Below are 72089 nucleotides of genomic sequence, written 5' to 3' on the forward strand. Positions count from 1 at the left end.
TCAACTAGCATCACTTTCTCTATGAAATCTCACCTGATATAAACCCTCCTGAACTCAGCAAAGTCGTCAAGCAAATAGGCTATACACACAGACTCTCTTTAAGATCTATGGTTTGGTACAATAATTGTAAAGTAATAGCATGTTTTCCAGAGGTTTATTCACTTAGCTAAATTGATTTGTTATCATTTTCACAGCTTGTCTCACAGCTCTATATGTTGATATGATAGGAAGAGCCGTTTCAGCTGATTCACACCACATCCATACGGTATGTCCTATTTTGCAGCCCCAGCAGCACAGCAGGCTCTATGGGAAGCACAGAGTTAACATCTGAGGTGTTTCTATCTGGCTGAATTTTTATCTCCTTCAGTGGTGTATGCTCAGAGAGTTCATTACACAGCCCTCTACAGCCCTCCCAATTCCAGAGACAGGCCCGTCACACAGAAACCAGGGACAAGCAAAGAGCTGACAGAAGAAAAAAAAAACATACAAATCCGACTCCAGGCAACAGATGGCCAATTAACATATTTGCATAATTCTAATGATGTGGTGATGAAGATGTAAGGGCCCAGCTGTTGTTGTCCATCTCAGGCAGAGCTGAGCAGCAGAGGCAGATGAATATTCATGTGACATTTTACGACTTTTCAATTGCTCCGTACTCATCACAATGTGCTTTACTAACTAATTAAATGATCTTGATGCTTATGTTCATTAACGATGGACGTGGAGATACGTATCCGTCAGGGCAAAAGTAAGGGAACCAGTGTTTCTGTAAGCAATTTAAAAGGCCAAAAGACAAATGTAAATTGACTGATTTGGTATTTTGGCCTATTATACAGTATATAGAACTACACTGGATTCACAAGAACATATAGGTCACAGTCCACCGGTATTCATGGGGCAATGCAGATGAATACGTGTGGGCTACATACAGTATGTACATCCTACCTACATCATGATCATTATGTGCATCATTGTCAAGAAAAATGTCACACTGCTTCAACTTCTTTCAGTATCAGAGAGAGAGAGAGAGAGAGAGAGAGAGAGAGAGAGAGAGAGAGAGAGAGAGAGAGAGAGAGAGAGAGAGAGAGAGAGAGAGAGAGAGAGAGAGAGAGAGAGCACACAAAAAGGCAGATACCGATTTGTCACTTGAATAGTCCAATTTAATAATAAATGCAATGTGAGCTTGGCTTGTTGATGCAGAATAAGTACGTGAGAGTCAACTCCATTGGCCTATGAGTAACAAAGGTCACCATAGCCCGGGAAATGTCCATCTGCCCTAATGGGGAAATACCTTTGCGTTTCTGACACTGACTGACTTGCATGTTTGAGTCTAACTCACAGTCTAAAACCCTGGTAACACTTGGATAGTCCATCTGTAAATGCTCTACAGACTATCTACAGACTATCAGTAACATTTAAACAAACTATCTACTAACCCTAACCCTAGCTCTAACCCTAACCTTAACCCTTATCCTAACCCTAAATGTAACCCTTACCCTAACACTAGCCCTAACCTTTACCCTAACCCTTATTCTAAACCTAACCCTAACTGTAACCTTAGCAAGCAGCTGCTTATCAACAGAAAGTTTGTTGATAGTATGAGCATCTACAGATGGAAAATCTGGACTATCCAAATAGTGTGATCAAAACCCTTAGTTTTCCTGAGACTTCCATGACTTCCACTTTCCAAATATGTAAATTGAAAGAAAACATAACACTGGACAAAACAGCCAAGTTAAAATGTATGTAAAAACGTTTTTGAGTGCAAATTTGTTCCAGCATGTTATGTTACCAATGTAATGGACGGTGAAGGATGTCAAACACAAGCTCCAAATAGCTCTTAACTTCTGAGTGAAGAGTGAAGAGCTCTGCACTGTGTTCCTCTTTGTCAAAAGCTTCTGCTCCAATAACTCCATCTATACAGTTATAAGGCCTTGTGCCTTTATGACGCAGGAACTGGGTACTTTAACTTTCAGATAAATTATTCAGATGGATCTCCTATAAATATCACTCTGTTAAAAGGAGTGAGGAGATACCCCACAATGTGACTGCAGTACATTGCATCGTCTATACTTAGCAGTAATGTTTGATTTATGTCTCACTAAGAATTTTGGTGAGTAAGACAAAGCTAACTTCAGAGCTTTGGGAGTTGACAGAGTCATTTATTAATTAAAATGAGAGAATGCCTAGAGAGAAACTACCTGTATATTGTGTTTGCAACGTGTGTATGTTCTATATAATATATACTTGTTTTATCTGTCTCAAAGTCTGAAAACAAAGTCCTACCTGAATTTCGAGGAAACAGATTAAAATTATATTTAAAAGAAAATGTGCCTATCATTCTAAAACCGACAGTCTCATGATACATCAAAGCATAAGTATAGTCCAGTAATTGGAAATTGTATTTATTGTATTTATGAGCTGAATGTGTCTCTAAAAATTTGCTGAATGAGTGAATGAGAAAGTGGAGGCAAAGTGAGGACTAGTTCCTCTGCTGGTAAAGCAGGAGAAAAACAGGATGGCAGGAGTCCAGCCTCCTACAGACATACACCAGGCATGCACTGCTGGTTGAAGCTTTATACCTGTATTCACATGTACAGTACACACTGACAGGAAAAAGGACATCCCCTAAGCACTGTAGACTCCAGGGTTCAATAACAGAAGGAACATGACATTTTTCATTTTATTAAATCACAAGCTGAAACTTTACAAGGTTTTTCTGAAGTTCAAGATTTTCTGAAGTTGCTCAAATTCAACAACTATGTCATGTTCCGTATGTGGTTATGTGCCACGGATCTATTATAATGTGATGGTTGATAAGTGATTTTGGGGAGTCCCTAAAATGAAGCAGAACAAATAAGTGCCATCTGACAGCAGTGCCAGTTTTCTGCCAGCTTAGTGCCAGCGTGCTGACTGACTCATAAGTGGTAAATAATAAGAATTAACATACCAATTAGACATCTGCTCTATCTCCAGCACTGTCGTGAGGATTAAGTGATTACAATTAAAGTCAAGTGCTTAAATGAGCAAAGAAACACACATAATCCCTTAATGGGCAGCGATCAACAGGCCGATGGGCTTCAAAGTGAAGGGCTGGGGAGTGGAGTTTGATTGTTTTGTGAAGAGGGGGCCCGCGGAGCTTGTCATATCTGATTAAGTGAAGGGAGATAAGGGGCCACATGTGACACAACCACTGGGTGTCAGCACCAATCACATCACAGCGTCCCTCACTCTGACAACTAAATCAATGGTCTAATTGACTGGGACCATAGCCACTGTCACAGCAGCATTAAACACTCAGGACTCAGGGACCATCCAGTTACGGCTTGTGATTTATGATAAACCAGTTATAGTTCAGGGATAACCAAGGGAGGGTAGTGAGCGAGCCAAGGACTCGGGTTTAACCACAAGATGGCACAGTTAGACCATAAAAAGTAAAGCCATATAATCTATCGTCCGTTGACAGGAGTTAATGTTTAAAACTGGGTTTTGTTTTATGATGTACAGATTCATTACTTGAATTCATTCAATATACTAACACAAACTGAGGAGGGAGAAATTAATTAACACTTCAATATCATCATAGATGGGCCATCTACACTGTACGCTTTGAGTGTAAGCGCTCATCAATATCGCCATCAGTGTGGGAGTTGTATTGTACTGTACTGTGCATTATACAAGTTTTGTCAGGCAGCACAGTCAGGAATGCAGCCTCAGTCCATATTTAGAAAGAGAGGAATCTATCACCTGGCCCTCTGACCTCCGCTTCCAGGTCCAGGTTCACAGGGGTCACATGACAGAGGAGCCCAGACAATAGCTGGGGAGGGAAACTAGCTCAAATTTTCTTAAACTCCAACCGGATTTCCAGCTATTTCCCCCTGGGCCAGGGAATTCAATGTGTCCAACATGTTTACATTCAGCGTACAGTGAGGGAAAAAAGTATTTGATCCCCTGCTGATTTTGTAAGTTTGCCCACTGACAAAGACATGATCAGTCTATAATTTTAATGGTAGGTTTATTTGAACAGTGAGAGACAGAATAACAACAAAAAAATCCAGAAAAACGCATGTCAAAAATGTTATAAATTGATTTGCATTTTAATGAGGGAAATAAGTATTTGACCCCTCTGCAAAACATGACTTAGTACTTGGTGGCAAAACCCTTGTTGGCAATCAAAGAGGTCAGATGTTTCTTGTAGTTGGCCGCCAGGTTTGCACACATCTCAGGAGGGATTTTGTTCCACTCCTCTTTGCAGATCTTCTCCAAGTCATTAAGGTTTTGAGGCTGACGTTTGGCAACTTGAACCTTCAGCCCCCTCCACAGATTTTCTATGGGATTAAGGTCTGGAGACTAGCTAGGCCACTCCAGTACCTTAATGTGCTTCTTCTTGAGCCACTCCTTTGTTGCCTTGGCCGTGTGTTTTGGGTCATTGTCATGCTGGGATACCCATCCAGGACCCATTTTCAATGCCCTGGCTGAGGGAAGGAGGTTCTCACCCAAGATTTGACGGTACATGGCCCCCCCGTCCATCGTCCCTTTGATGCGGTGAAGTTGTCCTGTCCCCTTAGCAGAAAAACACCCCCAAAGCATAATGTTTTCACCTCCATGTTTGACGGTGGGGATGGTGTTCTTGGGGTCATAGGCAGCATTCCTCCTCCTCCAAACACGGCGAGTTGAGTTGATGCCAAAGAGCTCGATTTTGGTCTCATCTGACCACAACACTTTCACCCAGTTCTCCTCTGAATCATTCAGATGTTCATTGGCAAACTTCAGACGGGCCTGTATATGTGCTTTCTTGAGCAGGGGGACCTTGCGGGCGCTGCAGGATTTCAGTCCTTCATGGCGTAGTGTGTTACCAATTGTTTTCTTGGTGACTATGGTCCCAGCTGCCTTGAGATCATTGACAAGATCCTCCCGTGTAGTTCTGGGCTGATTCCTCACCGTTCTCATGATCATTGCATTTCCACGAGGTGAGATCTTGCATGGAGCCCCAGGCCGAGGGAGATTGACAGTTCTTTTGTGTTTCTTCCATTTGCGAATAATCGCACCAACTGTTGTCACCTTCTCACCAAGCTGCTTGGCGATGGTCTTGTAGCCCATTCTAGCCTTGTGTAGGTCTACAATCTTGTCCCTGACATCCTTGGAGAGCTCTTTGGTCTTGGCCATGGTGGAGAGTTTGGAATCTGATTGATTGATTGCTTCTTTGGACTGGTGTCTTTTATACAGGTAACAAGCTGAGATTAGGAGCACTCCCTTTAAGAGTGAGCTTCTAATCTCAGCTCGTTACCTGTATAAAAGACACCTGGGAGCCAGAAATCTTTCTGATTGAGAGGGGGTCAAATACTTATTTCCCTCATTAAAATGCAAATCAATTAATAACATTTTTGACATGCGTTTTTCTGGATTTTTTTGTTGTTATTCTGTCTCTCACTGTTCAAATAAACCTACCATTAAAATTATAGACTGATCATGTCTTTGTCAGTGGGCAAATGTACAAAATAAGCAGGGGATCAAATACCTTTTTCCCTCACTGTATATCTGCCCTCTTCTTTGATACTTCTCTGAATGAAAATGTGTCAACTGTAAAAAAAATAGGTTTTGGATTCATATTTTATTGAGTCACATGCACATGGTGACAGATGTAGTTGCAGTGTACAGTGAAACTCTTAAGCTCCGAGCTCCAACAGTGCAGGTGTGAATGAAACAATAGTAAAAACAATAATAATAATAATAATAATATATACACTACCAGTCAAAGGTTTGGACACACCTACTCATTCAAGGGTTTTTCTTTATTTTTACATTGTAGAATAATAGTGAAGACATCAAAACTATGAAATAACATGGAATCATTTAGTAAACAAAAAATTGTTTAACAAATCAAAATATATTTTATATTTGAGATTCTTCAAATAGCCACCCTTTGCCTTGATGACAGCTTTGCACACTATTGGCATTCTCTCAACAAGCTTCACCTGGAATGCTTTTCCAACAGTCTTGAAGGAGTTCCCACATATGCTGAGCACTTGTTGGCTGCTTTTCCTTCACTCTGCGGTCTGACTCATCCCAAACCATCTCAATTGGGTTGAGGTCGGGGGATTGTGGAGGCCAGGTCATCTGATGCAGCACTCCATCACTCTCCTTCTTGGTAAAATAGCCCTTACACAGCCTGGAGGTGCACTGCGTCATTGTCCTGTTGAAAAACAAATGATAGTCCCACTAAGCCCAAACCAGATGGGATGGTGTATCGCTGCAGAATGCTGTGGTAGCCATGCTGGTTAAGTGTGCCTTGAATTCTAAATAAATCACAGACAGTGTCACCAGCAAAGCACCCCCACACCATAACACCTCCTCCTCCATGCTTTACGGTGGGAAATACAAATGCAGAGATCATCCGTTGACCCACACCGCATCTCACAAAGACACAGTGGATGGAACCAAAAAACTCCAATTTGGACACATTTGTCTAATGTCCATTGCTCATGTTTCTTGGCCCAAGCAGGTCTCTTCTTATTATCGGTGTCCTTTAGTAGTGGTTTCTTTGCAGCAGTTCCATGAAGGCCTGATTCACACAGTCCCCTCTGAACAGTTGATGTTGAGATGTGTCTGTTACTTGAACTCTGTGAAGCATTTATTTGGGCTGCAATTTCTGAGGCTGGCAACTCTTAATGGACTTGTCCTCTCCAGCAGAGGTAACTCTGGGTCTTCCATTCCTATGGCAGTCCTCATGAGAGCCAGTTTCATCATAGCGCTTGATGGTTTTTGCGACTGCACTTGAAGAAACTTTCAAAGTTCTTGAAATGTTCCGTATTGTCTGACCTTCATGTCTTAAAGTAAGTTTTACCAAATAGGGATATCTTCTGTATACTCCCCCTACCTTGTCACAACACAACTGATTGGCTCAAACGCATTAAGAAGGAAAGAAATTCCACAAATTAACTTTTAAGAAGGCACACCTGTTAATTGAAATGCATTCCAGGTGACTACCTCATGAAGCTGGTTGAGAGAATGCCAAGAGTGTGCAAAACTGTCATCAAGGCAAAGGGTGGCTATTTGAAGAATCTCAAACATAAAATATATTTTGATTTGTTTAACACTTGTTTTTGGTTACTACAAGATTCCATATGTGTTATTTCATAGTTTTGATGTCTTCACTATTATTCTACAATGTAGAAAATAGTAAAAATATAGAAAAACCCTGGAATGAGTAGGTGTGTCCAAACTTTTGACTGGTAATGTACATGTTTACAACTGTGTGATGTGACTATGGTCTTCATCAGAACCGTTGAAAACATTGCTTTGTCAAATATTGACTAAGTAGGCCTATATAATCACAGAGCATGTATGTACTTTTACAAACATCCTGATGGGAACAAGGAAACATTTTCAACATGTCTTACAACCCTCCAATGAGCAACAGTTCATGTCATCTATCTTAGTAGAGACAGAGACCGACGTCTTGCTTCCGGACAAGCTAAACACCTTCTTCGCCCACTTTGAGGATAACACAGTGCCACCGATGTGGCCCGCTACCAAGGACTGTGGGCTCTCCTTCTCCGTGGCCGACGTGAGTAAAATATTTAAACGTGTTAACCCTCGCAAGGCTGCCGGCCCAGACAGCATCCCTAGCCTCATCCTCAGAGCATGCGCAGACCAGCTTGCTGGTGTGTTTACGGGCATATTCAATCTCTCCCTATCCCAGTCTGCTGTCCCCATATGCTTCAAGATGGCCACCATTGTTCCTGTACCCAAGAAAGCAAAGGTAACTGAACTAAATGACTATCGCCCCATAGCACTCATCTCTGTCATCATGAATTGCTTTGAGAGACTAGTCAAGGATCATATCACCTCTACCTTACCTGCCACCCTAGACCCACTTCAATTTGCTTACCGCCCCAATAGATCCACAGACGATGCAATCACCATCACTCTGCACACTGTCTTATCCCATCTGGACAAGATGAATACCTATGTAAGAATACTGTTAATTGACTATAGGTCAGCATTCAACACCATAGTACCCTCCAAGCTCATCAATAAGCTCAAGGCCCTGGGTCTGAACCCCGCCCTGTGTAACTGGGTCCTGGACTTCCTGAGGGGCTGCCCCCAGGTGGTGTAGGTAGGAAACAACACCTCCACTTTGCTGATCCTCAACACTTGGGCCCCACAAGGGTGCGTGCTCAGCCCACTGCTGTAATCCCTGTTCACCCATGACTGCGTGGCCAAGCACGCCTCCAACTCAATCATCAAGTTTGCAGATGACACAACAGTAGTAGGCTTGATTACCAACAATGACGAGACAGCCTACAGGGAGGAGGTGAGGGCTCTGGGAGTGTGGTGCCAGGAAAATAACCTCTCACTCAACATCAACAAAACAAAGGAGATGATCGTGGACTTCAGGAAACAGCAGAGGATGCACCCACCTATCCACATCGACGGGACCGCAGTGGAGAAGGTGGAAAGCTTCAAGTTCCTTGGCGTACACATCACTGACAAACAGAAATGGACCACCCACACAGACAGTCTGGTGAAGAAGGCGCAACAGAGCCTCTTCAACCTCAGGAGGCTAAAGAAATTTGGCTTGGCACCTAAAACCCTCACAAACTTTTACAGATGCACAATTGAGAGCATCCTGTCGGGCTGTATCACCACCTGGTACGGCAACTGCACCGCCCGCAACTGCAAGGCACTCCAGAGGGTTGTGCGGTCTGCCCAACACATTACCGGGGTCAAACTACCCGCCCGCCAGGAGACATACAGCACCCGATGTCACAGGAAGGCCAAAAAGATCATGAAGGACATCAACTACCCGAGCCACTGCCTGTTCACCCCGCTATCATCCAGAAGGCAAGGTCAGTAAGAGGTGCATCAAAGCTGGGACCGAGAGACTGAAAAACAGCTTCTATCTCAAGGCCATCAGACTGTTAAACAGCCATCACTAGCACATTAGAGGCTGCTGCCTATAGACATAGACTAGAAATCACTGGCCACTTTAAGAAATGGAACACTAGCCAAGCGCGGTGGTGGTCGGGAGAGGTTGTGTTTTCTCTAGCAGGAGGTAAGCTTGGCTTCTTATATGATGTTGAGTAAAGCTTAAACCATGTATTTAGATTGTAGGTAGGTATTGTAGTCAGGTATTATAGGTAGTTTACTTAGGTAGTTATTGTAGGTTATTGTAGGTTATTGTAGGTAATTATTGTAGGTAAGTATTGTATTCGGCGGACCCCGGCGAAGCACGAGTGCTAGCTAACCCACTACTTGGACCAACAAAGCTAGCTAGCTAGCGGGTAGCTACTGGTAACTTTTAGCAACTGTGGTTAGTTGTTTCCAATGTTATTTCACGCTTAAGAGTACCTGTAATTGAGCCAGCTAGCTACCTACCATCAGCTGTTTTTCTAACCTCATTATCCGAGGCATTAACGTTAGGTGGTTGGTAGCTGCTGTACTTAATTACAGCTACTGATTGCAGTCTGCCACCCAGTTAGCTGGCGTTGGGTAAGTTTGGCTTTATACATAGCTTGGGCTTTGTCGAGTAAGGCTTAAACTATTATTTTAGATTGTAGTTAGGTATTATAGGTAGGCATCGTGGGCTGTATATTATTAGGTATTATAGGTAGGCATCGTGGGCTGTTGTGGGTAGTTGTTGTATGTAGTTATTGTAGGTTACTTTTGTATTCGGCGGTGCCGGGTGTAGCACGAAGCTAGCTAGCTAACTCACCTCCTGGACTAGCTGGCTAGTAGCTATTAGCAACGGTAGCAACTAAATACAATATCCTTTTAGCCAGCCACATTCGTTCGCAGCGACGCCGTTTTTCAAACAAAGTCAACACAGCAGCCATTGCTAGCTAGCCAACACTACCAGCTGGCTGTACTGTGGTAGCTAAATACAATATCTTTGTGCTAGCTAGCCAACGTTTAATCATTGCTGCGTTATGAAAGAAATAGACACGGACACGAATTATCTGTTTAGTGTGTTAACACACTATTGGTAGTTTGTTGTAACCAAGTATTGGTGCTAAACTGTGTGTTATTGGATGCTAGCATGCTAGTTAGCTATGGCGTCATAGTTAGCTAGCTGAATAAAGTAAGTTGAGTCTAGTCCTTGAAACATTGAACCGCTGTAGCTTACAACAATTCTAATTTCTAAAGTGGAAGTTGGGAGAGTTTTATTCGGGTGGTTCAGTGAAACAATTATAGTTTCTGAGGTGGAAGTTGGGAGAGTTATATTTTTTTGGTGAGGGAGGCCTTGCTCTCTTCTTTCCCAGATGTTTAGTTCATTTCATTCCGATCTCCTCTGCATTATTGTAGCCATCTGCTACAGCCTGTCAACTCTGCCTCTGCCTATCCCTGTTCTCTCCTCTCCGCACAGGCTACACAAACGCCTCACACCGCGTGCCTGCTGCCTCTCTAACCTGGTGGTCCCTGCACGCACCACACACCTGGAGTTCCAGGTCTCAGGCAGCCTCTGGAACTGCCGTTCTGCTGCCAACAAGGCTGACTTCATCCCAGCCTATGCTACCCTCCAGTCCCTCGACTTCCTGGCGCTGACGGAAACATGGATTACCACTGAAAACACTGCTACTCCTACTGCTCTCTCCTCGTCTGACCATGTGTTCTCGCATACCCCGAGAGCATCTGGTCAGAGGGGTGGTGGCACAGGAATCCTCATCTCTCCCAAGTGGTCATTCTCAATTTTTCCCCTAACCCATCTGTCTATCTCCTCATTTGAATTCCACGCTGTCACAGTCACTAGCCCATTTAAGCTTAATATCCTTGTCATCTATCGCCCTCCAGGTTCCCTTGGAGAGTTCATCAATGAGCTTGACGCCTTGATAAGTTCCTTTCCTGAGGATGGCTCACCCTTCACAGTTTTGGGGGATTTCAACCTCCCTACGTCTACATTTGACTCATTTCTCTCTGCCTCCTTCTTTCCACTCCTCTCCTCTTTTGACCTCACCCTCTCACCGTCCCCCCTACTCACAAGGCAGGCAATACGCTTGACTTCATCTTTACTAGATGTTGCTCTTCTACTAATCTCACTGCAACTCCCCTCCATGTCTCCGACCACTACTTTGTATCCTTTTCTCTCGCGCTCTCCTCCAACACTACTCACTCTGCCCCTACACAGATGGTAACGCGCCGCCGCAACCTTCGCTCTCTCTCTCCCACTACTCTCTCCTCTTCCATCCTATCATCTCTTCCCTCTGCTCAATCCTTCTCCCTCCAATCTCCTGATTCTGCCTCCTCAACCCTCCTCTCCTCCCTTTCTGCATCCTTTGACTCCCTGTGTCCCCTATCCTCCCGGCCGGCTCGGTCCTCCCCTCCAGCTCCGTGGCTTGACGACTCATTGCGAGCTCACAGAACAGAGCTCCGGGCAGCTGAGCGGAAATGGAAGAAAACTAAACTCCCTGCCGACCTGGCATCTTTTCAGTCCCTCCTCTCTACATTTTCTTCATCTGTTTCTGCTGCTAAGGCCACTTTCTACCACTCTAAATTCCAAGCATCTGCCTCTAACCCTAGGAAGCTCTTTGCCACATTCTCCTCACTGATGAATCCCCCCCTCCTCCCTCTCTGTGGATGACTTCGTCAACCACTTTGAAAAGAAGGTTGACGACATCCGATCCTCGTTTGTTAAGTCTAATGACACTGCTGGTCCTGCTCACACTGCCCTACCCTATGCTTTGACTTCTTTCTCCCCTCTCTCTCCAGATAAAATCTTGCGACTAGTGACTGCAGGCCGCCCAACAACCTGCCCGCTTGACCCCATCCCCTCCTCTCTTCTCCAGACCATCTCCGGTGACCTTCTCCCCTACCTCACCTCGCTGATCAACTCATCCTTGACCGCTGGCTATGTCCCTTCCGTCTTCAAGAGAGCGAGAGTTGCACCCCTTCTCAAAAAACCAACACTCGATCCCACTGATGTCAACAACTACAGACCAGTATCCCTTCTTTCTTTTCTTTCCAAAACTATTGAGTGTGCCGTCTTTAGCCAACTCTCTTGCTATCTCTCTCAGAATGACCTTCTTGATCCAAACCAGTCAGGTTTCAGGACTGGTCATTCAACTGAGACTGCTCTTCTCTGTGTCACGGAGGCTCTCCGCACTGCTAAAGATAACTCTCTCTCCTCTGCTCTTGTCCTTCTAGACCTGTCTGCTGCCTTTGATACTGTGAACCATCAGATCCTCCTCTCCACCCTCTCCGAGCTGGGCATCTCCGGCGCGGCTCACTCCTGGATTGCGTCCTACCTGACCGGTCGCTCCTACCAAGTGGCGTGGCGAGAAGCTGTCTCCGCACCACGTGCTCTCACCACTGGTGTCCCCCAGGGCTCAGTTCTAGGCCCTCTTCTTTTCTCCCTATACACCAAGTCACTTGGCTCTGTCATATCCTCACATGGCCTCTCCTATCATTGCTACGCTGACGATACACAACTAATCTTCTCCTTTCCCCCTTCTGATAACCAGGTGGCGAATCGCATCTCTGCATGTCTGGCAGACATATCAGTATGGATGACGGATCACCACCTCAAGCTGAACCCTGGCAAGACGGAGCTGCTCTTCCTCCCGGGGAAGGACTGCCCGTTCCATGATCTCGCCATCACGGTTGACAACTCCATTGTGTCCTCCTCCCAGAGTGCGAAGAGCCTTGGCGTGACCCCTGGACAACACCCTGTCGTTCTCCGCTAACATCAAGGCGGTGACCCGATCCTGCAGGTTCATGCTCTACAACATTCGGAGAGTACGACCCTGCCTTACACAGGAAGCGGCACAGGTCCTAATCCAGGCACTTGTCATCTCCCGTCTGGATTACTGCAATTCGCTGTTGGCTGGGCTCCCTGCCTGTGCCATTAAACCCCTACAACTCATCCAGAATGCCGCAGCCCATCTGGTGTTCAACCTTCCCAAGTTCTCTCACGTCACCCCCCTCCTCCGCACACTCCACTGGCTTCCAGTTGAAGCTCGCATCCGTTACAAGACCATGGTGCTTGCCTATGGAGCAGTGAGGGGAACGGCACCTCCGTACCTTCAGGCTCTGATCAGTCCCTACACCCAAACGAGGGCATTGCGTTCATCCACCTCTGGCCTGCTGGCTCCCTTCCTCTGCGGAAGCATAGTTCCCGCTCAGCCCAGTCAAAACTGTTCGCTGCTCTGGCACCCCAATGGTGGAACAAGCTCCCTCACGACGCCAGGACAGCGGAGTCACTCACCACCTTCCGGAGACATTTGAAACCCCACCTCTTTAAGGAATACCTGGGATAGGATAAAGTAATCATTTTACCCCCCCCAAAAAAAAAGAAAATAAAAATATTTTGGAAAGTGGTTATCCCACTGGCTATAGGGTGAATGCACCAATTTGTAAGTCGCTCTGGATAAGAGCGTCTGCTAAATGACGTAAATGTGCCCTTGAGCAAGGCACTTAACCCTAATTGCTCCTGTAAGTCGCTCTGGATAAGAGCGTCTGCTAAATGACTAAAATGTAAATGTAAATGTACATATCTTGCATTACTCATGTCATATGTATATACTGTATTCTATACTATTCTACGGTATCTTAGTCACTTTAATAATGTGTACATATCTTGCATTACTCATCTCATATGTATATACTGTATTCTATACTATTCTACTGTATCTTAGTTCATGCCGCTCTGACATCGCTCGTCCATATATGTATATATTCTTAATTAATTCCTTACTTAGATTTGTGTGTATTGGGTATATGTTGTGAAATTGTTAGATATTACTTGTTAGATATTACTGCACTGTCGGAGCTAGAAGCACAAGCCTTTCGCTACACCCACAATAACATCTACTAAACACGTGTATGTGACCAATAAAAATTTATTTGATTTGTATCTTTGTTATAATTCAACACTATTATTTCAATCTTGTTAGAACATTCCATAAGAAGATCACATGAGAGCACCTAGCCACTGCACTGAGTAAGAGCAACACCACTCATTTCAGAGGCTTCTGTCTATCTGCATATCGACAGACAGACAGAGCATGTTGATCTGTCTGCAGTCGCTGCGTCCATCCCTGTTTCCACGGCAGCACAGCAGCCTGCTTGTGCATTCATAGAAATCCTGCCCATTAATTTCCAAGAACCGAGGTTAGTTCTACGCTGATGAAATATGTGTGAGGAGGAGCAGAAGCAATTTCTATCTTTAAGCCAACAGACACCCCTTCAGTTTATTCTGTTTTGGTTGGCTGGGGTTGGTTGGGGGATGGGGAGGGTGGGTGATCATTTTTACCGCGGCTGTGGGTTCCTGCATCTCAATCAGACTGAGAAAACACAATCTGGCCGAAGTGGGAGGGGTGTTTACTCACAATCCGCCTCTGGTGTCCATTTGACATCTAGCCACAGGAACAGACCACCACATCATACAGCATAACAGTATGCACATACAGGCTGCCATCAAAGGAATCAATGACTTAATATCAAAGATCTACACTATATTGTATACAATACGAGAATGCTGATTTAGAGTTCTTTATGCTGTATTATGTCTATCCAAAAGTCCAAAGGTGTAAGCTCAGCCCAGTGTATTATTTTCAGTTCATTTGTTCTATCTTGTTTAACATCTCTTACATGTAGAGACTATATCACACAAGCCTTGCTAGGTTACTGTATGAACGATTCACCAGCACACTGACTGTGGGTGCCTGCACTGCTCTCCGGCTGCTCTCTGGTGGAGCGAATCAGTATGCAGGGACAGAGTCAGAGGCATGCCCGCTAGCAGAGTGGAGCTGCAGGTTGGCGCCCGTCACAACGCTTGTAGGTACTGACACATTAGACAGGATCATAACATCTCAAACTGTCCTTCCCTGGCTCCTGACTGACATCAAATCCATTCTATGGGAGTGTTGCCATCCTCAGCGGAGCCTGCAATAAGAGTGGAGATCATCCATACAGTACATAACATCTCTGCATCGAATTACGGTTCCCAGTTCCCACTGGAATTAAGCATGTGGGACTGACTGACGAGCTGACTGAGTCAGAATGGCCTTGGGAAATATAAGCATGCAGGAACTAAATCAATGCACTCCTCACAGTCATCCAATACTGACTTGGATGGATTGCATGTTAAAACATTCAGAAGGTCTAAAGCCCATCTACCTCATAGGTAACACTTAAGGTTCCATTTGTAAAGGGTTTATAAAGGGTTTGTAATTACGTTATTAACAGTTATTTCATGAGCCACTATTTACCTATTTTTGCAGCCTATTTGAATTTTTGCAACGCGATTTCCTGCATATTGCACCTTTAGAGGTATCTTTTCAGCAGTTATAAATGTTAGTAACTCATTTGTTAATGGTCAGTGGATTGCCACTTTAAAATAAGGTATCATTTTAGCAGTTATAAATGTTGATAACTCAGTTATAAATGTTTATAGGTCTGTCAGTTATAAATGTTTATAGGTCTGTCACTTTAAAAGCAGGTATACTTTTAGCAGTTATACATGTGGGTAAATCATTTATAGGTGATTTGAGAGTTCACTCAGATCTTAGACATACTTATAGGTAGTATTGGGTACTCATTTACATTTTAGTCATTTAGCAGACGCTCTTATCCAGAGCGACTTACAGTTAGTGAATACATATTTTTTTATACTGGCCCCCCGTGGGAATCGAACCCACAACCCTGGCGTTGCAAACGCCATGCTCTATCAACTGAGCTACATCCCTGCCGGCCATTCTCTCCCCTACCCTGGACGACGCTGGGCCAATTGTGCGCCGCCCATGAGTCTCCCTGTCGCGGCCGGCTGCGACAGAGCCTGGATTCGAACCAGGATCTCTAGTGGCACAGTTAGCACTGCGATGCAGTGCCTTAGACCACTGCGCCACTCAGGAGTCATCACTACTTACGTGAGAGAAGATTCAACACTTTGTTAATAAACATGTTCAGTCAATGAATGGTGGGTATGAAGACCAAAACATTCAATGTTGTGAGAGGATACCTCCTCCACCGTTTCACCAACCAAAGTTATTATGGTTACCATTTCACACCAGAGCGTTCACCATACTTAAACTATCACAGAGAAGTGGTAAGTGTGTGTTGATCTAATCTGGTAAGGGGTAATGATGATTGAATAATGTTCTGGATGTAAATTTGGCCAGGGCATCAGGGTTTCAAAGGCACATCATGAAAAACAACCTCTTCTGTTCCTGGGACAGAGCAACAATGCATCACACCCAAAAGTGAGAAAATAACTATTGTTCAACTGTACAACTATTGAAAACAAGGTTGATACATAAGGGTTCATCTTATAAGTATTTGTAAGTGCATTTATAAATGGTTAATAACTGGAGGTAAATATTGGCTCACTGACCAGTTATTGCACTCTTTTGACCAATGCGATATAACAGTTTATTAATGATATATAATGCATTTCTAAATGATTAAATAACCATTAATAATGTCATTATAACTCCTTTACAAACCCTTTACAAATGGAACCTTATTGTAAAGTGTTACACAAGCAAACACGTATGTACCAAATGGCAATCAGAGTGAAAAATAAAGGTAAAAGGAAGCTCATCCTTATTTGTACATTACTGAGCTTTTAACATCATCACCATCATCATTGTCAACAGCTGCAGCTGATGCAGCATTATCACTGTCATCATGATTATCATCATCCATCTTCATCTCTATAAAAATCAAACACGTTATAAAATGTCAAAAGTGGATACATAATCATACTACTCAGGGTGTCCCAGGCAGGAAGACAAAGAAACACTCATAAATCCCTATGGAAACAGAGGAGTCCATTATCAGTGAGTTGATAAAACAGCACTTCAGTAGCAGCATTGCCATACGGAGATGTGGAGTAGACGGCTCATCACCATCACAGAGCCCTCTCTCTGCCTCTCTCTCTCTCTCTCTCTCTCTCTCTCTCTCTCTCTGCCTCTCTCTCTCTCTGCCTCTCTCTCTCTCTCTCTCTCTCTCTCTCTCTCTCTCTCTCTGCCTCTCTCTCTCTCTCTGTCTCTCTCGCGCTCTCTCTCTCTCTCTCTCTCTCTCTCTCTCTCTCTGTCTCTCTCGCGCTCTCTCTCTCTCTCTCTCTCTCTCTGCCTCTCTCTGCCTCTCTCTCTCTCTCTCTCTCTCTCGCCTCTCTCTGCCTCTCTCTCTCTCTCTCTCTCTGTCTCTCTCGCGCTCTCTCTTTCTGCCTCGCGCTCTCCCCCATCTCTGCTCTCTCCTCCATCACTGCCTCTCTCTGTCTCCTCTCTCGCGTGTGCGAGCACTCTTTCTGCCTCACTCTCTCCTCCATCTCTGCTTCTCTCTCTGTCTCCGCTCTCTCTCTCTATCGCTCTCTCTCTCAATTCAATTCAATTTCAATTTAAGGGCTTTATTGGCATGGGAAACGTATGTTAACATTGCCAAAGCAAGTGAAGTAGAGTCTAAACAAAAGTGAAATAAACAATAAATATTAACAGTAAACATTACACTCAGAAGTTCCAAATGAATATATACAGTGTTGTAACACTGTGCAAACACTTAAAGTGCAAATGGGAAAATAAATAAACATAAATATGGGTTGTTCTTCACTGCTTGCCCTTTTCTTGTGGCAACAGGTCACAAATCTTGCTGCTGTGATGGTACACTGTGGTATTTCACCCAGTAGATAAGGGAGTTTATCAAAATTGGGTTTGTTTTCGAATTCTTTGTGGATCTCTGTAATCTGAGGGAAATATGTGTCTCTAATATGGTCATACATTTGGCAGGAGGTTAGAAAGTGCACCTCAGTTTCCACCTCATTTTGTGGGCAGTGTGCACATAGCCCGTCTTCTCTGGAGAGCCAGGTCTGCCTACGGCGACCTTTCTCAATAGCTAAGGCTATGCTCACTGAGTCTGTACATAGTCAAAGCTTTCCTTAAGTTTGGATCAGTCACAGTGGTCAGGTATTATTCCACTGTGTACTCTCTGTTTAGGGCCAAAGAGCATTCTAGTTTGCTCTGTTTAAAAAAAATGTATTTCCAATGTGTCAAGTAATTCTCTTTTTGTTTTCTCATGATTTGGTTGGGTCTAATTGTGTTGTTGTCCTGGGGCTCTGTGGGGTCTGTTTGTGTTTGTGAACAGAGCCCCAGGACCAGCTTGCTTAGGGGACTCTTCTCCAAGTTAATCTCTCCGTAGGTGATGGCTTTGTTATTGAAGGTTTGTGAATCGCTTCCTTTTAAGTGGTTATAGAATTTAACAGCTCTTTTCTGGATTTTGATAATTAGCAGGTATCGGCCTAATTATGCTCGTTTTCTCTCTCTCTCTCTTTCTCTCTGCCTCCTCATTGTGTCAGTTGGCATGCTGATGAAATAGAAACTCTCCTCTCTTGAGAGATAATGTGTACGGTCTCTTTCATAATTCAGTCTTGGTGAATGAATAAGGGGTCTACAGTAGAAATGAATCACATCAGTGACTCGTCATCAAACATTTGTCAACGTGCAGAGAATACAATTTAATCGGGGGAGGAAAACACTGAGGCTGCATTGTCGAGAGCTATTGAGAGGTGGAAAATAAATGTTTTCTAGTCCTCAGAGGGGATGAGAGGATCATTTCACAACCAAATAGAACATCAATACTAGCCATGCAACCTCCTGTGTAACTAAATATGGGCAAAATATAATTGATTCGAAAACCTAATTGATTAATTTGAATACTTTTAAAACCTGCCTTCAAAGTCTTCTACATTCTTGTAGATCTGAAGAATGTGTAAATAACACTAAAAAAAAGTACCCTCGCTAAGGAAAAGCCTTTTGCCTTTCCTCTGCTGTGATGTGTTGATTCCAGAGGAAATTCTCTTAAGCCTTTGGTCGATTGAGTGAATGAGTTCACGTCTGCCCCCCTCCCCTTTTCCTCCTCCTCCTCCTCCTCCTCCTCCTCCTCCTCCTCCTCCCCCTCCCATTTTCCTCCTCCTCCTCCCCCTCCTCCGCCTCCCCCTCCTCCTTCTCCCGCTCTCATTTTCCTCCTCACCCTCCTCCTCCTCCCCCCTTTCCTCCCCCTCCTCCCTCTCCTCTCCTCCCCTTCCTCCACCTCCACCTCCCCTCCCCCCTCCTCCCTCCCCTCCTCCTCCTCCTCCTCCCCTCTCCTTTTCCTCCTCCTCCTCCTCCCCCCCCTCTCCTTTTCCTCCTCCCTCTCCTCCCCCCATACTCCCTCTCCTCCCCCCTACTCCCTCTCCTCCCCCTCCTCCCCCTCCCCTCCTCCTCCCCCTCCTCCCCCTCCCCCTCCTCCTCCCCCTCCTCCCCCTCCTCCTCCACCCCCTCCTCATTCTCCCCCCACCTCCTCCTCCCCCCTCCTCCCCTCCCTAGATCTCTCATTAGGATTGCTTGGCCGAGCACTCAGGGTTTTGTTTGGATGGCTCCCAAATGGAAACACACATTTGGAGTGGTGCCATGCTGTCAGCTTCTTACATGATTTGCAGTGTGAATAATGGCTGCTCGTTGGCGAGAGAGGCCCGACATACAATACAGGGCCGTCACTGGAACCCATCAAAATCCTCCATCAAAATCCTCCAACAGTGTAACAGAGAAAGTTCTGAGTCAACTCAGGCAGAGTTTAAACATTATCCTGGTGATGAGTATTATGAAGAAGAATTCCTGATTCTAAGACAAAGCAAAACTTCAGAGCACAAGGCTTTAAAACAGACATGAGCAATTCATTGCCACCTCCCTAAATCTACACAATCATACATCCAGTAAATGCGCATTAGCAGTAATATTGAAAACCACCCTGATCACACATGAAAGCATGACCTAGTCCATCCAGCAATAAGGCAGGTTGGAGAACACAACACAAACCCAAAGCCTGCACAGACGCTTTCTCTCCAGAATGACCCAAGCTCTGTGTGACTACAGTGATTAAGGCCTAAGACTAAATGGATGGTGCATCCACTGCAATTAAGTCCTATTAATGATTAAGTCGGCGATGTTGAGTATTATGCAGGTCACATATAAGTGGAGTTCATTGAGTAGGTCAACAATGATTATACACTGCATCAAACAGGCGGTGAGCAGCCATTTGTTCAGTAGTAATTAGCCCCAATGATAGAGCATTGCACTGCATTAAGCGAGAGAGGATAGGACATGTTCAACCACTTTAACACTGGGAAATTAAGATAATAATAGACAATAATGGTCAGACAATTTGTATGAAGACAACACAATCTCTTTCACCCTCTGATCACGGTAAGACATAAGCAGTTGTAAGAGAATTGCACTGGGTAATCATTAGTCCAGATTTGTGTTCGTAACTAATTCATTTCAGCATGACATCAATCAAAAAAGGATTCTGTAAAAAGAGACAGCGGTATAGTAAAGCCTTTAGGTGTAAGACTGCTTAGACAGAGACAGAGCCAGGTATCAGGTTGTCAGGCCGTGTAAACGCTCCCAGAGAGCAGGTTAGGCTGAAGCCATGATAGATGGAGACGTGACAACTATCAGAGGCTGGGTTTCTGACCTCCAGGTACGTCTGCTTTACAAGCCTCTCAAGGCGCCAGAGTTCATCAATAATTTACCGCACGGCCGCTCGTGTTAACACTATCCTTAAGCGCAGTCATTATGTATAAGAAACACACACAGACGCACACACGAGCATGGACGGACACGCGCGCACACACACACACAGAGATAATGTGAATGTTATGAAACGATCCTCATTATCTCATGTCATCATGAGAAGTCCAGGTTCCTAGAAAGTATGGATTGTCTGAAATAAACTATGTACTCCATTTCAGTTCAGTTCCTGGCACAAATATGAAGAAAACTTGTGGCAGCTGTAAAAACAAATGTGTCCTCTCATAGACATGGTGGAAAAAATAAGTCATAAGTCATGTTCTTGAACAGAGATTTACAGTCCCAGTTTTGCTCAATACATTCTTTATCATTGGACTTTTAATGGATGATTTGATCTCAGCAGACAGATGGGAGACAGCGTTAAAATCGTTCTGACTTAACCAATCCATGTAGACGGGCACTATAAGACAATAGCAATAACTGCAATATAGTTAGTAGTTACGCATCTATCACAAATCATATCCGCTCTTAACGTGCTATTTGTGTTTTTGTCAACTCATGAGGAACGGGTTTCAATCCGTTTTTCTCACCAGTTCAGCTGTTGCTGCTGGCAAAATAAGGGAAAACTGTTGAAAAGATAATTGGCAACAGTTATTAGCATCGTTCATCATCATCAACATTCATAAGCCTAATATAAGCTGCAGAGATTTTCTGGCTGGAAATAAAGAGCACAGAAACAAACCACCATCTCTGCCAGTCATGATTAGGCTTAGTCATGAGAGGGGATTCCTGTCCTCAGACTGGAGATCAATGTCATATTGACTCTAACCCATCAAACTAAATGTCTATCCCCACTGATTGCGGTAGATGAGCGAGATGTGTGTGTGGTGTGTGTGACTTGTATTCATAATAAGAAATGCAAAGATTTTCAGCTGAATATCTCAGCAACTACATCAGGGCCAGCAGAATGTATCATGTTTGCTGGAGTTTCTTGTTGGAGTGAGAAAACCTAATAATGTTCAAGGAAGCAGTGGATCAAAATGTACTTTCTAAGCATGCGCTCAGTTCAATTGTCTTAAGTGAATTGTCTGTGCACCAAACAACAGCAGGTATCCAATGGACCATGTAATCTCTTCTGTCAGCTGTTATTGTTAGAGTTCGAAGGGCATGTCCCACTGGTTGAATCAACATTGTTTCCATGTCATTTCAACCAAAACATTCAATGTGACAACGTTGAATCAATGTGGAAAACTGATTGGATTAGAAAAAAAGTAATCAACGTCAGGGAATGTTGTCTTTTTTTCACCCAACTTTTAACCTAAATCCAATGACATGGTGACATGTTTTGTTGATTTCACATTGAATTCACGTTAGTTGATAACCCAACCAAATGTAAATCCAAACTAGACGTTGAACTGACGTCTGTGCCCAGTGGGGTGGGGCTTGTAGAGCTTGGCAGAGTCCAGCAACAACCTCTAATGTACTCCAAGCCACTGCAGTTATGAAGGTGTTAACACTCAGCAGTAATGATTCTCCACCAGGAACTGAAAGAAATGCAGTAGAGATTGCACTCAAGAGATTCCAAGGCATGAAGAAACTGTTTATCTCAGTGGTGGCGCTTAGCAAGAAGAGTGCTTTGGTTTCAGCTCCTGGCTGGTATATGGAGAGGCTCTAAGAGGGGTCTGACTTGTGAGGAGGGAGGGAGTGTGTTGAGTGGGTTGAGAGCTGCAGCTCAATACAGGGCCTGGCTGTCTGAGGAGATGCAGGTGGCTGTCAGCCATACCCCCAGTCCCCCAGGTGGCCCCCTCTCCTGCTACATTACCTGCTTAATACACACTGGTAACCATACTTCCAACCTGCCATACATATAAATAGATAACACATGCATTCTGCTAAATGGTAACATCTAGTGGATGAGAATGCTAGAATCATGGGGCAATCTGGGAAACAAACATGAAGAAAAAAAAGAAGAAAAAAAAGTATGCACTCACTAACTGTAAGTCGCTCTGGATAAGAGCGTCTGCTAAATGACTAAAATGTAAATGTAAAATTGCTTCACATTTTCGCTGAACTAATTGCTAGGAGACAAATGCAAACTTGAAGTAAGGTCTGCATAGAGAGTGACAAAGAGGATGGCCATGCTCAGGGGCAGACTGGGACAAAAATTCAGCCCTGGCATTTCAGCCGCACCAGCCCACATCACCGCGACTTACACACACACAGGCAGTAATGCTACTGACAATGCCTTATAAATGGTTTATTATGGATCTTTAAAATAAAGTGTTACCCTGTTTTCTTCTATTGAATGATATGTAGCCTAATATTTAAACACGTATTTAAAGTGGGCAGGGGGGAACACTTGAATGCATTATTTGAAATATGTAGTTAGGCTGTTATAAGGTATTATATACAGTAAGCCAATGGTAATCTATAAGGCATTTATTCAGTGATTTTCTTCTTTGTCTAATATATGTTTATTCATTCAACACAGCTACATTAAGGAACTGGCAGTCTCTCTCTCTCTCTCTCTCTCTCTGTTTTCTTCTATTGAATTCAATATACAACATTCTATGTTGGTAAAAAAAAACTGCGTTGTGCTTCATTTGACAGTGCCGCGCACATATGCGTATCTTTCTGCCAAGAAGTGACAGGCTTTCAGTGAATGAAATAAGCGGGAGATAGGCGGGACTTTCCAGCCTTCAGTGTAACACCAGAGTCACTTGTTACTACAGCTCATAAGCTCACTTTTTGGGCTGAAGAGACTGAGATTCAGAAGCGAATAAACATTGATAAAACAATGAAAATACACTGTCCCCGAATTGACCTTTATTGTAATCAGTGGTGAGACAAGTACCCAATTGTCATACTTGAGCAAAAGTAAAGATACCTTAATAGAAAATGACTCAAGTAAAAATGAAAGTCACCCAGTAAAATACTACTTGAGTAAAAGTCTAAAAGTATTTGGTTTTAAATATACTTAAGTATCAAAAGTAAATGTAATTGCTCAAATATACTTAAGTATCAAAGGTTAAAGTATAAATCATTTCACATTCCTTATATTATTGAATTATTTTCTTGTCCTACTAAGCATTTGAAATGTAACAAGTATTTTTGGGTGTCAGGGAAAATGTATGGAGTAAAAAGTACATTATTTTCTTTAGGAATGTAGTGGAGTAAAAGTAAAAGTAGTCAAAAATTGTAATAGTAAAGTAAAGTACAGATACTTAAGTAGTTCTTTAAAGTATTTGTACTTAAGTACTTTACATCACTGATTGTAATACATGATGACTTGAGTTTAGTAAAAAGCACTGTATAAATGTCTAGTAGATGGCTGTTGCCTTTCCTATGTGTTAGAAAAGCCAATCTAAGGACGTGTTAGACTATATTGCAATGTTCCCCCGAATGCCACTTCCCTAATTAGCATATACAGCCAAAATATTAGGACTAACTGGCAGTAGTACGCTACATGATCTGGGTCAGTGTGCGTGAGTGTGTCTTTCTCTGTTTTCTTCCTACCTTGACTGCACCCCAGTAGATTATCTATCATTTCTCACAGACAAAGCACCGGACCAGCAAAACCAGAATTTCTAGCAAATAAGTTGGTTAACTTCACACATTTAGCAGCTTCGGCCTCAAGAGCCCATTTTTTTGGTCACTCTAAAACAGTCAATTTTTCTGTTTTGACTGACTGCCTGACAGTCATAGCAATTTGAAGATATTCATGCAGACTACAATTTTCGTCTTGAGAATCATTAGCCAATATATTTTCTGCCTAATTTCTACATGATCAATTAGCCACTACTGTACCATCAAAACATTTGGGATTGGAGAAATATCAGCCACATTTTCCTTCTGTTAAACAAATTGTTCAGCATTAGGTCTCTTGATTTCGTCTGCACATAAAAGCTGCCCTCTTATCTGCAGATGTTCTCCCCTTCCTCACCATATGGATTAATTCACAGTGCAGTGTAGGCCGGTGAAGTCATGGCTGGAGGAGAGGAGGGGGTCTCCAGAGGAAGAGAGCCATCTGTTGGGACCTGAGTGTAGCAGAAGCTATTCTGAAGAGTATCTCTCTCTAGGGGAGAGTCTGGAAGACAGGCAGAGTGGAGAAAGCAGCAGGGAAGGCCAAACCCTGTCACTGGAAAGCTCAAAGACATTGCAAGGACTGTACTGAACCCCAATAACTACTGTACAATCTGAGACTAGAGCCACAACAACAGGTGGAATAGGAGAAAGGGTAGCAAGGTTTTATGATTTATGTGTAAAATTCTACTTAGTTGGTCTTTACACTTATTTGAGAAGCCTGGTCTCATAGAGTAGACATAACATAGTAAACGTAAATCCGGGACACTCAAATTAGTATGATATGTTATGTTTGGTTAAATAAGACAGATGGTTACTAAAGGCAAAAATGAAAGTCGCGTGGAGGGTTGGGTGTTTACCAAGAATGTCTAGCAACCCAAAAGGTTGTGAGTTCGAATCTCATCATTAGCAACTTTCAACTACTTACTACTTTTGAGCTACTTTGCAACTACTTAGCATGTAAGCTAAACCTAATCCTTCCCCTAACCCTTTAACCTAACTCCAAAACATAACCCTAACCACTAGCCTAGCTAACGTTAGCCAGCTAGCTAACTTTAGCCATCCAGCTAGAATTCGTAACACATCATATGTTTTGCAAATTCGTAACATATTGTCATCCAGGTTGTGACAGACAGCAGAGGGCTGCTGCTTCTGCTCTGAGCTCAACCTCATCCCAGTGTCTGAAAGAGCTCTACTGGCCTTCAAAACATCCTCTAGGGAGAAAGGATCTCCCCAGCAGAGATGACTGGGGGGCGTCTAAGTGTAAGGATCCCCCGTCTCGTCTCGTGTCACTGCACTGTCCCCCTCAAACACCCCCACTCTCACCTCCCTCCCTCCCTCCTCATACACTTAGACATCTCAATCAGTGACAGCGCAGGACATGGTCAAGCCGGCTGATCTGTGAATGCAGCCAGAGATGACTGATAAGACATGGAAGCCACAGCTCCGGTCACATTGCTCAATCTGAGGAAACATTTTATAAAAACACCCAAGGAATAGATAACTTTAATAATTTTATTTGTGAAAAACTACACTTAAAATGCATAAATAGACATTTCTATTTGAAGCAGAGGAAATTATAAGGTAGCCTATAAGCGTAAAGTCGTGCACATGCCAGGAAACATGTATTATTCAACATTTTATAAGCTAGTAGACAAGAAGCGGTGATCCTTTGAAATACGCTCCATACATTTCCACACTAGGGAAGTAATGGCACCATCTCACAGGGTGACCAATGACACATCAGCTAGTAGTAAGAAAGGAAACAAAGGAAATAAATGGATTAATATACTGACCCTACATACCTTTACTGAGCATTAACTTCAAAATCATTGTACATACATTGTAATAGAGGGAAATTAAAAGAGCTTGTATAATACATTTAAATTGGAAAATCACAAGATTTGTGTTATATGGTCAGTAAACAAGCATTCTATATTTGGGTCTCTGACAAACAAAGCTAAAAAATGTAACCATCTTTACACAGTAAATTAAGGTTACTGGTCGCACACAAGAACATAACTGCTTGCGCGTAAAGAAACAAAGAAGAAAGAAAAACTGTTCAGCTCCAAGGACATTATTCTCATAATGTTGGCTCTTGCACAATTTTAAATTATACATACAAGCAAAGTTTGCAAATGCCAATTTTTCAATAATTTAACATACAATTAATCAATTATATAATGTCATAGAAGTCAGTCAAGTGAATATGGTTGCGGGTAAAGCATGTGAAAAGATAGCTTTTTAGGCCAATTTCTTCTAGATTGCATTACAAAGCAAAGAGTTAATATTCTCAGTAAAAATGATTGATAACATACTTTTCTTTATATCTCAGCAACTCATCATTAATTCTGTTCACATTGCATTTTGCATATCCCTCATTCAATGTACTCCTCTAGAGACTCCATATCGTTGCACAAAATGTAGTTTAAATATTATTACATATCATAATCATATGGCTGAACAGCAAAACGAAACTCATGGAGGAGTCAGCAGAAGTTACAACATATGCTTATTGGACAACAAACATTGCTTATTCACACCACACACATATGATTATAGTCTCTACAACTGAAAATAGACAGTAAAGCCTTCACTACAACACCTGCCCTGTAGATTCATGGTCATAGTAAATTAGAAGGGCATGCCCAACCTGCTTTAGAGGTCTGTAGGGAGAGATTAAACTGGCCTGCTGAGGCCAACTGGTTCTCTGCAGGGGCAGATACTATACTGAGGACAGTGGAGCGGAGCAGAGGCTCAGATCACAGAGCTTCTGGAAAGACTGCAGAGTTCAATACAGCTCACTGCTTATTGACTGGTTCTCATTGCCTCTAGTCTAGTGTTCACTGAGCGGAGAGACTGGCTTGTGTTCTCCAAGTAGACACTTCTGATTGAAAATGTTTACGTGTCCAATATAGCTCAGAAAATGTTTGTTCTGCTGATTTATGTAAAAAGGCGAGTTATTAATAAAGTGAAAAAGAACTACACCATTAAAATTGATTATATTAGTCTTTATTTAAAATGTATTTCATTTCACACATTTTATAATTGCATCTCAAATTGTTATTCATTTGTCTATGTATCATGTCATTATGAAATTCCTTTGGTCCTTCAATAAATAAAACTAAGATATCATATACACATTTATTCTTTATACAATTTAATACAGTTAAGAGGAAATTATGTTTGTCTATATTTGTCTAAGGAGAATTAGAACCATTTAATTGGTTATTTAGGTAAGCTTTAACTGGTTTGAAAATGCAAAACAAAATGCAATAATATTCTATTATATCATCTACTTGCAATGTTTCTGCCTTCAATTAGCCTACATATTGGAGTCTTAAATATATCTTATTCTGATAAGTCACTCAAATCAATTCTCAATCTGTCCAGGCATTTGCACTAAATTAACCGGAAAATTACAACTTTGTAAACAGCATTCGAAAAGAAGATTAGTAGGAAAAAAACATTAGCTAGGAACTTTTAGAACCTGAAGTCCCTTAGCATCAGTTGGATATTATAAACAGTATAGGGAATCACTATATTACAGTTCAAACTCTGGTCTTAACAGGTGGATCTGAACTTTACGTTTCCTTCAGTCATTACAGAAATAAACCTGTCTCGAAGCGGAGGGTACCACTCCATCCCTCAACTGGCTAACCAATATTGAAGCGACGGAATGCAAAAAACATCAACAACTTTAGTGTTTTTCACAATAGCCTACACTATACAGTTAAGGACAGGAGACACTGACTGTATAAGATAAATTCTATATCAGACTAAATCATAGACAAAGAAAGCTAGAAGCAAAGGTTTGGGTGTGTGTTGAGTTGACATTGTAGGACCTTGAAATCAAACCAAGCAGGTGACCTTTTTATGCTCCACATTGACCTCTACATATCAACCTGAAAGACCAGCCTACACGGAGGTCCAAACCACACAGAGGTCCACACTCTCACTGTAGGAGAGTGAGAGTGTGAGAAAGAGAGAGAGGACGAGAGAAAAAGAGCGAGAGAATTTCTGGGTTATTTGCACTTTGTTGTATTGTGTGAACGACAGTCCCACGTTGGAAATTGTTTCACAGTGTGTCTCTATCTAGCACCATTGTGTGGGTGTCTCAAGCCTTGTCCTATCCTATCAGTACAACCATCAAAACTAGTGTCAAAGGGAGCGATAGGTAGAACTACAAAGCAAAGCCTCAACAAAATAAGTCTAAAAGTATACAGGTGCAACAAGTAATAAATAAGGGTAATAATATTTCAGAGTTGTTAAAATGGTGGAGGTTATTGTGCAGATAATTTCTTTATACAAAACCAAAATGTTGTTGAATCAGCCGCACGTCCACATACAAATATAAAACAATACATTATTCCTGTCAGCCCCTCTCCCCCGCACGGGCCATGCACAACGTGTGCCCATGATTAGACATGAACCATCAGGCGCACACCGGGGCGGCTCCAATCAGACTGCTCCAATCAGATAGCTCTCTCAGCATCCAGGGATGGTGATGGAATGGAGGTGGATGCAGGGGGCGGGGCAGCAGTAGGAAGGTGAAATATCTCCCCCTAAGGGATCCCATCCACAGAGTCCTCGCAGAGCACCTGGACTGGAGGGCTCAGAAGGACTCGTCGTGCCCCACAGAGAGCTCTCCTTTGGGGGTGGAGGTGCGAGTTGAGCTCTTGTCCATGCTCTCGGAGCCGGAGCTCTGATGCTGCTGCTCAGAGCCTGCGCTGGACGTCACGGTGGACGAGGATGTGGAGGAGGAGCGGGTCTTCTCCTTAAAGTCCGTTATGATGACCGTCACGTTCCCCACCGTTATGGCTAGCTGCTGGGCAGTGCTCCGGTCAATGTTCTTCAGTTTGGGCCTGGTCAGCAGGGGGAAACACAGGGTTAGGATTACATTGATAAAACTGCCTTACTAAGATACAACCCCAGAGGTGGCCAGCACAGTGTGGGTGATTAGACCCAACTGATAATGTATACACAATATCAACCACAAGTCAGAGGGAGAAAGTGAGAGTAGGTGTAGAACATAAAAATATCATTTATGAATCACTTGATTTTTCCCACAGAATTGGCCTTTAAGAATACCGTGTTCGAGTTTGAAATGCCATGACAGGTTTTCACAACGTCCATCTGCAAGATACTGTCAGTACTAGTAGTAGAGAGAAGAATGGCCCACCTGGAGATGTGAGAGTTGTTGGTCTTGGTTGTAGACTTCCCAGATTGTATGCTGTGTTTATCACTAGGTGGACTCTGGTGAATGTCTGTCTTGGGTCTGCACAGGCAAACACAGAGGAGTTATATTAGTAAAGACCATGTCTGGAGAGAGAAGATGCTTAAGCAAACACTGACTCTGTACAGACATGTTATTTCTTTAAAAACACACTGACCTGATCTTTTTGATGCTTGGTTTCTTGGTGATGGGCCTGGCTAGGCTGATCTCTTTTAGGCTGGGTTTCTTGGTGATGGGCCTGGCTAGGCTGATCTCTTTTAGGCTGGGTTTCTTGGTGATGGGCCTGGCTAGGCTGATCTCTTTTAGGCTGGGTTTCTTGGTGATGGGCCTGGCTAGGCTGGTCTCTTTGAGGCTGTGTTTCTTGATGACGGGCCTGGTTGGGCTGATCTCCTTGAGGCTGGGTTTCTTGGTGACGGGCCTGGTTGGGCTGATCTCCTTGAGGCTGAGATTCTTGGTGATGGGCCTGGTTGGGCTGATCTCCTTGAGGCTGAGATTCTTGGTGATGGGCCTGGTTGGGCTGATCTCCTTGAGGCTGAGATTCTTGGTGATGGGCCTGGTTGGGCTGACCTCCTTGAGGCTGAGATTCTTGGTGATGGGCCTGGTTGGGCTGATCTCCTTGAGGCTGAGATTCTTGGTGATGGGCCTGGTTGGGCTGCTCTCCTTGAGGCTGAGATTCTTGGTGATGGGCCTGGTTGGGCTGCTCTCTTCCTCCTCCTCCTCCTCTTTTTCCTTCTCATTCTTCTCCGCTTTGTCATTGTCCAGTGTCTCCTTCCCGCTCTTATCCAGGGGAGGTTCTCCTTCGTCTTCTTCTGGCCTCACTCTCTCCGGACGCTCTCCCTCATGGTGCTCCCCCTCCCCATCCACCAGCTCCCCGTCTGTGTCGTGCTCCCTCTCAGGCCTCTCCTTCCTCTCCTTCTTGGGTGGGGGAGGCGTGGCGTACTGCTGAGCCACCTGCTGGGCCACCAGCTGGGAGTTGATCCTGGGTTTCCTGTAGAGGCCAGGGAACAAACAGGGATTAGCAGGCAGCAGCGTCTCTAGGCTTGGCACAGCTCACTCAGGGCCAGGGCTGACATGATGACCATGAACAGCCCCTGACTGACCACATAGCAACACACACACTCTCTGCATCATCTTATAAGCAGTTGGCTGGATTGAGCCACGGTGCTTCTGTGGAGTGAAAGGGTTAATGTACACACACGGCTGGCTGGGTGTAAATGACAGCTCTTGGTCGGCTGGTCTGTTTGAAGTGTAATCTCATTAGCTCAGTGCAGTAATAAAATGAATGTGGAGGATCACAAGGTGGGACATTTGCAGCCCGTCATTTACGTCCTCTAATCTGATTACTGCAGCGTTGGCCCCATTTGTCAGAGACTGAGATCCACAGGGACGTGCAGCCGCTCACTCACAAGCTGGCTAGCTGGCTCGCCCACCAGAGCAAGCAGAATGAAATCACTGTTGCTCTCTGTGGTCTCACTCTCTCACACACACACCTAGCCTATTCTCTTTGAGCCCAACCATTCACATTCAGCAGGCAAATGCGTCGTAAATCAGAGAAGGAGACAAATTAGTGTCTCTGTGGATGAATACAAAGCTCTAGGATGAAAGGCTCAGTGGGAGCTCATCACTCTTCCACCTGAGAGGTTACAATGGGTGTTTCATGAAAAACAATGTATTCTCCTAAAACACTTGAGTCAACTGTAAGGACAGCATATTTTAAGTCCCTACTTAAAATCAGAGCAGGGTCTCAGGGGGCAGAGACAGAAGACCAGAGAGTGACAGACACAGGCTCAGCAAAGACCTGGCTCTCGCCAGGCCAGTGAATCACAGCTCAGTGACAAATACCAGAGTAAACGACACGTACACACACACAACCCAGAATGGTGCATGGTTTGCCAGCTACTCGGGTGGCACTTCAGCAGGCACAATCCACCCATGGCAAAGATGGCATAGCCTCCCCATCTCATCTAGTGCATTGGCAGGAGGTCCTCTTTATTGTCTAGCTGTTCAGTGTCATGATTAAAGGAACTCTCTGCAGGTCTGAGGGCAGATGGGGAATTCCATCATTTCTGATGCTCCTCTCTAAGCCTCAGACTGAACTGATAAACAAGCTCTGTCTGGCTCATAGAAAATGTAGCCTACCTGTTGACTGCAATACAGATGAGGTACTGACTGAGGATCTCTCTCAGTGAGTCTTATCTTTAAGTGGGTCAGAACATGAGCAGAAACTTGATAACTGAGTGGGGATGTTACAGCTGGCGCTGCCCAAGACATATTTTAGACAACATGGCCCTCATGTTTGAGATATGGTTCATTTTAATTTTCTGTCTAATTACATTGGTAATGATGCATGGCTGAAGAGGTCTGTCTGTGGAGAGGAGAGTGGTTTTTACAAGGCTGCTGGAGTGGTTTACCTCAGACAGAGAGCCCGCACATCCCAGATATCATCTCACTCACCTCTCTCTCCACCTCTAATTCCCTGTGCTCCCGTCATATCCCCACCAACTGTCTCCCTTTCTCTATCCCCGTTCTGCAGCAGAAAGAGAATCCACCCTCTATCCCTCAGGGGGGACCAGCCGATAAAAAGGCAATCAAATCGCTTATGGCGTCATGTCGTAGCGCTCGCAACACGCTCCAATCAACATGCAGACGGTTATGAATGCTGTTGAGCAGGGCCCAGTGGCTCCACCCACCACAGCTGCAATGGCTCTGGAACTACAACATGCTGCTAGCCTACTCACTCCCCCTGCAGAATCTATGCATGTCACACTCCAGAGAAGAGGAGCGGGATCCACATGCTCACGTTCAGCAGCATCTGGATGATGAGACACTCAAAGCAACCTAGTGACTTGATAAGGTTAGAGCAACTTCATATCAATTTAAATTCTCAATCCTTCCGAGGAGCCTCGCTTGTACTGTCAGACTAGCACAGGTCACTTTGCAACATGCACTTTGCAACCCAAACACACAAAACAATGTCTCTCTAACTGCAGTTCTAACCCCATGAAGTGTCACTGATCCATCACAGGATTTGGCAGGTTGCACGCAGCCCAAACACTTGTAAACAGGTTCTCAGGTTCCCAAGTCAGACGGGCTCAGAAATCATTCCTGTGGCAGGCTAAGCTGTTAGCAGAGAGCTGGAGTTAGAAAGTGAGTGTGATTGATAAGTTCACGCCTCCTCGGCCCGTCACCCCAGTCCCAGACCCAGAGATTTGTGTCAGAGGCAGCAGCAGCAGAGCTCAGCCCATAGAGAGAGAGAGCGAGGCAGTAGCAACAGCCCCAATAGTTAAGCTATGATTGAGTACCAACTGTAACTCAGCCATGGAGTTGTTGCTGGCATGATAGGAGCGTTGCTCTCGGTTGGCCTGCCCCCCTGCTGCTACTGTACAGTATATTATTTATTTACCAGCTACGTCACCGCTGCTCTGAACACCACCACTCTGTGACCCATTAACACGGCTTGCTGGCTCCAGACCATGGACCAGCCACACTCACCTTGCCAACAGATTTAAATACGCACTTCAGCTATTTTTGAAATATTCCTGTTGAAAAACAATATACAACGTATAAATAAATGTACACACACTTAAGGGTAAAAAAAATATGCATGCGCAAAATAGTGTTTTTTAAACAAGTTGAAACTTCATGGAGTAGGCCATTCAAGGATTTGGTCTGATGTTGCACTCTGATGTCATCGGCATCCCCCCTTGCATGCGGGAACAATAGAGGAGCAATAGAGCACAAAAGAGGATACCTTGACCACCTATTAAGATGTGCCTATGTTAAGTAAAACAGGTGATACATGAGGTGAAAAGGAGACTGGAGTGTGAATAATACATGTAAATATGCAGGACATCATAGCCAAGGCGTCTATACCAAGACACTTCTCACTGAGAAACACCAGATAAGCCTAGGTTGAAAACCTTCCTCCTTTTCACACCTCCATATATAATGATTGACATAGTCTCCTCTCTGACCGCCACTTAAATTCTTCTTGATACAGGGGTGTGGATTCTGGGGTAGTCTAACTCAGCAAGAGCCTATGAAATGACTGTCATCAGCACCAAACACTCTAAATCCAGCCAGCCACACCCACTATATTGTCCCAATCATAAGAGTTCTGGACTTCCCAGGAACTAGTCCTGCATGTCAATATTAGCCTCCTGCCTAAAGAGCATGGAGAGAGTGGAGACAGAGAGATACAAATAATACATGGTTGAACAGTTTGTGACAGATTGACAGAAACACAGACGATCACAGGAAAGCCCTCATTAACGCAGCTCTTTATTTCGAGTGCTGTGTGGAGGACAGGCAATAACTATCAGCCAGGCACAGACCCGGAGCATGCAGCAGTGGCAGCTCAAAGAGGGAGGAGACACACAAAAAGGTTTCCTCTACCAAGGACAGCCAACTGCAGTAAGACATCAGCATCGAAAACGACTTGTTTTCTTTTTTTCTTTTTTAAGTCAGGCTGTGTAATAGCCTTTTTCTTAGTCAAGAGTGCTCCATCTGTGAGGTGAATTCTCTTTGTATAAAAAGTCGCATTTCCTTCCTCGTGTAGGTCTAATCATGACTGGATTTTCTACTGTCACAGCCATACAGTGTGTGCGAACTTCAGATTCAACATGGTGTGATCCATTGGGCTTCTGTTTGATCAGAACACTTCCCTACGCCATGGTAACAGAGCATCAACATCTTGTTCCGCACCAATGTTTACAAGCTGCTGCAGTCATCGGTGTCAAAAATGTGTAGCATGCCTTGATCACTATGAATAAACAAACCCCTCAGCACAGAGAGGGAACAGTGGAGTGGAGCGGAGCAGAGCGGAGAGGCAAAGCTGGCTGTTCTGTAATATGTTAAACAAGCTGAGGGACCCAGCTCCCATAAGCCAGTCTGCTAACTGCTTAGTGGGGTGGAGCCTATTGGCTCCAGCCAGTGGTGAATACAGTACAGTACTATACCGTGTACGAGCCTGCAGAGAGCACCTGGAGTGGAGAGAAGCTCCCGACTGCAACACTGCCTGCCTCACTGCTGGCTAGAGCCAAGGGCATTATTAAACATTTATCCATCCCCTCCAGACACAGGACCCTGCTCCCCCCAAGGGGGATGCCTCTGCGTGTCCCCCAGGTACTCAGTGAACAAAGTGGGCCACAGAAGACCCCCCCCCTCCTCCTCCACCACAGCCCTCAGTCATGTTCCCTCACAGAGAAGAGTACAACACAAGGCAGCTGAGCGTGACATTTTAGTTCCCACGGTGATGTGGGAAGACAACACTATTCGGGACAGTTGATAAGAGAAAATCATTATTTATTAATTTTTAAGAAGAAAAAAATAATCTGCCATTTTTCAATGAAGAACGCGTGCCTAACCTCCCACACTACAATCAGGGTGATTGACAGCCAGTTGTTTTGAAAGCACTAAGCATGTATGAGCTCCCATTAGAGGCTCCATGACGCATTCCTGTTTATCAAATCAAATCTAAATTTTATTGGCCACATGCGCCGAATACAACAGGTGCAGACATTACAGTGAAATGCTTACTTACAGCCCTTAACCAACAGTGCATTTATTTTTAATAAAAAAGTAGAATAAAACAAAAACAAAAAAGTGTTGAGAAAAAAAGAGCAGAAGTTAAATAAAATAACAGTAGGGAGGCTATATATACAGGGGGATACCGGTGCAGAGTCAATGTGCGGGGCACCGGCTAGTTGAGGTAGTTGAAGTAATATGTACATGTGGGTAGAGTTATAGTGACTATGCATAAATAATTAACAGAGTAGCAGCAGCGTAAAAAGATGGGGTGGGGGGACAGTGCAAATAGTCCGGGTAGCCATGATTAGCTGTTCAGGAGTCTTATGGCTTGGGGGTAGAAGCTGTTGAGAAGTATTCTGTACCTAGACTTGGCACTCCGGTACCGATTGCCGTGCGGTAGCAGAGAGAACAGTCTATGACTAGGGTGGCTGGAGTCTTTGACAATTTTGAGGGCCTTTCTCTGACACCGCCTGGTATAGAGGTCCTGGATGGCAGGAAGCTTGGCCCCAGTGATGTACTGGGCCGTACGCACTACCCTCTGTAGTGCCTTGCGGTCGGAGGCCAAGCAGTTGCCATACCAGGCGGTGATGCAACCAGTCAGGATGCGCTCGATGGTGCAGCTGTAGAATTTTTAGAGGATCTGAGGACCCATGCCTAATCTTTTCAGTCTCCTGAAGGGGAATAGGCTTTGTCGTGCCCTCTTCACGACTGTCTTGGTGTGTTTGGACCATGATAGTTTGTTGGTGATGTGGACACCAAGGAACTTGAAGCTCACAACCTGTTCCACTACAGCCCAGTCGATGAGAATGGGGGCGTGCTCAGTCCTCTTTTTTTTCCTGTAGTCCACAATCATCTCCTTTGTCTTGGTCACGTTGAGGGAGAGGTTGTTATCCTGGCACCACACGGCCAGGTCTCTGACCTCCTCCCTATAGGCTGTCTCATCGTTGTCGGTGATCAGGCGTACTACCAATGTTGTGTCGTCGGCAAACTAAATGATGGTGTTGGAGTCATGCCTGGCCATTCAGTCATGGGTGAACAGGGAGTACAGGAGGGAACTGAGCACGCACCCCTGAGGGGCCCCCGTGTTGAGGATCAGTGTGGCAGATGTGTTGTTACCTACCCTTACCACCTGGGGGCGGCCCGTCAGGAAGTCCAGGATCCAGTTGCAGAGGGAGGTGTTTAGTCCCAGGATCCTTAGCTTAGTGATGAGCTTTGAGGGCACAATGGTGTTGAATGCTGAGCTGTAGTCAATGAATAGCATTCTCACGTAGACCGCGACCGAGAGACTCATGGGCGGCGCACAATTGGCCCAGCGTCGTCCAGGGTAGGGGAGGGAATGGCCGGCAGGGATGTAGCTCAGTTGATAGAGCATGGCGTTTGCAACGCCAGGGTTGTGGGTTTGATTCCCACGGGTGGCCAGTATAAAAAAAATATGTATTCACTAACTGTAAGTCGCTCTGGATAAGAGCGTCTGCTAAATGACTAAAATGTCAATGTAAATGTGTTCCTCTTGTCCAGGTGGGAAAGGGCAGTGTGGAGTGCAATAGAGATTGCATCATCTGTGGATCTGTTGGGGCGGTACGCAAATTGGAGTGGGTCTAGGGTTTCTGGGATAATGGTGTTGATGTGAGCCATGACCAGCCTTTCAAAGCACTTCATGGCTACAGACGTCAGTGCTATGGGTCGGTAGTCATTTAGGCAGGTTATCTTAGAGTCCTTGGGCACGGGGACTATGGTGGTCTGCTTGAAACATGTTGGTATTACAGACTCAGTCAGGGACATGGTGAAAATGTCAGTGAAGACACTTGCCAGTTGGTCAGCACATGCTCGGAGTACACGTCCTGGTAATCCGTCTGGCCCTGCGGCTGACCTGCTTAAAAGTCTTACTCACATCGGCTACGGAGAGCGTGATCACATAGTCATCCGGAACAGCTGGTGCGCTCATGCATGCTTCAGTGTTGCTTGCCTCGAAGCGAGCATAGAGGTGGTTTAGCTTGTCTGGAAGTCTTGTGTCACTGGGCTGCTCACGGCTGTGCTTCCCTTTGTAGTCTGTAATAGTTTTCAAGCCCTGCCACATCCGACGAGCGTCAGAGCCGGTGTAGTACGATTCAATCTTAGTCCTGTATTGACTCTTTGCCTGTTTGATGGTTCGTCGGAGGGCATAGCGTGATTTCTTATAAGCGTCCGGGTTAGAGTCCCGCTCCTTGAAAGCAGCAGCTCTACCCTTTAGCTCAGTGTGGATGTTTCCTGTAATCCATGGCTTCTGGTTGGGGTATGTACGTACGGTGACTGTGGGGATGACATCATCAATGCACTTATTGATGAAGCCAGTGACTGATGTGGTGTACTCCTCAATGCTATCTGAAGAATCCCGGAACATGTTCCAGTCTGTGCTAGCAAAACAGTCCTGTAGCTTAGCATCTGCGTCATCTGACCACTTTTTTATTAACCAAGTCACTGGTGCTTCCTGCTTTAGTTTTTGCTTATAAGCAGGAATCAGGAGGATAGAGTTATGGTCAGATTTGCCAAATGGAGGGCGAGGGAGAGCTTTGGATGCATCTCTGTGTGTGGAGTAAAGGTGGTCTAGAGTTTTTTTTCCTCTGGTTGCACATTTAACATGCTGGTAGAAATTAGGTAGAACGGATTTAAGTTTCCCTGCATTAAAGTCCCCGGCCACTAGGAGCGCTGCCTCTGGATGAGCGTTTTCCTGTTGACTTATGGCCTCATACAGCTCATTCAGTGCAATCTTAATGCCAGCATTGGTTTGTGGTGGTAAATAGACAGCTATGAAAAATATAGATGAAAACTCTCTTGGTAAATAGTGTGGTCTACAGCTTATCATAAGATACTCTACCTCAGGCGAGCAAAACCTTGAGACTTCCTTAGTATTTGATTTTGTGCACCAGCTGTTGTTTACAAATATACACAGACCTCCACCCCTTGTCTTACCGGAGTCAGCCGTTCTATCCTGCAGATGTAGCGTATAGCCCGCTAGCTGTATGTTGTCCATGTCGTCGTTCAGCCACTCGGTGAAACATAAGATATTACAGTTTTTAATGTCCGGTTGGTAGGATAACCGTAATCTTAGGTCATCCAATTTATTCTCAAATGATTGAAGATTGGCTAATAGGATTGATGGGAGTGGCAGTTTACTCGCTCGCCGTCGGATCCTTACAAGGCACCCCGACCTACGTCCACGATATCTCCGTCTCTTCCTCATGCGAATGACGGGGATTTGGGCCTTGTCGGGTGTCTGTAGGATATCCTTCGAAAAAAATCTTCGTCCAATACGAGGTGAGTAATCGCTGTCCTGATATCCAGAAGCTCTTTTTGGTTATAAGAGACGATGGCAGAAACATTATGTACAAAATAAATTACAAATCACCCTCTCTCCCTCTGTGGTATCATTCACTCTCCTTCTCTTTACCTCTATTGTATCACCCACTTTCTCTTCAATCCCTTTTTTTCCGTATGTATCCATTTCTTCCCTGCTATACCTTTCTGTGCTGTCAGTCACTCAGTGCGTTTCACTCTTCCCTCCCTTGTTATTTCTCCTTCTGCTGCTCTCACCTCAAGCTCCTCTCTCTCCCTGCAGTATCTCTCCTCTGTGTTTGTCTCTGTCTGCCAGATTCTGCTGGACCCAGTAACCCTGCTGCTGCTGTCCTGGGTTGCCCAGTTTCAAATTAGTTCAACAAGTTATCAAGGAACACTGCTCAGGAAGCATGTTGTATCTTCTAGTGTTTCATGTCGTAGACTAAACGGGACCAAAACAAAAACAATGCATACAATAACAGAAACCTCCTGACAGTGCTTTATGCTAGTCAAACACAACATGATGAACTGCAATAGCTGTGCGACATCACAAATGTGCTTTCATAGAAATAACACCGCTCTAGTCTCCAAGTGACTAATTATTCTACACAGACTGACATGTGACATATTCAATAGCAATCTTACCTGAATAAACACAATCCAATATATTTCCTAGATGACACTACACCTGAGCTGTTCCTCTCCCTGTCTCGTGTTAAGTGACTGACGCACAGAGTTGTGATCCAGAGGAGGGAAAGTTCTGGTGGCAAGAAGTGTGTGTGAGGGCCAGCCCACTGCTTCCCTTCCCGGGTAATGTGCTCCATTCTGTCATCCCCCAGGAGACTCTTGGCTGAGTGAACACATCTCCCCACCCCGCCGCAGTCCATCACACCCAGCAGGCCTCACCCCCCCCCCTCCTCACAGCACAGCCCGGACACACACACACTCACTCTCTTATGTATATAGCCAAGTTATCATTACTCATTGTGTATTTATTCCTTTTGTTATGTCTTTTTTGTTCTATTCATTTCTTTATTTTCTCTCTGCATTGTTGAGAAGGGCCTGTAAGCATTTCACTGTTAGTCTACACCTGCTGCTTCCAAATTAAAGTTGATTTATCCCCTCTCTGCTCTCTGTTTCTCCCTCTGTACCATTTCCCCTGTCCTTCTCCCTGATACTTTGCCTTCCCTCTCAGTCACTCCAGAAATCTAATTATCTTAAATCGCTCTCCCTCACTGTTTCTTTGTCTCTCTCCAACAGCTCTTTCTCTCAAAGCTTCTCAATTTTTCTGATTGCCAAATGCGCCATTGTATTTATTAACTCACATTCTCTCAAATCCCATGAAGTAATTAATTACTTCTAAATCTGCCAATTAACACATTAAGACTAGGGCCTACCCACGCATTCTTAAGGTTTAGTGCAGTTGCCGATAATGCTGGATAAGCAAAAGCATTTCCTCTGAGCGAGTGGGGCTGGTGGTGTAGGGGGGATTGCTGATACAAATGGAGTCAGTGCCAGCATGTCCCACTCATGTAATTCCATTATCCCTGACAATTTGTGTTAATGTGACAGTGGTCCAGAGATTATGACATTATCCCATCATTTTAACATACAGGCAGGCAGACACATATGTACACACATCTACACTGAGTGTACAAAACATGAAGAACACCTTCCTAATATTGAGTTGCATACCCCTTACGCCCTTAGAACAGCCTCAATTCGTCAGGGAATGTTGGAAGCGTTCCACAGGGATGCTGGCCCATGTTGACTCCAATGCTTCCCACAGTTGTGTCAAGTTGGCTGGATGTCCTTTGGGTGGTGGACCATTCTTGATACACACAACTGTTGAGCGTGAAAAACCCAGCAGCTTTGCAGTTCTTGACACAAACCTGTGCGCCTGGCACCTACTACCATACCCTGTTCAAAGGCACTTAAATATGTTGTCTTGCCCATTCACCCTCTGAATGGCACACATACACAATCCATGTCTCAATTGTCTCAAGGCTTAAAAATCCTTCTTTAACCGGTCTCCTCCCCTTCATCGACACTGATTGACAGGTAACATCAATAAGGGATCATAGCCTTCACCTGGATTCACCTGGTCAGTCTGTCATGGAAAGAGCAGGTGTTCTTAATGTTTATTGCTTTCAGGGTGACCCTATCAAAATGGTCAAAGAGGAAAAGGATATAAATATTGAAGTAGGCCTAACAGTCCTGTATTGAAATTAACATCAATTCCCTCTCCATTGTGCAGCTACACTATTGAGTAACACATGCATCCCATTCCCTCCACTTAGGTGAAGCCTAATCTTGCAGCGCATTTGTGAATGTGTAAGTTCAGTCTCAGTGCTACTGCAAACCTCACATTAACACCATCACACTAAACTGCCAAAGACTCACGTAAACATATGAACATCACAACGTCAAAGTGACGCATCAACAGATTGCACTCTGTACATATCTAACAGGCGAGTTAACACAATACCAATCATTTGGTTTGCAATACAAGAATCACCAGCTTGATGCACAGCAGTGAGACAAAATTCCTCCTCCTAAACATGTCTGGAACAAAGTGGCAAGCAACAATCCACAGGGAACGTCATATCCCCAAAACCACAGACTGAGGGATCACAACAGCCAAACAGCACGGGCCCCTGACACCAACAATTAATCAAATTAAAAAGGCCCTGATTGATTCTCCCTGGAGCAGCTCGATCTGCAGTATACCAACACACAGCACAGTCATCAGGAAAACTGATCCAGCAGCAAGGTGTCACATTCTAGCAGCAGAGTGATGGGTTTCAGGTGCGGTGCTGGCTACATTTGAATATGACAGCAGCAGAATAATAATACATTATTTAGTCTTTGCTTATATTTTTCCTATTTCACATGTATTAATACACACTTGTATATGTGTGAAATAGGAAAAATATAAGCAACCACCAAATTATTATACTGCAGTCATATTCAAATGTAGCCAACACTAATGTTTTCCTATTTCACACATATAGAAGTTAATTGGAAATGTGTATTGTCGCATATCCCAACTCCCCCTGAGACACCCTCGAAGAGTGGGGTCATGGCCAGGGTCTGCCATTATCAACAGCAACCCTGGAGCAATTATGGTTAAGTGCCTTGCTCAAGGGCACCGACAGATTTTTCACCTTGTCGGCTAGGGGATTCGAACTAGCAACATTTCGGTTACTGGCCCAACGCTCTAACAGCTACGCTACCTGACACCTCACAGCAGTGTTCGCCAACGTAAACCTTTCTCAAATTACACAAGATGTACCTCCTCTGGTATAAGAATGCTTGAAACACTTATTCCATCTTTATTAAAAGGCAGAACTCTGAGGTCAGGTCAAACACACAGTGTCTTCTTGTTGGAGAATCAAAGTGAGTATGGTGGCAGTGCACAGCTAGATTTAGCCTACTTGGGCATTATGTTACATTACCATGTGGGATTGGGTCCAAAGGTTCAATAGGTTGCTTCCAGCTGTTCGGCTAGTGAGAGTTGGGCCTCTCCGTGCACGCGTTTTGCTGCACTCGTTAACACACATACTAGTTTCTGTTAGAACACACAGCCACATGACCCAGGGTTACCTCCCTGGCGTCTGGACAAACCAAAGTTGACAGGGGTCCGGGCTACAGGCTGCTGTAGGGCAATGTGACATGGCCTACATACACACACACACACACACACACACACACTGCAGTGCAACTCTTATCAATCACTCCTGACGTGATCAAAGTCTCACTGGGCTTTAACCCATTATCAGCTGCCATCAAATCAATTCACTGACCCTACATAATAGTATAGAGTACATTGAAATACAGATACATGGAATGAAGATCTGTCAATAGAGTGACAAGTAGGTAGGCAATAGTGTTGTGTTCGAGACCACCTAAAGCAAGACCGAGTCAAGACCAAGACCGAGTCAAGACCAGAAGGGGGACAAGGGGTCTGAGACAGAGTCAAGAAAAATGCAAGTCCAATTCAAGACCATGATTGTAATTTTGTCAAATCACCACCATAAGAGTTCAAAATGTCCAGTACTTTTGTGTTCATATTTCAAACATATGGATTCTTTAGACATTCAGAATAGTGATAAAATGCATGCTGAGGGAAAATAGAGCCAATCTACAAATTATTACTAACTGATAGAAGTATTTATGTTTAAAGTAAATGACTAAAGTATTCCACCCCAATACTGTATAACAGTGTAAACTGTGTTAGTGGTTTATTGTCTTATAACTCTAACAGAGAAGAGGGGTAGAAACTGCTGGAGACAAACATTCCATGGGAAAGGAGACCTAGAAACTGTTAAACATTCTATACTGTGGAAAGTCACAGGCCTCCTAAAGGTGGGCGGAGCAAGTTCCTTTGTGTGAACGCATATAAAAAGGCTATATGTGTTTTTAGCTGGAGAGCTCTCATGAATAAAGAAACTGATTCATTGCAGAAATGAGAGTTTGTTTAATTCATTATTAACTAGAGTCTTACAACCTCTGGGAATTATTCAAAGCTTGAGTAACAGTTGAGTTTAACTATTAGAGATTGAAATTATCTTGACACTAACCCAAACACAGTGGAGAACAATAGGCCTTCTATGCCTTCAGAAATAATATTATTTTCAAAAGATGTTCTGATTTAATCTCTTCACTTTTTGTTGGAAAGGAAAGTGTTAACACTGAAGAGAAAAAAATATCCAATCAGGATTTTCTTTTGCCTTCTCTGGGGAGATAAATCTAGCTAGCCAAGACAGCCATTGGCTAGGCCATCAGAAGCTAGATAAAAGGCATCTGCCATTCAACTGTATTAGGGCACAATTTTGTAGTGACAGTGGAATCAACCAATCACATTTTGACTTAATGGGTGAGACCGTTTTTACAAAAGCGTATGGAAACTTCTGCCTTCTTGAAGGCCAACAGGTCACTGCACAATAGCGAGCAGTAGTTTTCCTAGGGTTTAGCTAGCTAGCTTTTGTTGTCGGCTAGTTTGCAGCGGCTGCAGCAGGTGTTATCAAGGAGGATGTTATTGCTAATTTGTTAGTGTCTCCCTTTTCAATAATTGCACGATGACAACGAACACCATGGCCCGGTCCTAAATGACTTTGTAGAGTGGTGTGATGAATCACACTTGGTCCTCAATACCAACAAAACCAAAGAGACGTGCATAGACTTCAGGAAGCGAACAACCCCTACCTCTGCAACATCTATCAAAGGTCAGAAGATTGCAGAGGAATACAAATATCTGGGTGTCCTCTTGGACAATAGGCTTCAGTAGAGTAAATGTACAGACCTGATCTATAAAAAGATTCAGCGGAGTGTACATTATCAAAAAGCTGGGATCTTTTATATGTTGACTGTACTATACTGACTGTTTTACAAATCTTTAATTGAGAGCATTTTAACTTTTGTATTGTTTGTTGGTTTGGCAATGCCACTGTCAGCCAGAAAAATATGCTGAGAAGGATTATCACCACAGTAAGTAAGGTAATTGGAGCCAAACAGAACTAGACAATCATTTGTGCCAGGTACAATATCCCTCGTAAATAGCTCAGGCTAATATTGCTATCAACCCAGTAAGGCCAGCAGGCTAGTCTCTTTTTACTGGTATGTAACTGTTATGAATTTTGTATTGTCAATTTGTTTTCTACTGTATTTAAAACCCCACTTTTAAACGTGTACATGACACTGCAACAAACAAAATGTCCCCATGGGGACAATAAAGTAAGAATAACTTTCAACAAGTTAATTTTCAAATGATCATCATCATCAGGTGAGTGGAACTGTTTTTTTATTGCAGCATCCTTGCTGTTAGCCATCTCTTTGAAAATAACTTGTGTGTGAAACATTGTATTTAAAGTGGAACTGACAGAATTTTTGCAACATTAAATCTTATTAAAATCTGTTCATATACACCCCCAGGAAGAATATATTCAGACAAGCAACCACATAGATATGGTCATTTAAAAAAATTCATAAATTCTTAGAATGTTTGGGAATTACGTATACTAAGGCATTTGTGAATATTCTATAGCAATATACAGTGGGAAAGCGGACGTGCGTTTGGACAATTAATAAACACTGCAGTAAATAAAACGGAATAAAAACATCTGTCTTGTCCAGTCCGGAGTCTACACAGACCGGTGCGCTATAGCCAATCAGAGCTACAGTAGGCCTTTATACAAACAAGCCATTTGCCACACGGGCCTACCTCATTCACTTTGAACCTTACTATGTGTTTACAGGCAGTGGCAACAGTGCAACTTTAGATCATTAGAACGCATTCGCCAAAAGCCACAAAATACACCGGAATGGATTTCTGCAAATACCTCTGATCAATAGGACTGTAAAGTGCCCAAATGTAAAACAACCATGAAAAAAAGGTAGACTGTATATCCCTCAGTTATGCACATCAACAACTAATGCTAGCCAGAGCAAGATGAGCTAAAATCTAACAAAGGAACATTAGATAAACCCACTAACTTTTTCAGCTAGTTGGCCGTCAAAATTGCACTGATAAACGTTGGGGAATTGTAGCCTCCTCGTCCTTCTGCAACTTGCCTGCCAAGCATACTTGTCCCAACCAAGCACCCAAGCTAACTGGCTAAAGTTGGCTAGCTTGCTAGCTACTTCAAGAAACAAATGAGAACACACTGCACTGACGCTTTTACTCGCCGTAGCAGAGCTGGTTAGGCTGCGTACATGTTATCTAGAGCATTCTTGACTAACTATTACTTTTTTTGCCTACGTTTACTGACACGGTCATATTAAGCGGGTGTTGCGTGTTCGTAAATTCATCAGTTGTTCTGCGCTCTGGAACACTCAGACGAGAGTGCCCTGAAATCGGAGTAGATAGCCAGAGTGAATTTGCGAACGCAAGAGATATGCTAACTGGATAACAGTCGTTCAAGTTCTTGCTAGCTAACCAAATCACACCTGCATCTCTAGCTGTGTATAGCAACCAAAAAAACGATATGATGGTTAAAAGTCAGTCACTCACTTCTCCAATGGCATGACATCCTCCTAGCAGCTAGCTATCTAACATTACGCTCTGTGGTTTTAGCTTGCTACATAAATAGATACGCTAGCCTATTTAGCCACGTTATTACTGACTTGTGATCATTGTCCTTGCTAGTTTGATTGTATTGACATTCCCAGCCTTAGTTACATTTGTCCGTTTTTGTCCAGAATATTGAGTAATTGAAACAATGCATCCCGAATAGAGGCAGCAAACAATGCACCAGGGCAGCTGTGATTTACAATCTGACAGCAATATTTTTTTGGACTAACAAGAAATGTATTGGTGAATTATATTAATCATGCATTGAACTGCATCCATCTATTCTGACAACAATGGCTTAGTGTAGGCCGTGGAACGTTGAGTCAAATAGAACCTATTTTTAAAACCTCTTATAAAGTTGGTTTTGTAGCATAAACTGGGAATTATATATTTTTGACTGATATGATTGTCTGTTTCATATCTGCAAAGTAGTTAAAACACTGTCAGTTCCACTTTAAACTTTAGGTAACTGTGTGCTAAACATGAAATGCTTTTTGCAATGGGAAGTAATAGTTGTACATTTCGATTGGGAAATGCTTAATGGTTGTGCTTCTGCATTGCTTGCTGTTTGGGGTTTTAGGCTGGGTTTCTATATAAGCACTGACATCTGCTGATATAAAAAGGGCTTTAGAAATAAAATGCATTGATTTTTTTTTATATTCTTATGATTGGGACCTACTGGCTTATTATGTCAGAGTTTATGGACTGCTTATCCTTTAACATCATGCTGTATGTGACTGTTGTCTTTCCATTGGCCCTATGCAGTGGTGTAGTGGTGCCTGAAGAAGTCGGTATACTCTAATTTTGCCCAAAAGCTCCCAAACGGCCCACCCAGTGAAGGAAAGGCACCCTGTGTGAAAAATCATTTTCCTATGGTTTATGAGTTTTCCTATAGATTTTCACTCTCAAATATCACTTGTTTTTATAGAAAAAATACAAATTGATGGTAAGTCCACAACAATGCTTAAACCACATCAATCTGATTGGGTGGGCCTGTCAGGGCCTGGCTCCCCAGTGGGTGGGCCTCTGTCCACCCCATCCATGCCTACGCCCCTGATGCAAACAGTGCATGATGCAATTGCGCATCACAAATAGCCTACTGACCAACACTTCAGACTACATTTTTTCAATACCTGGTTTGCATACCCATTGTTGCCTTTGTTAGCATTTACTGGTAGATATGAGATGAAATGTCTTTCCTACCCTCCTTCCGGCTACCGATGTCATTCTTCTGTGAGCCGCTCCATGCCAAACACCATTTGAGAGCTGCAACTCTTGCTGCTTGCAGATGATATTCCGCTGAAACTAGGCTGTGTGTGCTGCGTGCATGTGAATACATTTCACGTGCTTTGCATTTGTGTAGGCTACCTTGTGCATGATTTTTCTATTGTACTACATAATTGATAAGTCATATACCTCCACTACACTACTTAGATACTCCTTAATCCCTGCTGATGCGTATACGCAATGCCCACTGGAAAATAAAGTGGGTAAACGGCTTATACCGGCGTATACCCTCCACTACTGTCCCTTTGTGTTTTACAAAAAGTGCCCTCTCCTACACGAGTGCGCTGGTATTACGTTTGTTGTCCTTTCAGAATCACGAACTTGTCACACACTGAAGGCCTATAGGTTGGCCACTGCGCAAACATGTCTATAATAGATAGAAAAGCTGTTAAGATAATGTTTCAAGAAAGTGGTGTATATATTTGGCCTGGCGAAGCAGTTTTATGGGCTGAGTGAATGGAAGCTGATAATTCTTAGTTTTTTACTGCGCTGCTCTCCAGAAGAAATTACGAGACCTCACTGGCCTAGACAAGACCAAGTACAAATGTATCCGACACCGAGACACTCAATATGTGGTCTCGAGTACTACTACATTGGTAGGCAATGTAGATCTAAACCACATGCTGCTTTAGCAGAAGGAGCTGCTATCAGCCTATGAGTTTTCATTCGACCTGGTACCAGATTCATAAAGGCCTATTGTTAATAGTGATGGGGATTTTTTTTTATATCTATACAGTTACATCGAGATATTATTTCACAATATATCGTATCATTGACAATACCGCAATATTATTTTTGCTAGTTGGCTGTACCTGCACCAACTCCAGTATTTTTCCTTCATAGCTTGTTCTCCATCTTATTAAATAGGGAGACAAGTTGTTTGGAATGTCGCAATACATATAGAATTGTGAGAATTACAATACATAACGTATCGGCACCTAAGTATCGTGATAATATCGTATCGTGAGGTCACTGGCGATTCCCAGTCCTAATTGTTAATGAATCAATGAAGAGAGAATATATTAGGTAAACGGGCTGGATGCAGTCAGTCAGAGGAGTTCTCATTAGAAACTCCATGTCTAGACTTTCAAGTGTCCTTACTGAGCCATTTTTTATTGCGGCTGAAAAAGATTGCTTATACTCCCAGTAACCGACTCTGTAAGAGATGGATGGTTGAAAAACATTTGCATCTCCATTAAAATGCATTCATGAATATCCTTTAGAGCCTCTTCAACTACCTAGAGGCAGCTTCACTTCAACCTCTCTGCTGAGTGTGCCAAGTCTGTATAACAAGATGCAGAAATCAATACACCTTTAAAGCTAGAATCCTAAATTAAAACTATAACAAAGCGTTCTCCCGCCCCCGTTTCAATAAAAAGGCTAAGGGATGGGGCTGGAGAAATGTAACCACTCAAATTCATAGAGCTATGGATTCAAAGACCAACCATCCACGATTTCAAATGTATAGTTTTAACCATGTTTTGAGACTATACATACAGTGCTTGTTTACATGTGTTGTTAACCAACACTGGAGTAAAACAAGCTTTCAGAAAGTATTCACACCCCTTGACTTTTTCCACATTTTGTTGTGTTACAGCATGAATTTAAAATAGATTGATTATTTTTCCTCCGCTGGCCTAGACACAATACCCCATCAATGTCAAAGTGGAAATATGTTTTTATAAATGTTTACAAAACAATTAAAAATGAAAAGCTGAAATGTCTTAAGTCAAAACGTTTTCGACCCCTTTGTTATGGCAAGCCTAAATAAGTTCAGGAGTACAAATTTGCTTAACAGGTCACATAAGTTGCATGGACTGACTGTGTGCAATAATAGTATTTATCATGATTTTTGAATGGCTACCTCATCTCTGTACCCCACACTTACAATTATCTGTAAGGTCCTTCTGTCGAGCAATGAATTTCAACCACAAAGACCAGGGAGGTTTTCCAATAAATCGCAAAGAAGGGCACCGATTGGTAGATATCTATAAAAAAAAAAAGTTATTAATTACACTTTGGATGGTGTATCAATACACCCAGTCACTACAAAGATACAGGCGTCCTTCCTACCTCAGTTGCCGGAGAAGAAGGAAACCGCTCAGGGATTTCACCATGAGGCCAATGGTGACTTTAAAACAGTTACAGAGTTGAATGGCTGTGATAGGAGAAAACTGAGGATGGATCAACAACATTGTAGTTACTCCACAATACTAACCTAATTGACAGAGTGAAAAGAAGTAAGCCTGTAAAGAATACAAATATTCTAAAAGATGTATCCTGTTTGCAACAAGGCACTAAAGTAATACTGCAAAGAATGTGGCAAAGCAATTCACTTTTTGCCCTGAATACAAAGTGTTATGTTTGGGGCAAATTCAATACAACATATGTACCACTCTCCATATTTTCAAGCATAGTGGTGGCTGCATAATGTTATGGGTATGCTTGACTCGGGGGTGTGAATACTTATATTAGATATTTATGTATCTCATTTTCAATACATTTACAAACATTTCTAAAAACATGTTTTCACTTTGTCATTATGGGGTATTGTGTGTAGATGGGTGAAGAAAAAAAATCATTTAAATCCATTTTGAATTCAGGCTATAACAAAATGTGGAATAAGTCTAGCGGTATGAATACTTTCTGAAGGCACTGTATTTTGGGTTCTGATGGAATACGACAGTTGAACTATGCTCATAAGGCATTTATAAGTTATATTCTTCAAGAATCAATGGTTATTTATAAGTTAAAAGGACTCTAGCTTTAAAACAAACACAAAATAACTACAATCTGAATGTGTGCGCACCAAAGCAAATAAGTCTGCCTGCTCTCTTTGAACTCTCGACACCAGCAAAGAAATACTGTAATTAGTGAGCAGATTATTACATCATCTTCACACAAAGGCCCCTTCAGGCAGAAGAACTAGCTAGATAAAAGGAGTAAAGACAAACCACCACCACACCCACTCCTAAAGTGTGGATCATTTGGCTGAGAGCATGCTGCTCTCCCCATGCTCCACTGGATTACATCAAACTGAGAGAAAAGATGCCCAATTAGTGCTCATTATAATAAGAGACAGATTTACAAATAGCAAACAATTGCATCAAAGGTGAACAATTCAGATCAAATGGGGATGTGACAAACCACTTCAGTGATGTCATGCGATTCCATTTACCAAATAAGAGGCAATTGGGCTGCTGCCAAAAGCTCTACGGTAAGGGGTTTCGACATGCTTCTCATCATTTCCTGCCATTAACACAAAGCATGCTAACTCCCATTTTGACATACCACCAGTATCAGCTACAGGCAACAACAATAAACATGAAAGGAGATACAAATCATAAACAAAATGTAATCCAGTACACACAACTTTCGATTAGCCGTAAACCAGTCAGTGTTTTACCAGTGGCAGACTTAAGCTGCCAGCAGAGCACTAATTCTAAAAACACAGCTGGAAAGGTAGAGGGACTCTTCTGCAGGCTTACAAATGACTCATCCATCTCTAGATCTCATCAGGCAGCTGATTAGAAGTGACTGAACTCACACTCTGACAGACAACTTATCGGCAGTATCATTCCCCAGAACACAGGTGGGAGTGGTAAACACGAAATCGAAAGGGAATCATGTCAAAAATTCTGAATGCATATCTTGATGATGTCATCTCAGTTTCCCATAACAGAGGCACTTCTGATAGCCATGAAATAGGTTTCTAACTTTGGCTCCTCAGAGGGGCTCTTTTTGACCTGTTACTCAAACAGACATAGGTAAACAATCAGAAGGCAAAACAAACAGTTGCATATGGGGGGGGGGGACCTTCAGAGGTTTGTACAGCTGTGCTATGCGTATGACTGATCAGAAGTATGACAACTAAAGCAAAGGAAAGGAGAGGATTTCAAATAAGTAATTAACATGTTGTCAATCGTATACTCATAACACATTACACCAATATCCAGCCAGCAAAATACTAATCAAGACATTTACTGCAATGATGTGGCAGATCTATGATAGGTCTCAAGTAGGCAATGTAGGAGTTAGTAACACTAATTGGTTGGCAAGAGAGATGCATTGATTTCGCAGCTCAATCATTGAGTACCAACAACATAACAGTTATGGCATGATGTTTAATCCCTCTGGTAGGTGATACATTGTAACAGATATTTCAAGCAGCAAAATTCTTGTTTCAATCTGTTGATCCTAATGTCAAATTCAGAGCTTTACTTGGGAGATGCTCTATTGTAGCAGCTCTATAGCTATTATAAAGTAAGGTCCCTCATCTTCCCCCCACCCCCTCTCTGCTACCGAGGCAACCGGCAGCACACCTAGCCGTCTACGTTCACTTACTAGTATCCATACAATAATGAAATGCACGGCCACACTGGAACGTCTACAACAACATCAATCAAAAAGTCCAAACATTAATACTAAAATTGGTAGACGGTTAAAGTAGATTTCAATAAATTACGATGCTTTACAGCAGGAGTAAACAAAATACCATTTCAGACATACCTTGTCGATGTGCCCTTCCTCACATCGCAGATGCTGCATTTAAAAGCCTCTGCACTGTTCTTGAAGGTGCAGACGCTACAGTCCCAATATCCGTCGTCAGCACTTGGTTTAGCTTGTCTTTTCGGCCTTAGAAAGAGACATGTCAAGTGAGTTTATTACATATAATGTATATGATTAGTTATGACTGTTAGTGGTGATGACATGCAGTACCCCCACAATTAAATCCGCAAACTTAAACTAATACATAAAAACATTGGTTAGTTGTCAGATAATCCATTCGAATTCCGAATAATAGTTAACCAGCGCGAGTTTCTCGATTAAATCCCTCACTGGCTAAAATCAAGCGACCTAGATAATTTTGGTTAGCTAGCTAGCTAGCTACAACATTCGGTTGTATGGCTAGTCTGGCTAGCAAGCAGACTAGCTAAATCTTTTAGCTCGGGGCTAAGCATGTTAGCTAGCAAAACGAATGTCAAATCATGTCCATTCGACATTGAGCTTCGAACGAGTTCTGTTGACACTGAATATCATTTCCTAGAATGCCAGGCGTATCCACATCAATTTTCCCTTTGTCTGATAGTGTCTGGTAGAGAGTAGGGAGCGAGAAGCCGCCATAGTGCCTGTGCACTATTCTAGCTCTGGCATACAAACTGAAAAAGGGAGAAACACTCCTTGAGAAAGCATCCGAATATCAACCCCAAACGCCACGGAATTCTCGCAAAACAAGTCTAAATCGACACAAAACGGACTGGGGTACACGGTTAAATACCTGGTAGGGCTCTTCTTGTCGCCCATGGTGAGAACGGTCTTCCAAAAGAAGAAAAGGTATTCAGTAATTATCAGTAATTGTTGTAGGTTGTGCGCGGAGGATCCAGATAGAACCGCTGCTAAAGCTGGCAGACAAGATCGCATTCAGCGACTGCTCGAGGTAGGGCAGAGCGACTGAACACCGCGTGACTCCAAGACGCCCAATCACCGCATGCCTCGGTTTAAAAGTCTGGTTGGAAATAAGAGAAGTGTGTAGTTTGCTAGAATATCCCCATAATATCCTATATTGCAATTAGATTATGTGGTTTACATAGTCGAAATGTAGAATAGTGCCAGCCCAGTGCATTCGCAGGATTCATGAGTGTTATACATTGCTGTGCTACAGTATGAGCTGGGTCGTGTGTCATTGTATTTTATGCGGACTCGTACTGAAGATGGTGGTGGAGTTCATATTAGGACACAGTTAGCATAGAACGTTATTCCCCACAATCACCATCCCTTTCAATCTAACTGCTGTCTGTGTACTAACCAAATGCAAAAATAAATGTTGAGTGAAAGCTATCAGGTGTAACATACTGTGTAGTGCAGTCCAGTCAATGTAGGTGTGTAGGGCTGCATGGGACAAATACCTTTTCCCGTGATTAGCCTACTGTCATTGCATTTAGACGGAAATGTTTCAGTTGTTTCATTCTCTGTGATTGTAGTGTGTCCACACTTGACAACATTTGAAAGGACTCAAGGAACTGGTGATTGCCTAATATTTCAAGGAAGGAAGGAAGGAAGGAAGGAAGGATGGAAGGGAGGAAGGATGGAAGGGAGGAATGCTAAGAAATCTCAGATACTCAGTGCTTGACTTGGGCAGGAGCTCACCGGAGCTGAGTACTGGCACCTCAAATGTTCTACTGCTTGAGCTCATGTTCCTCTTATAGAATATTAGCTCAAAAGTATTGTGGAGCTCCTGCACCTAAATATATAAACAGTACCGGCACCCAAAATGAGTACCGGAACCTATTTCAGTCCAAGTCAAGCACTGCAGATACTAAACATTGACCTTGAATGAACATTTGTATTCAGATACAAATGTTTGTCTTGCTCTTAATTTCCATCAAAATTCCAGACACCCCCTATATAATCTGCCCGTACTCCTGGCTTTAGTGGGCTACTTCATCACCGAATGTGTGGGGGCAAATGTTGCACCCTTTGGAGGCCTCCCTCCCTGCTGCCCAGGACAAGGCTCTCTCTGTGGGGGAGATGTAGCGTGAGTCATGTAGCCTCATTAGCCTCTCGCTATGGCTCCAGGTCCTATTGTGAACCCCTCCCTTCTTCTGTTCACCAAGAGGAGAGAAGATGAGAGGATATGTACTGCTGCTGCTTCAATGTCATTCCTGTCACACCGGCTTTGCCGTCTACCCAATGATTGTGTCTGCTTAGCTCATAGCCTGCCGCTGTAATAGAGGGTCATCATGGTACTGATAACCTGAATTCAATCAAAACAGCATTAAGCGTTGCCTGACTGATTCTGTAACTAATTCAAGTGAAAAGTTGGCTTTTTTGACGTTATGGTAACAATAATATTGTGGGGGCTTATATTTGTACTATTTCAAATGTGTTTTTTGCATATCCCAACTCTCCCTGAGAGTAGAGTCACGGCCTGCCATTATCAACGGCGACCCTGAAGCAATTAGGGTTAAGTGCCTTGCTCAAGGGCACATCGACAGATTTTTCACCTTGTGAACTAGCAACCTTTCGGTTACCGACCCAACGCGCTAACCGCTAGGCTACCTGCCACCCCAATAAGGGAGACATTATAAGGAAACAGTAAAAAGAGAATTGGGAAGGGGGCGAGGAACCATACCAAACAGAGACGAGAAATAGTACCGTGCATTAGGCAACACAAGAGTGTGACTGAAACAGCTCTACCCACATAAGTGTTCCAATTCCCTTCACTGAATCTGGTTATTGTTCAGAAAAATCATCTGTTATTTGGCATGTTGCTAAACTGTCAACAACCAAAAATGCACCATAGCTCTGACATACATTTCCTCTGACTGAATCTCTTTGGACAAATACACATGGTGGTAAATATACATGGTGCTGAAATTCTGGTTTGATCAGTAAAATGTGTTTAACTCTGAGTGTAGTATGAAAAGAGACTATACGGATATGTAGGGACTACAGAGGGCTCAATTAAATAAAAAGCAGGTGTTCTGCCTTGACCACTCACTTATATATACAATTATACTCATTGAGAGTATAGCACTTCACTAAAACTGTTTATTTTGTTTCTTACATGGTAATTGAGAAAATGATTGGCCTATTGAAAATAAACTTCCCTTCTATGAAATCAGGCTTCACCACGTGGACCGGTCGGTTGTTCCAGAGAGATGGTTATCTAAAGGAAAAAGCCCTGCCACCAGTTTATTTTGGTCTATTCTTGGAAAATATGGAAAAAGACGGCATCTTGAAGCCGAAACGTGTTGCACTTCACACAGCTTCTCGGGTAACAAGTTCCTTCCCTGTGTACTTGTTTTTGGAAAACATTAATTGGACTGAAAAGGATAACTATAGTCACAACTGAATGCATTCAACCAGAATGTGACTTCCACATTTAACCCAACCCCTCTGAATCAGAGAGGTGCAGGAGGCTGCCTTAATTGATGTCATTGGCACCTGGGGAGCAGTTGTTGTTTAACTGCCTAGCTCAAGGGCAGAACAGTTGATTTTTCCACCTTGCCAGCTCAGGGATTTGAACCTGCAATCTTTCAGTTACTAGCCCAACACTCTTATCCACTAGGCTACCTGTGGAGTGGCTGCAATATTTATTTTATTTTATTTTTATTTCACCTTTATTTAACCAGGTAAGCCAGTTGAGAACAAGTTCTCATTTACAACTGCGACCTGGCCAAGATAAAGCAAAGCAGTGCGATAAAAACAACAACACAGAGTTACATATGGGGTAAACAAAACATAAAGTCAAAAATACGACAGAAAATATAAATACAGTGTGTGCGAATATAGTAAGTTATGGAGGTAAGGCAATAAATAGGCCATAGTGCAAAATAGTTACAATTTCGTATTAACACTGGAATGATAGGTGTGCAAAAGATTATGTGCAAATAGAGATAATGGGGTGCAAATTAGCAAAATAAATAACAATATGGGAATGAGGTAGTTGGGTGGGATAATTCCAGAATGGCTGTGTACAGGTGCAGTGATCGGTAAGCTGCTCTGACAACTGACGCTTAAAGTTAGTGAGTGAGATAAGAGTCTCCAGCTTCAGAGATTTTTGCAGTTTGTTCCAGTCATTGGCAGCAGAGAACTGGAAGGAATGGCGGCCAAAGGAGGTGTTGGCTTTGGGGATGACCAGTGAGATATACCTGCTGGAGCGCAGACTATGGGTGGGTGTTGCTATGGTGACCAGTGAGCTAAAATAAGACAGAGATTTGCCTAGCAATGATTTATAGATGACCTGGAGCCAGTGGGTTTGGCGACGAATATGTAGTGAGTGCCAGCCAAAAAGAGCGTACAGGTCACAATGGTGGGTAGTACAGTGGGGAGAACAAGTATTTGATACACTGCCGATTTTGCAGGTTTTCCTACTTACAAAGCATGTAGAGGTCTGTAATTTTTATCATAGGTACACTTCAACTGTGAGAGACTAAAACAAAAATCCAGAAATCACATTGTATGATTTTTAAGTAATTAATTTGCATTTTATTGCATGACATAAGTATTTGATACATCAGAAAAGCAGAACTTAATATTTGGTACAGAAACCTTTGTTTGCAATTACAGAGATCATACGTTTCCTGTAGGTCTTGACCAGGTTTGCACTCACTTCAGCAGGGATTTTGGCCCACTCCTCCATACAGACCTTCTCCAGATCCTTCAGGTTTCGGGGCTGTCGCTGGGCAATAAAGACTTTCAGCTCCCTCCAAAGATTTTCTATTGGGTTCAGGTCTGGAGACTGGCTAGGCCACTCCAGGACCTTGAGATGCTTCTTACGGAGCCACTCCTTAGTTGCCCTGGCTGTGTGTTTCGGGTCGTTGTCATGCTGGAAGAGCCAGCCACGACCCATCTTCAATGCTCTTACTGAGGGAAGGAGGTTGTTGGCCAAGATCTCGCGATACATGGCCCCATCCATCCTCCCCTCAATACGGTGCAGTCGTCCTGTCCCCTTTGCAGAAAAGCATCCCCAAAGAATGATGTTTCCACCTCCATGCTTCACGGTTGGGATGGTGTTCTTGGGGTTGTACTCATCCTTCTTCTTCCTCCAAACACGGCGAGTGGAGTTTAGACCAAAAAGCTCTATTTTTGTCTCATCAGACCACATGACCTTCTCCCATTCCTCCTCTGGATCATCCAGATGGTCATTGGCAAACTTCAGACGGGCCTGGACATGCGCTGGCTTGAGCAGGGGGACCTTGCGTGCGCTGCAGGATTTTAATCCATGACGGCATAGTGTGTTACTAATGGTTTTCTTTGAGACTGTGGTCCCAGCTCTCTTCAGGTCATTGACCAGGTCCTGCCGTGTAGTTCTGGGCTAATCCCTCACCTTCCTCAGGATCATTGATGCCCCACGAGGTGAGATCTTGCATGGAGCCCCAGACCGAGGGTGAGTGACCGTCATCTTGAACTTCTTCCATTTTCTAATAATTGCGCCAACAGTTGTTGCCTTCTCACCAAGCTGCTTGCCTATTGTCCTGTAGCCCATCCCAGCCTTGTGCAGGTCTACAATTTTATCCCTGATGTCCTTACACAGCTCTCTGGTCTTGGGCATTGTGGAGAGGTTGGAGTCTGTTTGATTGAGTGTGTGGACAGGTGTCTTTTATACAGGTAACAAGTTCAAACAGGTGCAGTTAATACAGGTAATGAGTGGAGAACAGGAAGGCTTCTTAAAGAAAAACTAACAGGTCTGTGAGAGCTGGAATTCTTACTGGTTGGTAGGTGATCAAATACTTATGTCATGCAATAAAATGCAAATTAATTACTTAAAAATCATACAATGTGATTTTCTGGATTTTTGTTTTAGATTCCGTCTCTCACAGTTGAATTGTACCTATGATAAAAATTACAGACCTCTACATGCTTTGTAAGTAGGAAAACCTGCAAAATCGGCAGTGTATCAAATACTTGTTCTCCCCACTGTATATGGGGCTTTGGTGACAAAACGGATGGCACTGTGATAGACTACATCCAATTTGCTGAGTAGAGTGTTGGAGGCTATTTTGTAAATGACATCGCCGAAGTCAAGGATCGGTAGGATAGTCAGTTTTATGAAGGCATGTTTGGCAGCATGAGTGAAGGAGGCTTTGTTGCGAAATAGGAAGCAGATTGTAGATCTAACTTTTGATTGGAGATGCTTAATGTGAGTCTGGAAGGAGAGTTTACAGTCTAACCAGACACCTAGGTATTTGTAGTTGTCCACATACTCTAGGTCAGACCCACCGAGAGTAGTGATTCTAGTCGGGTGGGCGGGTGCAAGCAGCGTTCGGTTGAAGAGCATGCATTTAGTTTTACTAGTGTTTAAGAGCAGTTGGAGGCTACGGAAGGAGTGTTGTATGGCGTTGAAGCTCGTTTGGAGGTTTGTTAACGCAGTGTTCAATGAAGGGCCAGATGTATACAAAATGGTGTCGTCCGCATAGAGGTGGAGCAGAGCGTCACCAGCAGCAAGAGCGACATCATTGACATACACAGAGAATAGAGTCGGCCCGAGAATTGAACCCTGTGGCACCCCCATAGAGACTGCCAGAGGTCCAGACAACAGGCCCTCCGATTTGACACATTGAACTCTATTTGAGAAACCAAGGCTATTTAGTCTGCCAATAAAGAATGCGGTGGTTGACAGAGTCGAAAGCCTTGGCCAGGTTGATGAAGACGGCTGCGCAGTACTGTCTTTTATCGATCGCGGTTATAATATCGTTTAGGACCTTGAGCGTGGCTGAGGTGCACCCATGACCAGCTCGGAAACCGGATTGCATAGCGGAGAAGGTACGGTGGGATTCGAAATGGTCGGTGATCTGTTTGTTAACTTGGCTTTCAAATACTTTCGAAAGGCAGGGCAGGATGGATATAGGTCTGTAACAGTTTGGATCTAGAGTGTCACCCCCTTTGAAGAGGGGGATGACCGCGGCAGCTTTCCAATCTCTGGGGATCTCAGACGTTAACAAAGAGAGGTTGAACAGGCTAGTAATAGGGGTTGCGACAATTTCGGTGGCTAATTTTAGAAAGAAAGGGTCCAGATTGTCTAGCCCAGCTGATTTGTAGGGGTCCTGATTTTGCAGCTCTTTCAGAACATCAGCTGTCTGAATTAGTGTGAAGGAGAAGCGGGGGGTGCAGAGCTGGTGGCCGGGGTAGTGGTAGCCAGGTGAAAAGCATGGCCAGCCGTAGCATAATGCTTGTTGAAATTCTCGATTATTTTTTTGAATGGGGCATGCTTATTTAAGATTGAGAGGAAAGCACTTTTAAAGAACAACCAGGCATCCTCTACTGACGGAATGAGGTCAATATCCATCCAGGATACCCGGGCCAGGTCAATTAGAAAGGCCTGCTCGCTAAAGTGTTTTAGGGAGCATTTGACAGTGATGAGGGGTGGTCGTTTGACCGCGGACCCATTACAGACGCAGGCAATAAGGCAGTTTACAGATTTAGGGTTGTACCTGGTAGGTTCGTTGATCATTTGTGTGAGATTGAGGGCATCTAGTTTAGATTGTAGGTTGTCCGGGGTGTTAAGCATATCCCAGTTTAGGTCACCAAGCAGTACGAATTCTGAGGATAGATGGGGGGCAATCAGTTCACATATGGTGTCCAGGGCACAGCTCGGGGCTGAGGGGGGTCTGTAGCAAGCAGCAACAGTGAAATACTTATTTCTGGAAAGGTGGATTTTTAGAAGTAGAAGCTCAAACTGTTTGGGCACAGACCTGGATAGTATGATAGATTGCAACCCCACCCCCTTTGGCAGTTCTATCGAGACGGAAAATGTTGTAGTTTGGTGGCCTTCTTAAGCCAGGATTCAGACACTGCTAGAACATCAGGGTTGGTGGAGTGTGCTAACGCAGTGAATAACTCAAAAATAGGGAGGAGGCTTCGGATGTTAATGTGCAAGAAACCAAGGCTTTTACGGTTACAGAAGTCAACAAATGATAACGCCTGGGGAGTAGGAGTGATACTGGGGGCTACAGGGCCTGGGTTAACCTCTACATCACCAGAGGAACAGAGGAGAAGTAGAATAAGGTTACGGCTAAAGGCTTTAAGAACTGGTCTTCTAGTGCGTTGTAGAATAGATTCAGGGCATTATGTACAGACAAGGATATTGAAGGATATGAGTACAGTGGAGGTAAACCTAAGCGTTTGGTAACGATGAAAGATATAGCATCACTGGAGGCACCGATTGAGTCGGTCTCCGCATGTATGGGGGGTGGGACAAAGGAGCTATCTAAGGCAGGTTGAGCTGGGCTGGGGGATCTACAGTGAAATAGTACAATAAGAAATAACCGAAACAGCAATAGGCAAGGCATATTGACATGGGAGAGAGGCATAAAGCAATCACAGGTGTTATTCGAGAGAGCTAAGACAACAGCTGGTCTTCGTGGTCGACGTCGTAACGGGAAGCCTGTTGAAACCACATCAGATGATTTTTGTCGGCAGACTAGTCGTGTTGGATCGGCGGGGCTCCGTGTCAACACTAGGAGGTCCCTTCCGGTTGACAGAGAGGTAGATAGCCGGGAGATGGGCCTGGCTCGAGGCTAGCTCAAGGCTAACTGGTGCTTGCCAAGGGGCAATGGTAATTAGCCAACGACAACAGCCATTCGGTTACAGAGAGGAAGGCAGGTTAAGGTTGAGCCAGGGTGAAAAGACGCAGTGGAGCGGATAGAGGAAAATAGGCTGTTAAGAGGCAGGTAGGATAGCAGACGAGGACACATCCTCCTGGAACGGAATCACACAGGAGGGGGAAAAAGCTCATGATTAGTTCCCTGATGACATTCCAGGATAAATAAAAGTCTCACACCAGAAAGAAACTAAACTAAAACAATTCTTTAAAGCTTCCTCTTTGCCACTGCTGCTTGCTTTGAAATACACCAGAGATGCTCTTTAAATGACTCTTGCCTCCAATTAGTCCATCATGTCATTTGTCCCTCATGCTACTGCCTAAATAATTACACAATTATTCATCCTCATCAAAATATCCTCCTCCTCATCATTATCATCTAATTATGAAGGACAAGTCAGGATGCATTTGGTCATAAAATGTAGGTTTCCCATGCAGGCGACCAGACTTGACTGTTCTGCAACTGGTAATGACTGAAAGTGATTTACTCTACTTGACCTTTCATCCTGTGATTACACCCAATGGTGTGTTTACCTCCAGTGTTGTTTACTGTTGGCTTGTCTCACCATGTGTTTGCCTGAGACAGATGTTTTTATCGATCACTGGAAATCTGTGGGCATCTTTGCAGGCAGTGAGAGGACAGGACACCCCCGCCCGCCCGCCCGCCCCTGCCCCTGCCCCACACACACACAGACAAATTCCTTCTTCATTTACATCTCCATGCTTGCAATCAGTGTTGAATGGCAGTGGCCTCAGGCCGGACTGGGTGGGTGTGGGGGGATTGTAGAGTGGTCAGGTCCCTGAGGAGTTGAGGGTTGTGTGCGATGTGTTTAAGTGTCCAGGGAGGAGGTTAGGGGGTGGTGGCTGAGGACAGTTTCCTTCTCCAGCAGAGGAATGTCTCCATGCGTGTTCCTGTTTGGAGAGGCAGCTAACAGCCCAATATGTTGGCAGGAAACCACATGCTGCTCACACTACACCGATAAGGAGCAGGGGGAGGCTTTGCCAAACCTTCAGGAAGGTAGATTATCCCATGAAATGCTGGCAGCGCTTCAGTCTTTGTGCATCAGGGAGTGTGTGTGTGTGAGTGAGAGAGAGAGAGGGAGAGAGAGAGAGAGAGAGAGTATGTGAAAAAAGGCTTCTTCAGCTCACTCAGCAGTAGAGAGTTTCAGTGAATTCAGGGCAGACTCCACAAAAGGCAGCAGTACAAAAGGCCTGCAAGCTGAGAATGTGCAACGCAGAGGCACGGCCCAATCTCACGGTTTGTTAACCCAGAAACGGTGAATAAAGAATAAGATGATGATGCATCACTTGTCAACTACCTCCCTAATGATAAAGAATAAGACGATGATTTCATTTGTGGGTGGTTTGCGTTTCCCAAATTCCCTTATATCAGAGTGATTCAATATTATTTCTACTCCATTATCTCAAATTGACTTAAGTAACATACAATTTAGATGACACATTCAATTGAGGTGTTGACTAATTGTAATGAGGAGTCACGGGCCAGCACATATTGGTAATGTAGTGGTAATAACAGTTATGTGCAGGTTACATCCCCAATCGGATTCCATTAAATCATTTGAGACTAAATCATTATTTAGAAAAAGTAATTTGTCCCACAGAACTGCAATTGACCATCTGTGTAAAATACAAAGATGGAATCAAGTTCCCACTATATCATGCAATTTGCATTTTCACAAATATGTGAGAAATTAGCCTAGAGGGACACATATTTTAGACAGAATAGTCAACCATAGTCAAATGTCAAAACATGAAAATATGACCAATGCATCTGTCACGCCCTGACTCTGAGGACTTGTATTTGTTGAGTCAGGGTGTGTATTTTCCGTGTTGTGTGTTGCTATGTTTGATTTCTATGTTTTAGATCTAGCATGTGCAGATCTATGTTGGCGAGGTGGTTCCCAATCAGAGGCAGCTGTAGCTCGTTGTCTCTGATTGGGGACCATCACTAAGGCAGCCTTTTGACACCTGTTAGTTGTGGGATCTTGTTCCGTGTAAGGTATGTTGTTTGTATGCTACCTTGGACTTCACGTTTCGTTTGTTGTTTTGTCGTGTGTTTAGTCGTTAATAAATATGAATGCATATCACGCTGCGCCTTGGTCCTTCTCGTTAAGTAGCGATCGTGACAGAAGATCCCACCAATCCTGGATCAAGCAGTGTGACGAGGAGAGAGGATGGACTTGGGAGGAGATGAGCGAGAGTCTGGCAAGAGGGATGGAGGCCATGATCACGGGGGAGAGACAATCCCCAAAACATTTTATGGGGGGGGCTCACGCCGTGGACGACGAGGCAGCAGGAGGCCGTGATAGAGCGGTTCAGCTGTTTAGCAGAGGAGGCCACCAGATTAGGGGGGTCATTGGTTCAGAGGGAGCAGAAGGAAAGTGTAGAGGCACGGCGAGAGGAGCTGGTTAGGCAGCAGAAGGAGCGGGGGTTAATGAAGGAACCCAGTCCCGCTCCTCGCACCAATCAAGTGGTGCGTGTCACCAGTCCGGTCCGGCCCGTTCCTGATTCCCGCACTAAGCCAGTGGTGGGTGTTCCCAGTACGGTTCGGCCCGTTCCTGCTCCTCGCATCAAGCCAGTGGTGCGCATCGCCAGCCCGGTCCGGCCTGTTCCTGTCCCTCGCACCAAGTCAGTGGTGCGCGTCGCCAGCCCGGCCCGGCCTGTTCCTGCCCCGCGCACCAAGCCAGTGGTGCGCGTCGCCAGCCCGGTCCGACCTGTTCCTGTCCCTCGCACCAAGCCAGTGGTGCGCGTCGCCAGCCCGGCCCGGCCTGTTCCTGCTCCCCGCACCAGGCCAGTGGTGCGTGTGTCCAGTCCGGCACGGCCCGTGCCTGTTCCACTGTCAGCTGCTCCACTCCGGAGCCAGAGCAATCCGCTCCACCGGGGTCCAGTCCAGCTCCGGTCAGCGGCTCCACTCCGGAGCCAGAGCAGTCCGCTCCACCGGTGCCTGATCTAGCTCCGGTCAGCGGCTCCACCCCGGAGCCAGAGCAGTTCGATCCACCGTCGTCGGGTCCAGCTCCAGTCAGCGGTTCCAGTCCAGACCCAGACGTCAGCCCCTCTCCAGGTTCGGGGTCTCCCACACCAGGGTCCAGACAGGGCTTGGTACTTCGTGGGAGGAAGGAGAGGGGAAGCAGCGCGCCGAGGTCCAGACCAGACCAGGGGCGCAACGGGGAGGTGGAGAGTAAGTGGTGGTCACACCCGGAGCCGGATCCGCCTCCGAGGCGGAATGCCCACCCGGCCCCTACCCTGTTATGTTTATGTGGCGCGGTCGGAGTCCGCACCTTTGGGGGGGGGGGGTACTGTCACGCCCTGACTCTGAGGACTTGTATTTGTTGAGTCAGGGTGTGTATTTTCCGTGTTGTGTGTTGCTATGTTTGATTTCTATGTTTTAGATCTAGCATGTGCAGATCTATGTTGGCCGGGGTGGTTCCCAATCAGAGGCAGCTGTAGCTCGTTGTCTCCGATTGGGAACCATACTTAGGCAGCCTTTTGACACCTGTTAGTTGTGGGATCTTGTTGTATGTGCGTCAGCTCGTCCCTGGCTAAGCAATGGGAGAGAGATTGGAAGGGTTTTCTGCAATGTTCTTATATAGTAATTCCCAGAAGTGCACACAATCCACTGGATTATAAATCACTGGCCCTAGGGAGAGGTTTCAGCCAAGTATGGATAGTGTTTAACGTGTTTAGACTGGATCCAGCTGTTTGGTTACACACAATGCTGCAGAGATGCAATCAATTTGGCAGATTAGTGCATTGACAGACAGAGCAACATCCAACCAGTAATCAATACACACTTTATCATCCTGTTAAGTGTTTGCTTAAACCCTGATACAGTAACCCAGGAACGATTCCCTCCATGGACTCTCATGTGTTATATCTTTCTTCTACTCAATCCCCCCCCCCCTCTCTCTCTGTCCTTCTGGCTGGCTGTTCTCTGGGAATGGATATCTGGCCGTCCTCTGAAACTAAACACTCTCCCCTTCTCACCAAGTGCTAAGGGATGTGCCTCCCCCAAGTAGGACAGCCAAATCAAGCAATCAGACAAGACATCCATCACTATCTAGCAGGGTGGAGTAAACAACCTTGATGCAGTCTCCACACTCAATTTCAGGTACCCTTTGGCTCCAATATGGAGAGATTTAAGCAGGGGGAGAGTGGCCAGCCTTCACATTAGATTCCTATGATACTGGACACGATGCAGAGAGGCTTGAGAGTAAGAGAAGAGGCTAGGGAAACAGAAAGGGTAAGGAAGGAAGGGTGGTAGGAAAGGAAGATGGAGATGGAAAGTGGTTACGGGGGGAGATAGAGTTAGAGGTTGAGAGCTTGGCAGTAATAGGAGGTGTGTACAGGAGAAGGAATGGGGAGTTGAGAGGATGAGGTTCAGAGGATATACCTCTACCTCTCCATTAATAGGCTCTATGGATAGAGAGTGTGAGGAGATCTTTATTCAGCAAAAAAAGATTTGATGTGTATGGTTGACTTTGCATGTAGCTTTAACGGGTTGTGAGCTCTAATTGAAAATAATCTGAAGAGTGATTCACCACAAAAGCAGCACAGAGGAATTTGTGTTCTCCAGTCAGTGGCATCGAGTGAATGAAAAAGCGTTGTGACTTCTCTTAACTAAAAAAAAATCTGCGCACAGATGTTCTCAAACAATAAGACAACAGCATGCCATAGGGTCAAGAATAATTGTGTAGATTCGGTACTTCTGTATGAATAAAAATGTTGGAAATCTGAAAATTTGAACACTTCACTTCACATGCAACCTGCTAGAAATAGTTTTAATTCAGATATAGCCCATCATGGACAATGTTTTCATTTTGAAAGATAGAATCCATGTTCCTGCGTTTTATTCTGCTTTACACAATGAAAGGTATGAGCCGCTGTAGCGTTGAGGTGTGTTGCAGTGCATTGTGGTCCCCTGGGACTTAATTTGGCAGTCAGTGAAACACCACCTGCAGCTTTGAGTGGCATCATTGACAAAGGTCACATGTGCTCACTGTGAAATTATCCACACATTAATTTCTCATTGACTTGTTAATACACCTGCATTTCCTTGCTTGAGGTGACAGCTTGCTCTTTCCTGTGTGCAAGGAAATGATGCTAGCCACTGTGTGTGTGCCTGATACAATTCCCCAGTTGTTGTTATTACCACTCACTCCTGAGTTTGGAGTCTAGGATTAGACAATGAATACACACTGAAAAAAGTAATTGTCAAATACACCAAACTAATGGTGAAGGATAGTGGATCTACAACAGTATATGGATACTGGACCTACCTATGCAATGTCAACCTTTCTTCTAAGGAAAAGAAAAGCTAGGGACACAATATCATTACAATGTGAACAGAGAATCTCATTTTGAACAGCGCATCATCACCACTTGGACAGGAGCCAGAAAAGCATTTTTTACACAGCCCAGTGGTCAGGGGAGAGGGGAGTCAGGGAGAGTTGTGGCATGTCCAATGGAGTGGGTGTTTTCACAGTAAAACATGTGCCTATAGGGCAGGTCATGTGTAATACATTGATCCATGTACTGTAAGTGCAGTAGGAAAATCGCATGCACTGATACCATGGCTGCTGCCAAGTGCCTAACCAGATTCATCCAATGAAATCTATGAGCATCAATCAGCTACATTGACAGAGCACGTCATTGACTTGATTCATGTTTAATAGATGTTTAATAGATATTCCCACCGCTTGGCAGATGACAACATGCCTCGTCTTCTCTCAATATAGTGATTTAAAAGCAGGTCTGTTTATGATTAGAGGCTGTCACGATGTACTCAGTGTTTCACATTCTTGTTCAGGCTGAACCTAACGCTGCCAAGCTGAGCATCTCCAAGAATGGGGCAGTCAGAGAGCCAGGCCAGCAGCAACGTCTGGCACCAAACTCTCTCACAGAGTATCTATCACAGACAAAGACAATCATCCTCTCATGGCTTGACTCACTGCAGCCTGCCAAGAGCTGGAATTGTATCTGTCAGTTGTATTTCAAATCTTGAACCCTTGACAAAAGTAAACCTACATAATGTCAATGCTCTGAACTAAGATCATCTGTTCAGCAGACACACAACAACTCAGATACATTGTTGTCTGTGTAACAATCTCACAACAGCATGTGACATTTGAGTACCAGTCGAAATTCTTTATAGCTGTTTTGTATGCTGCACATTTCCACAAGCTCCATAATGTCTGTACTTCATACAGTCGAATTTGTCCCTGCGCTACCCCATGCAGCTGCTCTGGGGGGGAAGGGAAGGTGTGTCCGTGTTCGTTTGTGGTTCTAATAAATCTGGGAGCGCTGCTAACGCTGCACAGATGTGAGGAGGCTGGAGTTTTCCCTGGCTTTAAACTGGGAGACCACAGTCTACCACCACAGGAGATGAATGGTGTGTGAGTGGGCACCTCATTGATTTTGTGCCTTAGAGATTAGTGCACATTAAGGTTACACACTCAGGGATGGGATATATTAGAGTGGAATATACCCCTTTAGCCCCAGTGCAAATTCCTCCCGTTCCCAGCTCAGAGGTTGGTCTGGTCTGGTCCCATGCAGCCAGGACTTGTGTTTGTGTTAGCACTATGTTAAGCTGCAAGAATACAGAGAAGATTCCTCTGCAGAGCTCAAATGCCTGCCACCATCACAACCCTGCCTCTCCTCTCAGCTCTGCCTAGTGCTTACTGCTTAGTCATCACATCTACCTCTGCAATTGGATCTCTAGCACTGTATACTCCTCTAACAACACAATCACACCACAATCAGCTGTGCTCAGCTGGACAATGCTGACCGGTGAGAACAGAACAGCTTTGACCCATATTTCACCCTGATAAAAACAGCTTAAAACATTCAATTGTCCAAGTGAGGAATGCAATCCTCAGACTACCCCCATAAACAAAAAAGAGAATCACACACAGGCCCATTTAATTATCAACAAGCACTATTGAGTGTCCGATCTAAAGGTCAGTCCCAGCAGGCAATTACCTTATCGTTGGATTATGTAAGAGCCTGTTGGCCAATAGCGCTCCTTCCCCCAGTGGAGCTCTTACAGCAAGCAGAGCAGTTTTATTACCCATTAGTACTCTTTATCTCATCTGACACACTTTCCAGGGCATGACACAATGTAGGCTCAAACACCATTAGCATACTACATGGGTATTCCATTGCTGTGATGTCAGAAACATTCCATGAACTGCCAATCACACCACAGTAGAGGAACAGCGGTCTGTGCTTTACCACCCAGACTACTTAGAGGTGTCGTCCCGATCTTTTTTGTCGTTCCTGTCTTTCTTCTAACATGCTTATTTAAGAGTTTCATTTTGCCTCAGGTCTAATACTTTGATAAGCATCAGGAGGTCCCAGACAGCCATGTGACACGTTGTAATGACATGCCACGCTGATGGGAATCTGCTGCTCCCTCCCGCATTTCCTCCCACATTTCCTCCTCCCGTCTAAACCTAAAAAAACAGATAGTAAAAAAAAAGAAATCTAAAGGAAGTTTGTTTTGAAGTGTCTGTCCTATATCTGAGAAATATAAGAAAGATCAGGAAATTATTTATATAGTGCTGTCAGGAAGTATTCACACCCTTTCACTTTTTCCACATTTTGTTGTGTTACAGCATCCATTTAAAATGGATTCAATTGAGATTTTGTGTGGACCTGGCCTACACACAATACCCCATAATGTCAAAGTGGAATCAAAGTGGTATTCAACCCCTTTGTTATGGCAAGCATAAATAAGTTCAAGAGTACACATTTGCGTAACAAGTCACATAATAATTTGCATGGACTCAAGCTATGTACAATGATAGTGTTTAACATGATTTTTGAATGACTACCTCATCTCTGTACCCCACACATACAATTATCTGTAAGGTCCCTCAGCCGAGCAGTGAATTTCAAACACAGATTCAACCACAAAGACCAGGGAGGTTTTCCAATGCCTCACAAAAAAGGGCACCAATTGGTAGATGGGTAAAAATTAAAAAGCAGACATTGAATATCCCTTTGAGCATGGTGAAGTTATTAATTACACTTTGGATCAATACAACCAGTCACTACAAATATATAGGCGTCCTTCCTAACTCAGTTACTGATGCCGGAGAGGAAGGAAACCGCTCAGGGATTTCACCATAAGGCCAATGGTGACTTTAAAACAGTTACAGAGTTTAATGGCTGTGATAGGAGAAAACTGAGGATGGATCAACAACATTGTAGTTACTCCACAATACTAACCTAAATGACAGAGTGAAAAGAAGGTAGCCTGTACAGAATTAAAAATATTCCAAAACATGCATCCTGTTTGCAACAAGGCACCAAAGAAATTAAGTTTATGTCCTGAATACAAAGCGCTATGTTTAGAGCAAATCCAACACATCACTGAGTACCACTCTTCATATTTTCAAGCATGCTGGCTGCGTCATGTTATGGGTATGCTTGTCATTGGCAAGGACTAGGGAGTTTTTTTTAGGATAAAAATAAACGGAATAGAGCTAAGCACAGGCAAAGTCCTAGAGGAAAACCTGGTTCAGTCTGCTTTCCAACAGACACTGGGAGACCAATTCATCTTTCAGCAGGTCAATAACCTAAAACACAAGGCCAAATATACACTGGAGTTGCTTACCAAGACGACATTGAATGTTCCTGAGTGGCCTAGTTACATTATTGATTTAAATCGGCTTGAAAATCTATGGCAAGACTCTAGCAATGATCAACAACCAACTTTACAGAGCTTGAAGAATTTAAAAAAGAATAATGTGCAAACATTGTACAATCCAGGTGTGCAAAGCTCTTAGAGACTTACACAGAAATACTCACAGCTGTACTCGCTGCCAAAGGTGATTCTAACATGTATTGACTCAGGGGTGTGAATAATTATGCAAATGAGATATTTATGTATTTCATTTTCAATAAATATGCAAAAATGTCTAAAAACATGTTTTCACATTGTCATTATGGGGTATTGTGTGTAGATGGGTGAGAAAAAAATAGATTTAATCCATTTTGAATTCAGGCTGTAACACTTTCTGAAGGCACCATCTATATATTTAACCCCTTTTTTAAGGTACTAAACCATATATACTTGCATTCATTGTGTAAGGCTTGTGGTCGTCCTAGAGCAAAACGGAGAACACCATCGTGTTCGTGAGAGTCTCATCAATCCACAGAGGGGTCATATTTTGTTTGGACGCTACAGACGTTAGGATGCTACAGACATTTTTGTGAGAAGACAGATTTTCGGGATGTCTCATGGTCTGACAAACACCTCAGTAGCTCTGCCACCTTCCACCTCAGATCCGGAAGGCCTACATCGGCGGATACGGTGGATTGAGACGCAGCCCATGCAAAAAAAACAGATATCTCTAGCTTGAAAATACTGATTTTTATGGGGATTTTTTATTATGCTAATTTGATTTCCACGGGGGCGCAGACATTGACTCTAATGTAGAGCTGATTTACAGAGTGTGTGTGTGTAGAATCCTTTATCAATGCCAAAAGCCTGTGTTTAGAGTGTCAAGGGGTCTCGTTTGCAGAGCGCGTAGGGAGGCGTGTGTGCGGAGAGCATTTGTTCCTGGCCTGTTAGCTATATGCTTACGTCCGTGAGGCATCATTAGAGTGCAGGCTGGTCTGTGCTGAGCGCAGAGCAGAGGGGATAACAGACACGGGCACTTCAGAGAGAGGTCAGAGGTCAGTGGTCACACCAGCCACAGAACAAACACAGCCAGCTATGCTGGCTGCCTCTGAAGCTGACATGTGACATAACCGCCCGCTCTTGCTCAGTACTACAGCGCAGAGCTTTTGCTTTGAGGGAGAAATATGTGTTGAAACATGTAAACACCTTTATGATGATTGTAAATTAGGCACTCGGCTTAAAATTAAGTGATACATCACAAGCTTTTTTTCTTTATATATACAGCGCTAGTTCATTTCAGGACTCAAATAAGAAGCACTCTGTTCAATGAAAAATCTGAGGAGAAGAGAAGACAGAGGGAGGAAGAGAGAGAACATCGGAACAGCTTTGGTTTGTTGTTTCCAACTCCCACAACACTTACTGGCTCCCCCCAGCAGTATATCATGCTAAAATATGACAGCTTTGACAGCTGTTTAAAACTATAAAAACAAATAAAGGATTGTAGTTTATCGGATAATACACACAGACTGTCATCACCATTTATGGACTGGCTAAGATAAGGACTGGGAATATCAAAAACAAGAGGGATATTATATTCAGCGGGGCAACATTCAAAACACTCCAGGTAGAATGTTAACTCAGCTTGCACCTCGACCTCATGTCTGTTTCTCTGGAACAGCCGGGCGAAGCATGGTGTTAAAGGAGACTGACAGAGTTTAACAAGATGAAGGGGTATAATGATGAGAGAGGAGTGAGATGCTGTGCATGTGCACACACACAGACACATACACACACCTGACGCAAGGCAGAGGTAATTTGCTGCATTAAGCAGCCTGATAAATCACTCCCCACTCTCAATAGACAAGTGCTAACGGACATTGCTCACAAAAATTAGGGTGACTCAGTGAAGCAGCGCTGCGGCAGACGAGTGTATGTAGGCCCTGTCAACACACACATATACACACACACACACACACACACACACACACACACACACACACACACACAATGGATGGGGGTATCCTGTTTCGCCTGAAACAGCCTCCAACATTCCATATTAATCAAAAGAAGTGCAATAAACATTGCTTTTAGAAAGCCAACAGTTCAGTGCTATATCATGGCCTATACTGTATATCAACACTGAAGTATAGCATTCTGGTATCACAGTGAAAACTGTGTGAAGAGGCTACAAAATGGCTGAGAGGGGTCACATATGCTCATGTCAGTCATGTCTTGTGGGAATACAAAAGCATGACAGAAGAGGTAGTGGACTGGACACCTGGCTCCTTTCCTGTGCTCTGAAGCTGGAGCTGCTCTTAGTTTCAGTGCCATGCAGCCTGGGGAAACATGATACAATAGGCCAGGGTCACAAAGGAAGAATTGCCTGCCTGCCTGCCCACTCCACATAGCACCACGTGAGCACAAAATAAATTATATTTGCACACCCATTGGAGGAGTCAAGCCCTGGAGACCACCTGATTCATTTCTTCTTGAGGGCTATTAATCTTTTCAAGTACCAGAATCACTTTGCCTCTCTGGAAGGGGAGACAAGATTGAGTTTTCCATTAGTATGAACCAAGAACCGCTGCTCTCTGTGTGTGGGAAAGAAGGACTGACTATACGGTCCTTGCCCCCCTGCCCTCCCATTGAAAACAGGAGAGGAAATGTGCTTTCCGTCAGGATAATACTCATATAAGGTCGATTTCATGTAGGAATTTCCACCTTTGCAGTGTGCTTAGTACAGAGGAGCAACAAGGTCTCAGCAAATAAGCTTTACCAGTGACAGTAAGCTGCTTCATCTGTAAGTATCCACCATTGGCAAAATGTGTCTTCAGAGACATTTGACCCAAGACATCCATGATACTGTAGATCTTCCATCTGTTCAAGCCCTGTTGACCACATACTCACACAAAGCCAACTCAGTGGCCTTGTGGTTAGAGTGTCCGCCCTGAGGTTGGGAGTTCAATCCTCGGCCGAGTCATACCCAAGACAAAAAATTGGACCCGATGCGTCTCTGCTTGGCACTTAGCATTAAGTAAATAGATTGGGGGTAAGGCCCTGTCCAGGGGATGTAGGCTACTTGTACATTAAGCTGCCTAACACTACAGAAACAGGAGATAGGCTCCTGCTCCTATGAGCCGTTCTGGTTCGGCCAAGGCTTGTGCAAGGCTACTTACTTACTAACTCACACAAAGCAGATATCACCAACAACACTCGGGTCTAATCCTATCTATCTTCAGCAGTGATGGATAAGTGGCAGGCAGCTACAGAGGGCAATCTCTGTCATTAGCCCAGAGCAGAGAGTAATTACTGTAGTGTGTTGACCTTTGGGTCAAAGGGCAAGCACACTGCCACAGAAGGGGAAAGGGGATACCTAGTCAGTTGCACAACTAAATGCATTCAACCAAAATGTGCATTTAACCCAACGGCTGGCTGCCTTAATCGATGTCCACGTCATCGGCGCCCGGGGACCAGTTGTTGTTGGGGGTTAACTGCCTTGCTCAAGGGCAGAACAGCAGACCTTGCCGGCTCAGGGATTCGAACCAGAGATCTTTTGGTTACTGAGAAGTGGGCCTAGTAATTAAATCTGTCAAAACACAGCATACACATTCAATTAATTAATGCCTTGTATAATTTATAAGGCACATGACTTAAACTGCCGGTGTAGTCCTTTGAAAAATTCCTGGGTGACCAGTATGAATTGCAGAATAACAAACTGAACTGCTGTGGTCCTCTCATCGAGCTCTGAGAAGGATGCGGTAATGGGGATACGCAAGCCAATTTAAGATGAAAAACAGCTATTGTCACTTAATCAATGT

General features: G+C 43.9%; 1 protein-coding gene across 1 annotated transcript; it reads right to left on the reverse strand.

Moving 5' to 3' along the window:
- Positions 1–25584: 25584 nt before the first annotated feature.
- On the reverse strand, positions 25585–51944 carry LOC121574811 (RING1 and YY1-binding protein B). The gene is made up of 5 exons (XM_041887403.2): positions 51798–51944; positions 51029–51154; positions 29477–30307; positions 29266–29361; positions 25585–28948 (listed from the first exon to the last, which is right to left on the reverse strand). Exons 1-5 carry the CDS (start codon positions 51938–51940, stop codon positions 28699–28701), a joined length of 1446 nt encoding a protein of 481 aa, XP_041743337.2. The 5' UTR covers positions 51941–51944; the 3' UTR covers positions 25585–28698.
- Positions 51945–72089: the final 20145 nt, after the last annotated feature.

The sequence above is a fragment of the Coregonus clupeaformis genome, chromosome 10, assembly GCF_020615455.1.
Source record: "Coregonus clupeaformis isolate EN_2021a chromosome 10, ASM2061545v1, whole genome shotgun sequence".
In the NCBI taxonomy this organism is placed as follows: Eukaryota; Metazoa; Chordata; class Actinopteri; order Salmoniformes; family Salmonidae; genus Coregonus; species Coregonus clupeaformis.

Coding starts and splice junctions, on each gene's coding strand:
- LOC121574811 (XM_041887403.2), bottom strand. CDS start 51,940: ATGCGATCTTGTCTGCCAGCTTTAGCAGCGGTTCTATCTGGATCCTCC. Junction 51,155..51,797: donor GACAAGAAGAGCCCTACCAG/GTATTTAACCGT, acceptor TCTCTTTCTAAG/GCCGAAAAGACAAGCTAAAC. Junction 30,308..51,028: donor AGGAAGGGCACATCGACAAG/GTATGTCTGAAA, acceptor TGGCCTCTACAG/GAAACCCAGGATCAACTCCC.